Source organism: Adiantum capillus-veneris, chromosome 18 (assembly GCF_014529385.1).
Source record: "Adiantum capillus-veneris isolate H3 chromosome 18, ASM1452938v2, whole genome shotgun sequence".
NCBI classification, from domain to species: Eukaryota; Viridiplantae; Streptophyta; class Polypodiopsida; order Polypodiales; family Pteridaceae; genus Adiantum; species Adiantum capillus-veneris.
This window is the reverse complement of record NC_140948.1, coordinates 37,179,686-37,251,774: the sequence shown is the minus strand read 5'-3', so window position 1 is coordinate 37,251,774 and position 72,089 is coordinate 37,179,686. Positions and strand designations below refer to the sequence as shown.

Here is a 72,089-nt window from a genome sequence, read left to right as displayed (position 1 = left end):
CGTCTAATGGCCTCCTCCATATGTTAAGCATCACCTCAATGGTGGTACTCTTTGGTTATGAAATTCCAATTTTTGTCCCATTCTTCTCAAAATCTCCTCTAGAAGCTGCTCAGTATTGATAGGTGTATACTACTTTGGTGTCGTTTTTGCCATAATATTTGATCCACTAGCTACAGAACGAGAATCTATTGAAATAGCATCCACATCCTGTGATACTTCTCCATAGATTTGGCAGTTGTCTACTAAGTAGATAACTTCTTTTGTGACCTCATCAAATGTCACATACTTTTTCAAGTGCAAATCCTTCTTGAGGTGCTTGTTCTTAAGCCCTTCAATGAACATCACTTCTTGCCAATCTTCTTGAGGTTTCTCATGTGGTGGACACCTCTCAATGTATTTCTTGAATCATAAGACTTCCTCTTGGACTTTTTCACCATATTTTTGCTTGAAACAATGTATCTGAGACACTCTTGATTCCTCTCATGGAGAGCTCTTCAATGAAATCTTGTAGTAGCACTTCTATGTTTCCATAGTCTTCTTTTCTCAGAGGTTGGAACCACTTAAGGTTGTGCCTTCCAAGGTTAACCCAAAACATTCAAGCTGGATGTGGAAATTTGTAACGTACTCAGCTCTCAATACCTTCTTGAATGATGCTAAATGTGCATGGGGATCACTTGATTCATTGTACATGCCATGCATTTTGTAACTTGAGACGAATGCATGGGCCTCGGCTCAATGACACATCTCATCACTCCTCAAGGTCCTGCAAAAGCTTCCTCATATGGAGGTGCTAACATTCTAGGTGTAGCTCTTGATACTTCTCTCATAGTCACATTTTGCCTTACCCACTCAGTATGGTGTGGCATGGATGACCCTGTAACGATCGACTAGAAACATCTGATAGACTTTTGTTCTAACACAAGTGACTCCTTCTCATCCAAGGATCTGGAACTTTTGCTACTCCCGATCTTGTCCTATGGGTACTCTCTACATGGGGTGGAATCGTTGTGACTCTGTCCATAAAACTTACCTCCTTCTCACTTGGCTTTTTACAGGCCATTTGATTCAAGTATAGAAGCTATTCCTAATTCAAAGAGTCCCTCAACAACAACAAAAACAATGTGCAAGTCTATATCATGCAACAACGGGCAATGATGAAGCATGTAGATTTGCAACAATATCAATTGGACGTGAGAAGGGTGGATACAGCATTGAGTGAGAGAGAGAGAGAGAGAGAGAGACAGAGAGAGAGAGAGAGAGAGAGAGAGAGAGACATAAGACAAGAGAAGAAAATGCTAAAGAAAACATAAAGTAGAAGAGAAACACAAATATACCAATGTGAAGTCTCTTTTGACTTTCCACCTTTATATGTCTTTTGACTTTTCACCTTCATCTATCTTTCATTTCCTAACTCACCCTTCACTTACACACTTACTATGTTTTGAGAGACTTTTTTTTTTCTTGAGATTGGGGAGACCTAATAGAGTGATTATTATCAAACCTTCTCTTCCTTCGGTTAACATGCACACATGTTGCCCCCCTATGCGCTTGGTCCCTCTTGGGATGCCTCATAGGCAACTTGCTTGGGGGAAGACTTGGGATTAGGAGAGAGAGTTTACGAATGATGAGTTTTGGCCTATGGAGTCGGACACATCAATATCCACAATTTGCATCTAAGGAAAAGAAACATGGTAATGACACTTGCTTTGATGCAAGAAGCCATGAGAAGTCTCTTAAATTGACCCCATTCAACAAGCACTCATTATCAGAGGAGCTAATGCATGGTGTAAATATGCTCAGCCTAAGAAAGGGTGTGGATGACTTCACGAAGCAGGTCAAATTCAGTCCCAACATTGCTTTGATGATCTTGACAAAATGTTGTGCAAAGTCAGTAGTGCTATAATTTATGGGGAGACAGATGATTTCCCAAGGCTTATGGGATTAAGTGGTTGCCACGTGTGGGACTTCAGAGCAGTTCGCAAGGGCTTCTATGTTGCAAGATGGTTCAAGATAAGGTCATATGGGGAGGGGTTTGGGCAGCTATTCTGTGTATGCTATGCCATTGACACAGGAGTTTTACCCAGAGGAAGAGATAATGAATTTCTATCCAATAACGGTGTCATTTAAAAATTTCCCCCTTTGCTGCATGATCACATTCAATATATTGCATCAAAGCTAAGTCACGGGTACTCTTCCTACCAAAAAAAGCAACAAATGATATCTGCATTAGATATCATGGTTTGAATTCTCTAGAACATGGATAGGCCCATTCCAAAAAAAATGTATCTTAATATGGGATTCTTTGGCTTGTATCAACAAGAGTTGTCATTTGCTTCATTTCCCACTGCATGCTGCAAGTGTCGCATGATTGGTCACTATGCTAAGATTTTCCTTATGATCGGGATTGCCAGTAGCCCAATGCTCAAAACCTTGTGGAAGTGTATTGATCACAATATCTCATTGACATTGGTCGAGGGAAAATGCTCTCCATCGAAGCTAGCGGGTGCTAATGATATGGCTGATGATACAATCATTGAAGATACTAATCCACGCATGATAGAATAGAACACAAAAACGAGATCGTGTTGGTAAGTAAAAACTTTCTCTCCTAGAATTCTAGAGGGGGAAGTATGAGGCCAGGATGTGGATGCAAATGATTGAGAAAGATATCCAACCTACTTTGAAAAAGCAAGAGGAACGGCGAAAGCTTGAAGGATCCTCTCAAGTGGAAGCTCAATTGCACGCTGTCATCCATGAGGTCAGTGAAGAACAACATCTAGATCTCCTTAGAAATCTTGTAAGTGTCTCTAATTTGTCTAAAAGCTTTAGTCTGGTCAATAAGACTAAGAATAAAAAGAAATAGTGACTATCCTCTTGGTTTGCTAAGTCCTTCTATAAGGATTGAAGGCTCCCTATAAAATCTGGATAAGTGCAGTCCCTAGAACCCATTTGGGCAATGTCTAGATCTCCTTAGCCATCTTGTAAGTGTCTCTAATTTGTCTAAAAGCTTCAGTCTGGTCAATAAAGAATAAGAATAAAAAGAAGTAGTGACTATCCTCTTGGTTTGCTAAGTCCTTACTATAAGGATTGAAGGCTCCCTATAAGATTTGGATAAGTGCAGTCCCTAAAACCCATTTTTGCATGGGCAATGTTGTATCTTTCTTGTTTTTCTTGATACAATGCAAATATCCCACATAATGCGGGGATTGCAAAAAGAATATAATGATGATGATAAGAAATAACTTTTAACATCTTATGAATAGTTCAAGAAAACCTTGAAACGAGTCTTGAACTCAAGGCCTCTTTTGCAAGAGGGTAAAAGATATACCACAAGGAAAAAGAAAAATTATTTCAAGTTTGTGTTCTTATTGTTTGCTTACATAGTACGCGCGTGCACGCACACCCTTATCGTCTAAAAATTTCTATAACTAACACACACACACACACACACACACACACACACACACACACACACACACACACACACACACACACGTACACACGTGCATGCACACACCTATCATATAAACAATCCTAAGAGACCCCAAGACCTATCTGGAACTTCTTGATCTCAAGGATTACTACTCAAGAGGGAGAGCAAAAAGAGAGAGAAAGAAGAGAAGTTTATCATCCTAACAACAATCCATGGGACACAAGGAGATGCTCCCATCTAGCATGAAGCCATATAGAGATAGGGAGGAGACCACAAAGATCTATCCTAAACTTAAATTCTATTATTGGCCTGCATAAGGCCTTAGTAAATTATTGCATCTTGGAAGAAATTGTGAAGCATCGCCGTGCTCAAGCCGAGAGCCATGGCTGACATACATAAGAATAAAACGAATTATGAGATATCATAAGACTCATAGCAACAAAGCATTATAAACCTAGACAAAACTAGGGAGGCCAACCCTGATCATAAAGTGAATCAAACCATAGCAGAAAGACATATCACCTCATATAGCCGTAAGGGTGGGGCCCATGTGCCCGATCATAAAGTGAATCAAACCATAGCAATAAGATATATCACCTCATATAGCCGTAAGGGTGGGGCCCATGTGCCCATCACCAAAGTAGGTCACCCGAGGTGCCACCATACCGTTGCCACTGCCACCACTGGCAACCACATACCTAGAGGGAACCAAGTGATATTGTTGTATAGAAGCTTCAAGACATTAAAGATTCAGACAAAATCAAGATGCATAAGAGAAAGATATATGCATGATACAACCCCAAAATTGTCGCGAGGCTATTGTACGAGAGCCACACCCCATCCTCCCCAAACCGCCACCAATGCATAACCAAGATCTGCCACCTCTACCACACACCCCATTGAAGGGAAGGCAAATCAATTGGTCACCTAAATCTTTGCTTGATAGGGGCAGGTGGGTCAACCTCTCTTGGATAGCCAAAAATGAGGAGGAGGACGAGATCTACATTACAAGCAAGGTGGGGTTTATGGATCCTCCCTCCCCCACCCCTCAAGAATGTGGCCCTTTCCTTAGCATTTTGTGAGATCCATCTAGCAACAAACAAAAGACTTATCTTATGTACATCCTTGTGAGAGGGTGTTGACATATGTTCACCTCTCTCTTCATAGAGGGGCATTGATTATTACTCACACACAATCTTTCTCATCCATTTTCACCTTATTTGTTTCTCAATTTCTTACAATGCTTCTATGTGTTCTTTCAATCATTATTTTTTGTTCTTTTAGAAAATATTATAGCTTAAATAGTTCATTGTTACACTTATTTTCAAAAAATGTGATATTTTATCGTGACAACAAATGTTTTAAATGCTAATGCCACTTTCTCATTTTCTCTCTAACAAAAAAACCTCTTATTATTAAACTTGTCTCAATAGCTTTATGTAAGCCATAGTGAACTTTCACTTTGTTTATTTGGATAACCCAATCTCCTACACTTGGGTGATAGAAAGGTTATTCCTCTTATTATTCACATTCACAAACTAAACACACACACACACACACACACACACACATGAAAAGAGGATTTTCTAACGTGGTAGAAACAATCTCAAGAGACCTCAGATCTATCCAACAAGTGTTAAACTCTAGGCTATTATTGAGAGAGAGAGTTGAGGGGATTCCCTAAGTGCCCATGTAGAGAGAGAGAGAGAGAGAGAGAGAGAGAGAGAGAGAGAGAGATAATGCCACTATAGGGCTACCTACCAAGGAGGACCGTTTATCATGACTCAAAACTTCTCAAGAGGTCATTGTTCGTCAAAAGAGTGCTTAACCACAAGTATTACACCCTTTTATCTTCTTTTTGTACTACGTGAGAAATGGTCCCACCAAGGAAGAAAAAGCGAAGAATCCTCAACTGCAAGTCATCGTTGCACATGCTCCTAATTTGGTGAGTAAGAGAAATGTTAGTTTCTACATTGTTCATTCATAAGCTGACCTTAGTAATGTTGGAATCAGTGTTGCAAGGAAACACACACAGCTTGGAGAAGATGAAGGAAGCTCAAGGCACACAACAAAGAGTGTATTACTTAGTGTGCAATGGAAAGATAAATAGCCCTAGTGTGATGGGCGCATATACTGTACACGGGGGGGAAACCTCCTAGTGAGGGAAAAACTTCCCCGATGATCCTAAGTGTGTTCACACACATCACTACTACATATATATGGTAACAAATCGCCCTTGGGAGTGATGCGGTGAAGGAAAGTTGGCACATAGAGTATAGGGAAGTGCCATGCCCTAAGGACATGATCAGTCCAGAAAGGGGAGTAAGACCAAAGCTTTGCAAAAAGCTTTAAACCTTTCATGATACAATGCCTTTGTGAAAAGATCTACAAGGTTGTCCTGTGTTGGCACATAAGACAAGCGAATCTCTCTTGTTGAGAGCCTCTCCCTGACGTAGTGGTAATGCACATCAATATGCTTTGTGGTGCGAGCACAAAAAAATGGGTTCCTCGCAACTACCAATGTGCTTTGACTGTCAGTGTAGATAGTGTTGGCAGTGTTCTATCCAACACCTAAATCATCCATAAGGCGTCTGAGCCATACACACTCAACCGTAGCTATGAAGACTGCCATGTACTCAGTCTCACAACTAGAAGTGGCCACCGTACGTTGCTTCTCGTTCAACCATGGTATGCATGAGCTGCCAAGCATGAAACAAAAACCACTTGTTTGACGCTCGTGTTGTCACAACCAGCCCCATCTGAGTCTAAAAAGTATCCAATAGCATTTTGATAAAGAGTGGAATTACCAGGATCACCAGCATCATGAAGACTCAATTTCAAACCTATTTCCATTGGGTCGCAATAAGTTTGCAATCCTCAAGTCCAAACTTACATAACCATGTTTGTATGTAACTTGCCTGACACAAGCCAATACCACCATCACACTGCTTAAACTATATGCTCAAGTAATGATGCAACCTCCCCAAATTTTTCATCTTGAAAATTACATTCAAATCAGTCTTAAATTCAGCAATATGTGCCTCATTTGGACCAGTGATTAGCAAATCATCCACATAGAGATTGACAATGAGAAGTACATCACCCTCATGCCTTACATGCAATGTGCTTTCTATTGGAATGTTACGAAGGCCTCGTTTGACCAAATGAGTGTCAGCCTTCTCATACAAAACACAAGGAGATTGCTTCAACCCATACAAATCTTTCTTACCTTTGCACACTTTATCCTCTTGGATCTTGGTCTCATACAATGTTGTGTTTGTGGAAGATTCTGTTCAGCCCTTGGACCTGATTGAACCATCCTTTGGAAAATTCAAAAGATGCATCTTCCCCAACATACAGCCTTCACAAACATGGTTGATAGGTGCTTCAAGAAGTGGCAAAGAAGCAACCATATCAAAATTCTGCAAACGCAGCAAACTAGAAAAATTTAGATGCCCAAAACGTGCATTCAAAAAAAAATTCATCTGAAACGGACTTTGAATCCACACCAGTATTTGCAAATTTTTGCACATACTTGTCATACAATCTGAGCTTATACAGCCCACGGCATAAAATACTAGATGCAACAATTTCATCACCAAAATCAAGATCATGTATTGTACATTTGTCATCCACAAAATTGACTACAAGACCAAGTTTAGCAAGTGCAGATACATGCAAAAGATTCTTCTTGATCCCAGGTACATACAATGCAATGCGAAGAATCCCAATCTCCGAGCGAGCACTAAACCGAGCAAACAAATACAAAGACATTGAAAACATTTAGACACATATTTGTTGATGACCAATAGTTTCCAAAGAAAACCCAAAGGATTCATATAGCGAGAAAATCCGAGTGAGCACTAAATCGAGCAAAGACATTGAAAATATTTAGACACATATTTGTTGATGACCAATAGTTTCCAAGGAAATAAATTGGTAGTTTATCGTGCCTCTGACGAGGTAAACCCATATGATTTAGAACTATGTTGTCGTATAAGGTAAAGCCAATATATTCAAAACCATGAACTCTCTTACCACGGTTGTTGGTAGTGAATGCAAAGACAATGTAGACATTCAAACACATTGCTATTGATGACCTATAATTTTTAAGAAAATATAGTTGAGAGCATACTAAGTAACCGAACTCACGCAATTCCTTACAAGGTAAAGCCAAAAGATGCAAAAATTGTCAACTCCTAGGATAGAAGCTGATAGTAAATCCAAATGCCAACAAAAAACGACCACAATATACTAAATACATGGAAATTTTATGTGTTCGAAGCCTTATATGTTCGACGTATCCCAAAAATTCAAAATTGCAACCTAAAAACTCCTAAGATGGTGATTGATAGTTAACGTAAATGCCCACAAAAAACAACTGCAACAAACAAATCTAAGTGAGCACTAAATCGAGCAAAGACATTGAAAACATTTAGACACATTTGTTGATGACCAATAGTTTCCAAGGAAATAAATTAATAGTTTACCGTGCCTCTTACGAGGTAAACCCATATGATTTAGAACTGTGTTGTCGTACAAGGTAAAGCCAATATATTCAAAACCATGAACTCCCTTACCACGATTGTTGGTAAGGAATGCAAAAATAGTGTAGACATTTAAACACATTGCTATTGACGACCTATAATTTTTAACAAAATATAGTCGAGAGCATACTAAGGAACTGAACTCACGCAATTGCTTACAAGGCAAAGCCAAAAGATGCAAAAATTATCAACTCCCAAGATAGAAGCTGGTAGTAAATCCAAATGCCAACAAAAAACAACAACAATATATTAAATACATGGAAAGTTTATGTGTTCGAAGCCTTACGTTCGATATTTCCCAAAAATTTCAAAATTGCAACCTAAAAACTCCTAGGATGGTGATTGATAGTTAACGTAAATGCCCACAAAAAAAATACTGCAACAGTGTGCAGTATATAATTTGAACATCATGTTGTGTAAGTATCCTAAGGACGCACAGCTGCCCTAGTTCCCCCCAGAGCCTGAAAAATTTCTACCTTGGATAAAGCATCCTGGTGCATGAACTCATGGGCATGTGAGTCTAACCCAAGAATATGAAGAAATACATAGTACATGTGTTTGCACGGCACGTAGATCTGTTTTTTTTATTCTCTCTTTTGGAAGTCCTTGCATGTGCATCGTGGAAAATCAGAGATTGTCACTGAGTATGTTGTCCCCTTTGCCGTGGACCCCTCTGCACTGACATAGAAAATATGTGTTTCATTGCACACAATAATCACTTCTTTCACCAATTTTGCTTCAAGTGTGCTCCCCAAAGCAATTCTTGTATGAAAATCTTTTGTCAGCTTTGATCTCCACTTAACAATCTTCCCATCCCTATACCTAGGACGGAAGGCACTGGGAACACTATTTCTTGATCGCAAACCACTACCTAAATTGGTAGCTTTTGTTGTCGATTGAAGGACAAATCCATTTGCTTGCAAGTGCTCCACCTCAACTGGCAACAATTGTGTTCCCTGCGCTACAGGCCAAACACCTGGTGCTGGCCCTGGAGCCCCTACAATCATTTCATGTATCCACCATGTATGCATGTTATTGGAGTTGCAAAACCACACAAAACCTTCCACTAAACCACCTGGATTTGAACCAGAGGAAGGATACTTTCTGCGTCCCCAAAAGCATGGAGCAGCAGTTCCATGTGTGACATCGTCATTCCCTTCATTGATGTATCGTTCACATCTAACACTCTGATTATCAACCATCCCAAAGCAAGTCATCTTTCGACCAGGCTCAGTTCTTCTTATAGCCCAAAGTGTCTTTGGAATATTAACCTCGTGCCAATATTTGCCAACTCCACAGCTAGTCTCTGGATGCACATCTGGCCCTACAAACGGCTCTGTAACTATCACAAATTCTGGTCTATGACTGTCTTCATCAAGCAGCTCATCTGCATCAACAAATGTTGGTCGCTTCTTCTTAACACTCTTCTCTCGCAAGGGAGCTCTATTCATTTCAGGGCTTTGAAAACCCATCTCAGACATTGAAGAGTGTGTCAAGTCAATGAGGGATTTGGAAGCTGATGTTGTTGATGATCGGCCCAAAAATCGCTTTGCGAGATCATCGATCCCAGGACCAGTAGCAGACCTAACAGCTTTTAGATAAGCATTGTATTTGACGCTTTGTAGCACTGCCATTGCCATGTCTGCACCAACTGCCTCATACAAGCTAATTTTCTCTTTGTAACCAATAGATGCACGCATGCTTTCATGCTTAACCTCATACAAGTTTGTTGTGGGCACAAAAATTCCAGACTCATCCTGTGTTACAAATCTCCCTCCCCAATGTTGTACTCTTACATCCCACCAAGCCATCCAAGTCTCTAAACAAGCCATCTCTCCATCGACAACATGCCCTGTCTTCCAAAATTGGCGTAGATCTTCTTTACAAATGTCTGCTTGATTCTCAGATGGTGCACTCCGCCATTTTCGGCACAAGATTTTGTGATCCTCTTGTGAAGATGGATGGATACATTTCACTGCATGTCGAATCATGGACTGCTCCCAATGAAAGCCACATGATCGTTCTTTGGAAGGTATTTTTGTTTTTGCCCCACCAAAGTAAACAGTCCGAACAGCAATCCAATTTGCATTTGCTTCATCTGCCATAAACCCTCTGAATTCTGGCTTTTCATACCCTTGATCTTGCACCACTTTATTTAACATTTTCCAAAACTCTATTTGAGCAAATTTATTTTCAACAGTGAATTCACAGGTGGCAATTGTCATTAATTCACGCACAAATGGGTCGTAGACATGAGCAGACATTGTTGGCCACCCTTGAACACAGTGCACATGATCATAGTGAACCCACATTTTCTCTAAATTTCCTCCTGGACGCATCTTATTCACCAAGTCAACTCCACTCCCTGGACCTATGATCTACATTTTGAACACATGTGGCTGCTGTGAACCTCCAAGCTGTCCAGGAAAAAGTACACTATGAATGAAATGATACCTACACCTGCTCTTGAGGTCTAGGACAACGTCCAAACCTTTTGCACTGAAATGATTTGACCTCTTGGAAATCTCTAAGCTCCTCTCTATTCTTCGTTTGTTAGATAGAGGAGTAATGGTATCAAGAAATTCTGAAAACTCTCCATCTTCAATAGAGTCATTTTTGTTAGCAGTTTCCATCACTAGCTTATCTAATATCACGTCTTGGGTAGCAACACGTTCTAATTGCTTGGCAGTTGTGAAAGGATCTTGGTTTGCTTTAGTTTGCAGAAGAGAATCTATCATTTGCTCAGCAGACCTATTCTTTCCTTGAACACAAGGGTGCTTATGCTCTCCCATATGAATAGCACATCGAGTAACTCTTTGCTTATCTTTTGGCAAGCAGTAATAAATAACAGCAAGACATGTTGCAACACAAAAAGGCATTTGATTGCAATGGACACAAACCACTGTCCCCAGCTCAAGTGTCAATATTCCAATGGAAATAACTTTAGAGAGACGACCACGCCATTGTGATTCATTATGAACTCTTGCTCGCAAATAGAAAGGACATGCATCATTGACACAACGGAGATGACCTAAAAACCTACTGAATCGAATGGCACCAGGAAAGCAATCACTACTACAAGTGACATATTCTGTCCACAAATGACAATCATGACGCTGCTCCATGCCAACCATTGTATTGTCGTTGCTTGTTGGTGGCAATTCAAATGCAACATATCCATCGGATTGAGCAGAAATCTCCTTACATTGAACAATTTCATTAGTCTTCTTCAAAGCAGAATGAAGATTGTTTTTATTGGGCATTGATCGAATTATATCCATGACACTGGTTTGATTCCTTGTGACATCACTTGAACCAATATCCAGAACTATTGGAGAAGCCTCACTTCCCAGGGAGCCTTGATGTTCATGAGTGTTTGTTATTCGAACTTTTAAAAACTGGCACACTTCATGATCCAGTAAAAAGACCTCTTCACCAAAACCTGACCTTGAGGATTCCATTTTTACATGTTCACCATTCAATGTTAATGGGTGCAGAGTAAACGAACTGGTAAACAAGCCAAAACTTTCTCTTACTGACTGCAAAGGTAATTCATGGAATCTGTTTTCAAGAAGTAACAAAAGTTTTTGACCACGAACTGGACCATAGATAGTAATCTGACGACCCATTGTAGCTGCAATCCACTAGAATGACACAACAGCTTTCAAATATGACGATTCCCTTTTTAACAAATCTAAATATGTTTTTTAATGTTTACAAAAATAAATAAAAATGATTTAATATAAACTTTAATTTTTTTTTGCAACAAAAATGTTTCATGATTCTCGTTTCATGATTCTCATGCAAATGATTATTCTATATCCTGGTGCCATAAATGTAGAATCGCAAATGATTATTCCATATCCTGCTGCAAATGATTATTCCATATCCTGTCCGCAATTCAAGACACATTAGTGACGATTTTCTTTTCAAAATATTTTCAAAAAATATATACAATTAGATTTAATATAAACTTTTTAAAAATCAGCAGCGTGAACATTTAATGATTGAAAATGATTAAAAATTAAAATAATGAATGCACCAAAAACGTCGTTCAAGACAAATAACTACTCCACCAACTCAAAATCACTACTCCACTCTGGATTTCCTAGGAGAGCACATTAACATGCAGTTCTGGAAGCAGCTCTCAAATCTGCAGCAGAGGCACGCACTTTGGGAGCAGGTGTCATAGCAACTCAAAATTAGTCTAACAAGATCTCTGGATTTCTTAGGAGAGCTTGATGTGAGTGCACATTAACATGCAGTTCTGGAAGCAACTCTCAAATCTGCAACAGAGACACGCACTTTGGGAGCAGGTCTCACAGCAACTCTCAAAGAAACTCTAAACATGCATGTTAATGTGCAGTCTTTGGGAGCAAGTCTTTGGGCGCAAAGTGGTGCAGGTCTCAATCGGAGAAGCTAAGTTGTGCGCACGTTTACGTGGGGCACAGCTCTTTGGGCTCAAAAAACCAAAGGTCTTTTGGAGCAAGTCTTTGGGCTCAAAAAACCAAAGTCTTTTGAGGTCATTTCCTACCATGAACAGTGAGCTGAGCAGTGAGCGCAATATGCTGAGTTCATTTGTAGCTGAGCAGTGAGCGCACGTTAACGTGCGCTCTTTGGGAGCATTCTCAAATCAGCAGGTCTCGGAAAATTACGCAGGTATCAAATCGGCAGTTCTCAACAGCGATAACAACAATTTCTCAATTCGCAGGTCTCAATTCACGGCAGTTCTCGGCAGTTGCTCACCCAGCGCCAGTTCTTGGCAGTTCTGTGTAGTGGAGAGCAAGATTCGAGCAAGGCTTGCAATCCCAACTCTGTCATTGTGAGCAACAGGTATGACATTAAAGATAGAAACACGTTGTTACTAAGTTTCAAGGTTTGTAGATGAGTTGAGGAATGCTACCCACCATGACTCTGTCATTCAACATGACTTTGTCGCAGAATTTAAGTCCACATGAAGCCTAGGTGGAAATTTTTCCTTTCAAATTGTTGTGAGAGAGGTCCAGGGAGCCATGCCACATGTCTAGCTCGCATCGATCAAGACCCAAATGAGAAAATACAAGTGAGGCATCGAGGGATAGATGATTGTGAGAAAAAATCATCGAATCAGATGTACCACTGAAATCAGTGAACACGTTAAATGACTATCCCCTCCCTTACAGTGTGTGTGTGTGTGTATACCTTTGTTGTTTAAACAGAGCTCAACCTTCATTCCATAGATGTAGACAGACAAGAAATGATACAACTCTAATTCATTTGTCATTTGTTCGTTCATGGTTGTGGGGGTGACATCGTCTTTAAGGTGCTAATTGAGATGCTCTTTCAGACATTTGCCTTGATTGAGCAACAAGATTTGAGGCACACTTTTCAGAGACCTGTAGAGAGTAAGCCTCTTGAGAATATTCTTGAATTTTATTTCATTTTTCTTTTATCAAGTTGAGTGTATATGTTATATGGATTGTTCTTTTTGTGCATTTGTGATGCTCAATACTTATTGCGTTTCAATATCGAGTAAATAGTGGTGTCTATCGAGTAAATAGTATAGTTGTCCCAAAGAGGTGAAATTGGAAGTGAGAGGGCCGTGGAGAAGGCAGTGGCTCATGTCTAAGACCTCTAAGTGGGGAGAAAGTAGCAAAGAATTGGAGAGATGGAAAGCCAGGGGGTTGATGAGACCCCGAATTTATTCTGTGATCTCCTTGTATTTATGACGAATGCTAGACACAATTCCAGCATTCTTAGAACGTTCAATAGTCCTTTATCTATTTCAGGTCAATTTTATACACAAACACATGTATATGTATATACATATGGATGTATATGTATATATATAATTGACTCTATTACCATATCATACTATTCTGATGTCCATCCCCAATGTGTGAAGATTTCTCTCTCATGGTTTCAAGGTTTTGGAAAACGGTTCATTTCGGTCTCTTGAGGCTTTCAAAATATGGTTATGAGTCTGAGTTGCACATGCAGGTGAGAAAGCACCTGCGAAGTCTGAGCGTTACAGCATCTGTCATCCGAGTATCGACCCAAAGCTTGCATCTCCATGCCAACATCACCAAAAAATCGGAGAGGAGCAATGGCGGGACGTAAAGGATGCTCTTTTGTTAGGTACATTTTCTCACCATTTTTTTGATGTCATTATTATACACGTAGAGGTGCCCGTCGATGTGCATGCCTAAAAGCAAATTGTATCAAAAATAATGTATGTATTTTTACAAAAGAAAATTGCTTCTAGAACTACCCATTGACGAGAATGTTTGTAGCTTGCTAAATTTTATTTAGTGTCTAAAGACCTGCATCTTAATGTGAATGCCTAGAGACGATGTTTACATATGAAAAAAAGCTTTCAAATCATCCAAGCTTTCAAGTCAATTAGTGTCCAAAAACCTGCATGTTAACATGCATGTTTAGAGAAAAGTGATTAATGTTTCAAAAGAGATTATTTTTGTTTTTTACATTCAATATTAAGAAACCCTCATGTGAGGTGTCCATTGGATTATTATATTTTTTGAAATTTTGTTCCACATTCAAAGGAGGTGCTGTCCAAATATTTTCAAAGATTGATTGTGTATTTTATTGAAGAGCAACTTAAAGACCTGCATGTCAACATGCATGTTTAAAACCAATGTTTCATTAGAGTAGCAAAATATATTGTTGTATTTCTAGAATTTATTTTTATGCACAAAAAAGGTTCTAGTCATACATGTTACATGTTAGCGTGCATCTTTACAAGCAATGTTTTGTTGGAGATAGTATTTATTTTTTGTCTTCAATCTTTATTTTTTGTCTCCTCCAATGGACTATGTAAAGATTAAATTCTGTTTGAAACATTGCTTATAGACATGCATGTTAACATTCATGTTTAGAGGAAAGTTTTCATTGCTTATAGACATGCATGTTAAAGTTCATGTTTAGAGGCAATGTACAAATTTTTTCAGATGTTGATTGTGTATTTTATGTGTAGTCCATCTCGTGGAAGATTAAAGAAAAGTCTACGTAATGAAAAGTCTACACAACCACTTGAAAGTAGTGAACAGGTGTCATCAGTGTCAGTAACAGAAATGTCAGAGTGTCATGGCATTGAAGAGGAAGAGATTCACTCTGTGGATGTTGACCAAGGGTCTATGCACGAAATTGATGACACATTGGCTCTTGAAGAAAACGAACTTCAAATTATCCCTTGGGAAATGCGAGATGAGGTAACTGCAACTGCAGAGATTGATGAGGAGCAAAATATTTTTATACATAGAGGTGTTGATGTACTTTAGACCACACGTATGTTCAGTTGCTTCGACTGTCCTCCTATACCATTGTGTAGGTTGATTCCATATGCTAGAGTCAGAGGTTTAAGAGATGATTTAGGTGGATAAAAAACGACTTTTGCAAGGGAAGGATATATGCAAGAAAAGGGAGCTTTCATTGTTTCACTTTGGACATTTAAGAGAGAGCAAACCATTGCTACAGGTAAGTTGAAGCTTCTTAAATTTGTTAAGTGAATTTCTATTTTAAAAATTCTTTTTGAATTCACTAATTTTGGTTTCTTGTTTTGAAGATGACATCAAGGAAAAGTGGGATCCTCTTTGGACAGAAATCAATGAGGAGTATGAGTTGGAGCTCAAAAGCCAACCAAGGTTTGCAGATCTGTCAAACCGCATGTTTTATGTTTGGGAGGGCAACCATCGCACGCTTGCATGGACTGAAGCTATCAAAGAGAAGTTTTCCACCTCAAAGGAGAGACATTGTAGGGTCCTTTGTACTATCATAGATCCCACCAAGGTTCTTGAGATTGCATTGCTGAGTAGCTTGCAACGAATGAATGTGTGAGTATCCACTAAAGCATATATCTTGTTGTTGAATACTTTATTATGGAAACAAATCAATATGGGTTTTTGCAGTATGAACATGCATGCTTTGGTGGCCACTCACATACGGAATGAGATTGTGAACACCAATCACATATGTGCAGCTGAACATGAAAGCTACCTAAAAACTCTCCCCGACAAAGACCAGAAACTAATTGCATCTGTGCGAAGAAAGTATGCTAAAGGTGCAGAACCTTGGTATCCACTCACACGACGCTACCTTGGCGTGCTAGTTTATGATGTGAGTTTTGTTTTTTTTTGCTTGCAAATTATTTTTAAGTCATTTGAATAACTCTTAGACAAATTGATTTCTTTTTTAGATTCAAATAACTAAAGAGAAAGAGTCTAGATTGACTCAACTCAAGCAAGGAATGCCTGTAGAGGATGTGAAGAAGGAGGAGAAGACCATTCATCGTGAGATAATACATAAATATCAAGAACGCATTGGAAAGGTACACTTCACCAAATAATCAAGCAATAGTCATTGTGTTGATTGTTGTTATGGATGTGAAGTAAAATTTCATGCTCTTTGTATTGTGTTGTAGCTCTTGAATATTTTGGATCCCAATCTTGGGACAGACTGGTTGGCAAAGATTATGTCACTCAAATGGGGACATGACAGCTGGGAAACTTTAGAGAAGCTAAACTTGATTGCACTCCATGATGCCCCTATGCAGAATAAAATCCAATGGGTTTCATTACTCAAGTCTGATAGGATCACAAGGACTGCTTTTGGTTTGAAGAAGGGAGATAATTTGTTTCGATAGTGAGTATGATATACTAGTTATTTAATGTTTGGCTTGCTTTGTCTAAGAGATAATATTTGTTTAAATAACACAACTTTGCTTTTTTTAAATTTGTAGTTGGCTGCGTAGAGAGGGCTACCTTGCTCGTGTCTATGAGAGAGCAACACAACTTGTTTTGGACAATTCAAATGTGCCAGGAGGGGCACCATTGCCACATGAATGCACATTGGGGTTCTACTTTGATGAAATTAAGTTTGAAGCTAGGCCTTTTCTCTATCCTTTGGAGGTTTCTTTGGAGGCCAAAAGCAAAGATGTAGAGAAACAAGCACTCAAGAAAGTTGATACTTTTCGAATGGCAGCTCAACGATTGGCTTACAGGTTTGTAACAATTTTGATCTTGCTTTGTATGTCACTATCGAGTCATGTGTTCAATGTTTTTGTTTCTTGTTAGGTTTTTGTCACTTTTGGTTTCAAAGGGGATCTTGCCAACTCTCCCATTTGTGGTGAGACAGTGGGCACAGACTGCGTCAAAGGAAACATATATGTATCCCCCTAGCATGCCCACTTTGACAACATGGGAGAGAGATACATGTCCATGGTGGTTAGATATGGTGCAGGGTCACATCCTTGAGAGAGAGAAAGAGCTTCGAGAAACCATGCTTAGGGATGCAGCAGTAGAGGCGAAACAACCACCACCTGCTACTTCAGAGGCAAGACAACCAGGTATGCTTATGTCATTCTTTAACTTTTATGTTTTCATGCTGTTGATTCTTGTATGTTCAAAAACTGTTGTATATGTCTTTTAAGGTGTCCACTTGTCTAGTGAGAGGATGGAGACTGTGGTTGATACCACTATTGTGAAGGATGTTCTAGAGCATGGTAAGTGTCAAAAATTTTATTTTCGACTTTTATTAATACTTTGTGAAAAAGTTCACATATCATAAATATGTTGTCGCAGACTCCTCGGGCTTCATTGTTGTTAGGAGGAGCATACAATTTGTCTATGTTTTGGAGTCTCCTTTGCGTTACCCAATGCTTCCTCTTGATACACGATGTATTGCTATTGTTGGTGATTACATTTCTATCGCTGCAAACTATAGAGAGGGTACTCGCAATGCATCATGGAATCTTGTGCATCAACATATGTCTCAAGTTCGCTCAAGCGGTGTGCCATACACTCGTGGGGGAAAGTCTGTTTCGTGGGCTGCAGATTTTGTCTTCTTGGATCTTCCTTTTGGTGGATTTCATATTGGTTCTTCTTCTCCATCTCGTTGGGATATTTGCACTGAGGAGCATGTACGATCTGCTATCCATTTGACTTTTTCTACACTTGCAGATTCTGGATGGCTGCTCATTATGGCTTCTACTGCAGGTATTTGTGTTGTGTTTGATTACTTGCATTAATATTATTTCATAATATCGGTAGTTTTTTCTTACAAGAACCTATGAATAGGAGAGGTTATTGGATGGGTGGAGAGGTTCTGTCGTGCTTCACAGATGGTGGTACATCGTCGCATTATAGTGCTCCATCATAGTTCATATGGATATGTTGAGAGTGTATCTGGTCGAATTCAGGTATTGTTTTCACTTCAGTATTGTATAGTTTTGTTGAGGCTCTTTCTTCAATGTTTCTTCAATGTTGTGGTTTTGTAATTTGATTTGCACTGCCAGTGCTCTATGCTACTTATGGTACACAGGATTGGGATGCAACCAGCATGCTTTGTGGCTAAGAGCACCACTATGTTCTCTCGCTTGGGTCTCCAGCCTTCAGATTCGTTCATGACACACCATTTTCCGGAGCCTTCCTTAGCTAGATCATGATTAGGGATGCCTTGGGGGGGTGAGATGCAGTGGAGCCAGGCTTTTGTTGCAGCTTTTGTTGAGCTGCTTTGTCGACGTGGAGGTATTTGTTTGGAGCTTGGGTGTGGTACAGCTCCCGTTTTGGCTGCATGCTTGTCATCTGAACGAGCATGTGATGAGCTTGACACCGATGAGTCTCTTATTAGAGACTATGTGGTTCCATTGCTTTGCCCTAAAAAGCGAAGCCGAGAGGAGGCATCTACCTCTCTAGATGTTGAGGATGAGGGTGACATGCCATCGCGTGTCGACCCTTATGATGACTAGTGAGACTTCGCTCCTACTACATTGACATTACTTTTGTGTTTTTGATCTTTATGTTGTGTTTCACTTTTTGGCATTTATGTATCTTGCGTAAGAATTACGTCTAATGTTATTAGATCCATAGATTAAATTTTGATAACATGCATAATAACTACATATACTTTTGTTTGTTTGTGGAAGTGAATTGTCGATTTATACAGAGGCAGCGGCTCAAAGAATGGCAAAGGAATTGAGATACAACTTTCGTATCTGTGAAACGTGTCATAAACGCAATGTTTTCATTGATGACGAATGCTACTCTTCATAGAGTCTAAGAATTATTAGCGAGTGCTTATGATGTAGAGTTTAAGTATTGACAAATGGACATATCATTCCTTCTATGATTTTGAAAGTGAATATTTTGAAATCCTCATGTGAGGTGTCCATTGGACCATGGTTAGTTTGAAATTTTCTTCATTTTACAAAGGAAGCTTTGTCCAATTTTTTTTATGAAAGGCTCTTGTATTAATGATTTGACAACATAATTTGTATTATGGATAATACATAACATTGTGAATTGATGAGACGAATGCTACTCCTTCAAGAATCTAGAGAATTGTTGGCAAGTGTTTGTGATGTAGGGTTTAGTTATTAACAAATAAGATAGTGTTTGTGAAAATGTAGCTTATTGAGTTCATTTTCTTGTATTATGATTCACTTTCCTATTTTGTTTGCTCTGTGTTTTGGGTCTTTATGTTATGTTTCACTTTTTGGCATTTATGTATCTTGCGAAAGAATTACGTTTAATGTTATTAATGAGATCCATAGATTGAATTTTGAGTGCATGCTTATTGACTACATTCACTTTTTCTTGTTTGTGGAAGTGCATTGCCGATCTATGTAGATACAGCGGCTCAAAGGATGGCGAAGCAATTGCGATACGACTTTCATATCTGTGAAATGCGTCATAAACGCAATGTTTTCATTAATGACGGATGTGGCTCTTCATAGAGTCTAGAATTATTATCGAGTGCTTATGATCTAGAGTTTAAGTATTGACAAATGGACATGTCATTCCTTGTATGATTTTGAAAGTGAATATTTTGAAATCCTCATGTGAGGTGTCCAATGGACAATGGTTAGTTTGAAATTTTTTTCATTTTACAAAGAAAACTTTGTCCATTTTTTATGGAATTCTCTTGTATTAATGATTTGACAACGTAATTTGTGTTATGGATAAACTTTAAGTCATTGATGAGACGAAATCAACTCCTTAAAGAATTTAGAGAATTATTGGCAAGTAATTGTGATGTAGGGTTTATTTATTAACAAATGGGATAGTGTTTGTAATACTATAACTTGTTGAGTTCATTTTCATGTATTATGATTCACTTTCTTAATTTGTTTGCTCGGATCTGTGTTCGCTCGGAAAATGTCGCTCGGGGTATGTTAAGACTCATGCAATGCAAGTACATACAATGCATCAACAAGTGTGAAGGAACTACCATTCGCAGTAGTTAGCACGATATTTCCAACTCCCTTAACTGGATAAGAGGCATTGTTGGCACAATCTTCATGAGGGACATCCTCAAGAGACGTTAACAAGTCACGATGTAAGGTAATGGGCTTTGTAGCACCACTGTCAAAATACCACACATGTGAATCTGTAGCAACACTGACATGCATGCATCATGGATAGAAGGATCATAAGTGCACTCTGCATTAAAAGCCCATTCTACATCAACATCAACATCAACATCACAATCTCCTTTCATAGAAGACTCAACAATAGCCACACTTGGTTGATTCCGCCTCTTTCGTCTTAGCCTCTTTTGCCTTTAGTTTTGGACACTGCTTGATCAAGTGATCATTAGATTTACAATACTGGCAACGCATCTTCTTTTTGCCCTTATCACCAAAATTCCCAAATGAATTGCTACCAGCAGAAGCATTAGGAACATGTGATTTACCACTTGCAGAAGAACCATGAGAAGTGGCTACATTGTTGTTACCACCTTTTCTTTGAGCAATACTAAAGGTCTGTTTGACTACACGCTGTCTAGTCTTTTTTTTTTTTTTGGAAAGTGACTCTTGCAACAACAATGTGCATAATGCATCAAACTTGACAGCTTCTGGGTTTCCTTGGGTCATAAGTCTCCAAGTACTAGCAAAAGTCTAGTAAGAAATTAGCAAAAGCATCAAGAACAGTCTGCACAATGTAACTATTAGAAATGACTTCACCTATAGAAATAAGTTTATCATTTATATCCTTGACGCCAGCAAGGAAACTGTCCATTTCATCATCCTCATGCATAATCTTCGACTCTAGCTCTTTACGCAGCGAGGCAATTTTAGCTTCATTGTGACTTGCATAAAGAGAAGCTAGAATATTCCAAGTATGTTCTGCAGATTTTGTTGAATGAATGTGAGGAGTAATAGTGCGCTTCACAGACAATGCAATCAATGCATGAGCTTGTGCATCTTTTACATCCCAATGAGCTTGCAGCTCATCTGTAGGAAAAACAGCTCTGGCAGCAGCAATCGTGCCACTAAAACCTGCAACATCATCAACATCACCTACATCCTCAAAACCATGACCTACACCAATGCCTTGCACAATATATCCATACACCCTTTGACACAAGAACATGTTGCATCATATAAGCACACATAGCGTAATTGTCCCTATCCACAACAACAAACATCTTGAACACACCTATGTTGTTGTCAGCCATGGAAAATGTTGCACCTGATGTGAAAACTTCTCGAAAAGAGGAGAAAAAAAGTGGGAACAACACGTGCTATATAACACAAACCGTAGAAGACTACAAGGGACCTGTTATGTAAAAAAGAGCACATATAGAATGCATGGGGGAAAAAACCTCCTAGTGAGGGAAAAATGCCCCGACGGTCCTAAGTATATTCACACACATCACTACCACATGTATATGGTAACAAGTAAGAAAATCCTAGGATGTCCTAAACTGACCAAGAATGTGATTATCATCGCAAGAGACGAGCATGTCTTTTTTTAAAAAATTAAGTTGAAAGAATTGTTTGGCAAAAGAATTGTTTGATCTAGGGTAAGCTTGTTTGATTACTATGGAAAGTTATCCCTAGAAAAGAAAGTTACTGATATGGCATACTCTTGTCAGATGGAGCTTGTAATTATTGACCCCACCAACTTGGCACATCGGCAACCAACCCACACACCCTACCCTTCACTCACTCTCACCTTCTCTCTTGCCGCTCGGCGCTTATGCAGCAACCACACACACACTTGCGCATTTTAGCGCCAAATAACACACACACCAACACATACACCTTGATCCTTTGCTCTCTGTCTTTCTCTCTCTCTACCCTCCTCTGTGCATGCTGACAGCTGACATGTCAACTCCTTCTTTTCCTCCCTTGTTTTCGGTGCCACGTTGCCAGCTCCAGCAAGTTTTGTGTTTTTTGGTTTGTTTTTTTGTTGTTCAACTCTTTTCAAGTTTAATTTTTAGTTTATATTATTTCATTATAAATAGATTCAGTTTACTTTTATTTTTACTTCATTTAATTTTAAATTTGATTCATTTAAATTTCATTTATCATTTATTTAAACCCACAAAAAAACAAAAAAATCCAAAAAAAATTAAAATAAAATTAAAACCAAAAACAAAAATGAGAAAAAATCGTAAAAATTTCACAACTCGTCAGAGCGGTTGAAAATCCTCAAACCTATCAAAACTATCTTTGAGTCCCAATCCAAAACTAGTTCTTAGGTAAACCCGACCTTGAATGGAGTTCCAAAGAGCTGAGATTGCATATTTAGGGCTAGATTTTGAGCTTATCTTGTAGAAAACCAGTATAATTTTTCAAGCTTTAGTGTAAGGATGAGCTGAATCTTTAAAGTTTAACCTAGATTCCGAGAAAAACTTTGAAATTGAGTCTTAATCTCTTCAACTAGCAAGAATGTCCTTATTCTAGCCCCATTTTGAAAAATTGTGTCGCACTTTAGTCGAGGTAGTTCAGACAAGCTAAGTGAGAGCATGCGGGTTACATTTTTGTGTGTACCACCATTGTGTGGTAAAAACAAGACTCATTTGCACTAAAATTGGGTTTAGGAAGAAAAGTTGGGAGTGATTAATAAGCAAGATTTTGAAGGGTTGTTGGCACAATTCAGATTTTTGATCGATAAGAATTAGACACTGCTTATACTCCAAAATTGGCTATTGAAGTTCCATTTACCACATTTTTATTGAAGTCATCTATCTGACTCGCATGACTTAGAGTCAGCCAACTCTTATGGATCCAAAGAGAATTCAACTATAGATATTGCCTTTGCATGAGTAGTCTTTTTCACCCGAGCAAGAAAATTTTCAATAGAGAACTCCAAAACCCAAGGAAGGTAACATTTAATAGATCGAGTACAACATGAACTCGAGTTGATCTGAGAGTTCAATTGCACTAGAGCCACTCTTACTAATATCAACAACACAAAACAAAGTGCAATAGATCAACCATTAGAGCAGATATTACAGCTCTATGGCTATAGTGGAGACAAAGTTTTGTATATTGATTTTGGAGGCCATAGATATTTGATGAGCAAAAAATGCCACACCATAGGATCCAAAGTCCTACTGATTAGAGTAAATCCAGATCCAAAACACTCCCAGATAATTACAAATTTTAGCAGAGCTAGGTATTGCAAACTCAAAGACAAGGTGCAAATAAATGTTGAAGAAATTGACCCAAGTTGCTATCCAAATACTTGTACAAATCAACAAACCATAAAATTGGTACATATGCAATTAGGTTCTTTGTGCATGGACTACAATGGTCAAGTCTACAATCGGGAGCCATGATTAAAGAACCCAACAAATCAATCAATTGAAGCAAGCCTTATTGGGGAACCAAGTCAAAGGTAGTATAGAGGTCAAGATGGAGCAGTCTACAGCCCGAAGTTAAGCATCTGTAAAGATGACAAAGACAAATTGGCAAGCAGAGGGATAGAAACTTCCCTAAAGCTTGATATGAACAAGAAAATTTAAGTGCCACCTATCATAGTATACTATTCATTTTGTGGAAGAAAGGAGAACATTTTCCAGAATATTGTCCAGGAATCCAGACAACAAGGACACATCAACTGTAAAGCAAAGCACAAAGAAAATTGGAAATGTAGATTTTGATGTAAGTGCATCTAACCCATCACTTTTGGTGCATTCAAATTTTTCCCCATTACCATTAGAAACACTAAAAGCACTGCATGTTTGGAAACTACATGAAGATGCACAAGCACTTGAGGGGTTACAATTGGAACCCATAGACTGTAAATTTATGTGTGAATTTATTCAAAGCACTCTGCAATCACCAAAGGTCACGAAAAGTGTTAGGTTTGCATATGATCCTGCATCCATTTCTCATAGTGTGCAATCACCTATGATTCTGAGGGATACATCAAAATGAATGATGTTAGCGTTTCATGGCACACATAATTCCTATGTAAATTATGTAGACCAAGATGGAAAAATGTACCAAAAGAATTGACCAATATTTGAGAGGCCTACATAATAGCTCATAGAAATATGCCCTATGGTAGATTAGGAGGGGTCGTTTATCTTTGAGGAAAATATCCTTTGTTGCAATCTTCACTAAAGCTAAATGACATTACCTAGTTGTATCCGAAAAATTGTCAAGAGCCAAACAATCATCCACAAGAAGTCAAGCTTCAATGTTATGATTCCACGAGCACATATTATGACCAAGATGGACGTAGATATAGAGGAGAGTCTAAATTCTATGATGCTTTGGGCCTTGAATTTATAGAAGCTTAGGTCATAGGAGACCCATAAGATAGACAATATTGGGGAAAGATAATGGGATTTACAGTCTAGCCCGTGGAACCATATATCATGTTTCATCGAGAGACATAAGAACCTATCCATAAGGTTTGAATATGTCAAACATTGACAAAGAAACATGTAGTATACCTTCACAACCTCAAAAAATGAGCTCAAGTCAGAGCCAGACAACATTACATCTTTCCCTTGGAGAAAACGTTAGTGACCACCGTAGAAAGGGGAATTGCAACCCCATAAAGTTCAACTCTTGTACCAAGAATTTCAAATTCATTTAGAATCCCTCGATCTTCTAGCCAGACCTTTTCAAAGCAGACACCATTGCTAGACTATATGATTGTTGGAAGCTACCAATTGACACAGGTTTCATCAAAATTTGCTAACAAATGCGTATATGAAGATTGTCAAGGAATAAGGTTCCATTGACTTCTACAAGTCAAAGTTAAAGGATGACCAACCCAATAGTGTTTAAGAAATTGCATGTAACCAAGGTTACATATGCATATCTAGATGCAGAGGGTAATGAATACCATCAAGTTCATGGCCTTGTATAAACCCCTATGAATGGCAAGCTTGAAGTCAAATGTTTTCCCAAGTTGGTCCAAAACCTTAAGTTTCCTGAACAAGTTTTAGATAGCTCAAAATTGGAAGGAGCTAGAGCTTAAAAAGCTACACAAAGGACAACACCCAAATCTCTATCAAAGAGACATATTCTGCCAAAAAGTACAGAGGATCTTCTAAGATCAAAAGTACTCAAAATAAGGTGCAACAATTGCAAGCAAAAGGTGGAGTATCACAACCAAGTGAATCAAAATCTACTATAAAAGGTGATCAAAGCAAGGAAGTTGCAAAAAAAGTTCAACCACACAAAGCAACCACAATAAGAGTTTTGAGATGACATTGTTTTGGGAATGCCATTAGCCTAGAAGTTCTAGATATATAGTGTCCAAAAGAAACGCAATCTTAAAAAAAAACCAAGAATTATGTTGGCCCAAGAAAACCTTTCACATATGATCAATAAGTAAGAGATGCTAGTGTACTTGCAACCCCCAAAGTTGAAACCCTTTTAGTGGTAGTGGTTGTGACTCAGCCTCATTTGTTGTGTTGGACTCTATTGTACAACCCAAATAAAAAGATCTTGATAAATAAGTTGCCAAAACTTCTAAGAGTGGGTTAGATGGATATGTTGAAATTACACGACGCTAAGACATCAAGCATAAGATCCTTTCATATAGTAAAGTTTGTGCCATCAAACTTCTTGATATATTACTCTTCTTTCTTAGAAGTTCCAGCCATGACTTACAAGAGCAAATTCACGAGATTGAGACTAGGAATTTGTTGACAAAAATCCTAACAAGAAACTCAACAAAATCACTATAAGGCCAATGCAAAAGAGTGCTATAGGCAAACTAGAGGACTCGCGAGAAAAATCCGATAGAGTCTCCTCCATAAGGAAACCAAAATCGGATAGAGTCTCCTCCATTAGGAAATCAAAATCTCAAGCCAAATCAAGACAAAATCAACACATTAAGTATCAAGAGTGCTCTCTAGACATAAAATGTTGGGGTCAGCCCAACTTGGGTGGCCAAATGCATGTGAACGAGACGTAAAGATTTAAAAGGCCTAAAACCTAATGAAGAAGTCTCTTTTTTTTGTGGCACTTGTGCATTCTTATCCACTCTCTCTCTCTCCATCTTCTTTGCACTCTCTTCCTCTCCATAACTATGAGCATTCGAGACTCTATTGGCTTCCTTGTGGATTTTATAAGTGGTATCGGAGCTTTGGTTTCAATCTTGAAAAGTTTTGCATCATGAGGTCAAGAAGAGGTCGTGTGAGAAGCAACTTGAGCTAGAGTTTTTTTGCAGCAGTCGAGGGTACGATTGAAGAGGTCGACGAGGAAGTAGTACCAACATTGAGGGATTTTCCCTGTTGGTCACAGATTTGACTAGAGCTTATCAAAATTAAACTAATGATGGACTTGGCCGCTACAGATGAGCTTCACAGCAGCATTTTGCAAGGTGCTCGATGGCACAACCAATAGAGCTTGCATGCCTTGAGGAGAGTCAAGAGCAAGAGAAAGATTGAGGCCAGGTTAGGTTCACACATCAGCACTGCCATCAAAGTGTCACATTGAGCAGTCAAAGCGACAACACACGGACACGAGTGACGGAAGCACTAACATTTCACATCAATTTTTTAAAAACGTTAATGACCTTATCTCACTCCCAGAGGTTGTTAATGATTGAAGGGGGAGTCTGTTGGGGTCATCCCAACTTGGGCGGCCAAAACCATGTGAGCAAAATGTAAAGCTTTAAAAGGCCTAAAACCTAATGAAGAAGTCTTTTTTTTGTGGCACTTGTGCATTCTTATCCACTCTCTCTCTCCATCTTCTCTGCACTCTCTTCCTCTCCATAGCTATGACATTCGAGACTCCATTGGCTTCCTTGCAAATTTTACATAAAGTGGTGCATATCACTCAAAGAAACTATCGAGCAATTTCCAACTTGGAATCAAAGCACCTATACCCATTTATACATATCCTATGGCAAGGCCACGAATGGGAATATCCAGCAACCTAATCCACCTCACACTAAGTAACCTGGACCCCACTCAGCTTCACCCAGCAACCCCCACAAAAGGTTATATAGACACGGCTATCCACAATCATAGAAAGGGCCCGAGTCTCAAAAATGATTGATACTACCAGAACAAACCAAGAATCAGCTCCACAATGACGTATAACGGAAGTATCTATGACACAACATACATCAAAAACTTAAAACTAGCACTCCAAAACCGCAGGACACGCGCTCAAATAGGCCCCAAGAAGTATGAGAGAAAAAGCACAAAACTAGCTCCCTGCAGAAAGTATCATGCTCTCAATAGAGCATAGCACTCTCAAGTGCTAATCATGTGCATCCAAACTCCCACTGAAACTGTAATGGCTGTCACTACCAAAATGTCACGTGAAAACCTGTAAAAGAAGCTCCACGTGTAGTACCAATGCGGACAATTGACAACTTTTCCTTGATAAAAAATGAGTATCCATCGACCAAATCTACCCGCTTCTTCTTTACCCAAACAAAAAACCTCAAATCTCAAGCTCAGCATTAGGTGAAATCTCATCTTCAGCTCAGAATTTATGCACTCAACTTTGAGCACCAATCCTGCTCCCAAAAGTGCATCAAACTCACACACTGGCAAAAACAGAAAGCCTGAAATTTGTTGCATACAGTCACTCTAAGTTGAATTTAAAAAAATAAGTGAGGAATTTGTAAAAATTTCTTTTGCAAAGTTGTAAATCACATCGAAATGAAGGAAAATTCAAGCAGAATTTTCAAATCTACTTTCTAAAAGGAGAAAAACAGATTTTCCCCAAAGGCAATGATGTTGCGCACATAGTTTTTAGGGCAACACCTTCACCTACACACAATCTTTCACACTCTCTTTTGAGCTTCCACAAGAGCATACATCACTCTCAGCAGCTGCTCTCACAAGCTCCCATTGTGTTCTCACAAAGATTCCAAGCTTTCTTGATCTCTCCACTGTTGATAATAGCTAGCAAGCTATCCCCACACAGCTCTTGACGCCGTCGTGTTCCTTGCACTCTCCATGCACTATGATACCACTTAAAGAGTGTGTGAATGCAGTGCGTGTGCGGGAGGGGGAGAGAGAGAGAGAGAGAGAGAGAGAGAGAGAGAGAGAGAGAGAGAGAGAGAGAGAGAGAGAGAGAGAACACGAGAATGATGTGGATGGAGCTCTCACTGAGGATTTGGAATTTTCCTCACTACTCCTTATTGTTCTATATGATCAAAAGAATAGGTAAGGTTAGTATGGTCAGTGTGATGGGTGTTCGACCAGTTGCCCTAAACCCTAATAAAGTATTGAAGCAATTATGCTTGCCCAAAAATTGAGATACAAGAAAATTGCTATCAAAGTACATGAAGCCAAGAATACAATTTTAGATCTAGTATAATCTCAAATAGATCTCCCTTGAGGGAATGTAGTAGAGTTTTGTAATATAATGGAATCTACAAAATCTCTTTATGTATTTTTCAGGGTGCTTATGCAAATTTGTCTTTCAATGCTATGTATAGCTTTTGAGTTTTGACTTTGATGTGCCAAATGCTTAATTTTAGTTTATTAAAAGATTCAAATGTTTTTTGTTTTACAATTTTGTCCATTGCACTATCAAGGGCAATCTACATGGCCATAAGGCCATATGTTACTCTATGAGCTCAGAGGATTTGCATGTTATAGTGTCAACACCCTACGACCCTAGCATCATAGGTTGACCTATGTTCTTCCACAAGATACTTACTAATGGTGGCCAAGAATAAGCGTCCTTAGATCTAAAGCTTTTCAACAAGGCACTTAAGATTCCTTTAAATAGCTTCAATAAAAATCATGGGCCTTTTAGGACAAGTTACATTCTTTTTGAAATTCTTAAAGTTCCTTTATGTTATTTAGAAATGGCACCTTATGGCCTTTGGGTCATAGGGATTGGTTTGATCTTTTATGAAGCCAAACCATTAGCATTGTATAATCCTACATATGGCCACATTAGTTTCTTCACAAAAAACTCTATGACCCTAAGGCCAAAGTGTGGTATCTCATCGTTTACAAGACTTTTATCAATTGTGCTCATAAGAAGCGATGCAATTCTCACCTATGGCATTAGCACCCTATGACCACAAGCCCTTAAGTTGACATATGTTATTTCAAAAAGCACGTACCATGTGTGGCTTGGAATTAGCACCCTTTAGCCTTAATATCATGGGATAATGAAAAGCACAAGCCTCTTAATTGAAAACTACAAAGAAAATCCTAACTCTCTTATGGCCCCCTTAGGCCATAGTTAGGATCCATCTATTGATAGCTAATGGAATACCTTAGCCTTTGAAGAAAAAATAAAAATATTTGAGAATCTTACATAGTATTTATGTCATTTGGAATCAGAACCCAATGATCCTAAATCCATAGAAATCCAATATATCCACACGATATGGTATCATAACCTATGAGCTAAAGGCCATAAGACAAAAAGGTGCTCTAACCAGAACTCACTATAGAAGGTATCCTATGACCTTAAAGACACTAAGTCTTGTATGTAGATTGTGCTCTATTTTTTGTTAAACACACTTTAATTAGTTGTAAGTTGGAGTGAAATTATTCAATTGATTTTTTGTTATCATTCCAGGGCGTGTTCAAAAAAAAGTTTTTCTATTATGATGTCATAAACTAGAAGAGTTTCTTCTCTTATAACATCAAGTATCTCATTCAAAGTAGAACAATGATTTGATCAGCTACCAACATCTTTCAAACATAAGAAAAAATCTCATTCAAGAAATAGCTTCAAAAAATCATCAAATTTTGGATTTATGAAGTGCATCCTATTGTGAGGAGACATCTCTCACTTAAGTAACATTTCTAGTCTAATTGTTTGGTGCTCATATCATTTTTTATTAGTACTTGTCTTTCTTGAGGTGATGAAAACTTCCAAAATGTTGTTGACAATTGATAGTGCTACAAAAATGGTGTTTGTTGAACACCCTCTATCTTGAAGATACTATACTCCTTGCACTTAGTACTTTGTTGTGCATGAGATAAAGACCATAAATTTTATAAAATGACTTGTTATTAATCTTTGTGTACAACCCATACGAATTTGGTGTAGTCAATTCATAAGCTGCTTATTAATCACATCAATGGTGTTTCTAAACGCCTCCTTTTTTGAGACACCATCTCTAGAAGCTTTATTAAAGTTTTAAAGCGTGTCTTGAAGTTTTTGAGAGACCACATTTAGAAGCTCTATTGAATTTTTAAATCATGATGAAAATGTGGCATGTTAATATATATTATTTGGCACAAACATATATGTCTTGACACTAGATGTCACTATAGGTGCCATAGATGACAATTTATGGTCTTAGGGCCATTTGCTACTCAACAATATTTTTTAGGTCTTTTAATTATCAATTTGGGTGTTGTACAATCTATAGTGTAGTTGAAACTTGATAGTATTTCAAAATTGGGACCAGCTATTTTCTCGTACTACTTAAGATCAAGGTGACCAATTTTATAATTAGAGTTGTTGGTGCTCTTTGTGTCTAGATAGTATATTTTTGGTTGGCATAATAAATATATACATCATTTGGTGTGTTTTGTGTTTTGACAGCTTAGTTTTTTTAAATTCCATCTCTATGAGCTTTTCTATATTGAATTTTTTTTACAAAAATTAATATAGAAAAAACAAATTTGGGTGCTAGAGTCATGCCATCTTATCTAAATTAAGGGGAAATTGAGTTGTAAAATAGTAGAATAACACAATCAGTTGTAAAATAGTAGAATAACACAATCTTAATTACATGCCAGTTTAGCATTTGAAAATGAGATTTTCCTAATTTATGTAAAATGGTGTTCTATCGTATTTATTTCCTAGAAGCAAGTTGTTGTAAATAATTACTGTTGGTAGCTACTTGATGTCTAATAACTCTGTAATAGATGTTGAAAATACTATTAGTGAATTGAATTGTTTGCACATAGCTATATGCTAGTTATTGAAAATCAATTACTTGCTATATAGCTATTTAAAAGATGTCAAGTAGCTATCACTTAGATACCATATTTGAGTCCTAGAAGCAAGTTGTTATAAATAACTAGTCTTGGAAGTTATTTGATGACTAATAGTTGTTGAAAATGCTATTAATGAACTAAATTGTCTATACATAGCTATATGGTAGCTTTTGAAAAGGTATTACTAGCTATTAGTTATCTACTATTAGTTACCATAGTTATGTCCTAAAAGAAGATTGCTATAAATAACTAGTATTTTCAGCTATTTGACAACTATCACTAGCTAATAGCTATCTAACAATTGATAAGTAGTTATGACATAGTTGTCATATATTTAAATGCTAGAAGCTAGTAGCTATTAAAAGCTAGTAAATGTTGCTATTGTGTAGCCATCACTATCTAATAGTTGTTTGATAGCTAGCAAAAAGCTCATTAGACATTTGTATGATGAGAAGTTAGTAGCTATCAGTAGCTAATAGCTATGGAATATATGGTAATTCATATGCTAAGAAACTAATAGCTATTAGATAGTTATTAGGCTCCTATCTAACACTAATAACTATTTGTCACATCCCCCACCCCCCCAATTCTTGTCAAATAGTTGTATTACACCTATCAGAGAGATAATGGATGTGCCACCTATCCATTTTCTACGTAGTAAGTATCTTATGAATCTCTAATATCTTTGTCAAAGCTACCAAGTAGTTACTGGGTAGCTAGCTAGTAGCTACCTAATAAAGGGCCAGTACAACATAATTTTTGGTTGAAAAACTAGCACAATAAATGTCTAAAAACTTAACACTTAAAGTCAGTAATATTTAGAATATACCTAGTGGGGTACATGTTTCTATATAGGTTTCTGTAGCGAGTGTTGTCTTTACACCAAACATCACTTCACAACATGAGGAATCTCTTGGCCTCATTCCTTTTCCAAGAAAACATCAATACACATACACAATGTGGAAAGCAAAAGATGTGGTAAGGGTGTTTTCATGGTAGCATGCTTACACCCACAACCATTTCATCTTGTAAAACCAAGCCGCATGCTATACAAGGCTACACAATGGTAATTTCTTCCCAAGATACCGTGGGCATAGGAGGTGTTGGTGAGAACATGGGTCCTTTACCTTGTTGCAACTGTGAAAGAGCATTGCTAACAAACCTCATGCTCAAGGCACCCCAAAAGCATATTCATCTTTTGATGCTTCTCTTGGATGTAAAAATAAACATAAGATTGGTAAATAATGTTCAAAAGCATTGGAGGTCAAGTATGATAAGCTCATAAGAGTAGTGATGATAACTTGTAAAGCTAAAACAACATCCATGTTGATTGTGCCAGAGTCATTGACACTAAGAACACTTACTTGTGCATTTGCAGTGATGACAGCTTGCAACTCCATTTGCCTATCCACATACACATTTCCACCGGCCTCAAGTGTTTACAATTCTTGCGGTGCATCTCCTAACTGCTACAAAAAGTTTTAGCCATTGAATAAACCTTCTCATCCACTTGTGCTTGCTGCATGTCCTTGGAAATACTTTCTATTTCACTCTTGGCATCCTTAATTCTAGCTTGTACATCAAAAAGCATGGCTGCTACCAACAAGTTGACTATTCAACATATCCATATTTGGCTTGGATAAGCACCTACAAACTTTGACTTGCTGGTTGTTTCACCCTATTTATATGTGTCGACACTGTTGTCACTTTATTGGAAATCCCCTGCTTATGTGCTCCCACACATTTACTGAGTTCTCATCCACCATTGCCCAAGCAACCTGGTATTTGGACTTGTCAAGTGCCAACTATGTCCATTGACATTTTTCAAATGTAAAGGTTGTTTCAAACCATGCAACATGTTGAACGGATACGCCGCGACGGACGTCAGCACAACGAGAACTCACCTAACATGTAATGTCAGCTAAGGACGAAGCTCAACCCGCAGGCACGTGGAAGCAAGCATAAGGTGTCAACCTACACTCGACCGACTCCTAACTAATTCCTACAGAGGTCTCTACCAATTGTCTAAGTCACAGTCTTCAAGAGTGCAAAAGAGGAAACTTCCTACAACGCTCCCTAGAGCCGAACACCCATCAAACAATCTTGAAACACCATAGAACTTGAAGGAGACCCTACTAATACCAATAGGTCGCTCTCCCTAAGGTCTATGAACCAAAATCCTGACCCAAAACACCTGGTGCAGAAACACGTAGGATGTCTGGCCGAAATTTGCAGGTCTTCGTTTCCGAAATCTAAAGTGCCTAATGTGTAGTTCTTCTCAATGTGAATGCGTGGATATGCTGCAATGCAAAATCGGACAACGTATGCTCACCCAAACAACCGATGAAGCTCGTAGAAGGATCTCACAAAACCGGACCGTACACGCGCAATGTTGGTATCGGTGCGTAGCTCTAGTCGGGGGCAACATGGTGCACTTCTCCGCACTCGATTCCGACCTCCGGAGCACACGTAGCATCAAGATGAAGCTCACACTCTCTCTCTCTCGTACACAGTACGCTCACTCACAGACTTCAAAACTTGTTTAAAATGACAAAAGGGTTTTTCATTAAGGTCAAAAAGTGGTATATATACCTTACAATTTCTCAAACCCTAAAGTTCCAAAATCAACCATCTACTCAATCTAACTATCAAAACTGGGATACAATCTGGAAACTTCTGTAAGTCCCAATAATTACAAGGTGAAAAATCAGATTTTCCTCAATGAATGAATAATTACAAAAAATAATAGTCCTCCGAGTAGTTAGATGCCGTGGGGTGTGTCCAGCTTCTAACACTCCCCCCCTCCTTGCTCATGTCGTCCCCGACATGGCCTTGATCAGCTGCTTCATCTTATCGTTTCCCTCATCTTTAGCAGTGATTCGTACCTGACATGTAGGTTCAGCATTGTTGGGCCAAAGATATCTGTATTCATGGTGAAGAACCCCATATAGAATGCTTCTTCAAAAGCCTGGAGGTGATGGGATGGTAGAAACATGATTCTTTGATACAGCGCATGTATCACCTCCTTGGAAGGCTGACCTGACAGATCATAAGCACATATGTATGTATCCTGGAAGAAGAATATGCTGACGGTCACCTGGCCTGGCTTGAAGGTCTCGAACACTGCTAAGATGGTTTTGCAGATTTTTCTCATCATAATGCATGTAAGATCACGTGAGCTAGTGAACAACTTTATGGCGCCCGTTAGGGTTTTCACCATGTATTAGACACTTATTCTCTCACCTTCCTTCATGCCCGACAGCTTTGGGTAATTCAGCCAAGTGGGTTGGCTTCTTTGCAAAATTTCATGTGCCTTCCACGTCCTAACCCTTGGTAGGGGACAGAAGTTGAGATTGTCTCTGATATCTTTAGGTGCCTCTACCAGGTGGATTAGGTATTGTGGGTACTTTGTAAGCCAAGCCTTCCTCCACTTTGGCTTAGAATCCACTATAAGCTTAACTCCTTCTAGCTTCGAGGTGTCTGCATTGTAGAGAGGTACTGTTGGCTCTTCTCTGATCCGCTTGTTTATTGTAGCTGCCTCATATTTCAGCAATGGATATGGGAGAGAGGGTTGAAGCCACTCGCGCCTTAGATTGCTGGCGTCGATCTTCTGAATTTTCATAGATTTGAAGACCCTCTGTTGCCATTCCAAGGCTTCCTTCGTGCTTTCTCTTAGCTCTTCCTCTATTGCCTTACACAATTTTTCCTCCTCTTCTTGTGTTAGATCCTGTGGCTCTTGAGAGGATCCTGCTATGCTTTCGTCTTGCATGGGTGTGTCCACAAGATCTGCCACATTGTCGAGGTCGATGACCTCATTGGCGGCTGGCCCTGAGCTTTCTGCCTCTCCTCCTTGCTGGCCTTTCAACTCCTCAATTTTCCTGAGGAGTGTTTGCTTTTCCGCTTCAGCTTCTCCGCCCATATTCACGAGGAGGTCATTAAGTTCAGCGTTTGCTCTTTCCACCTCCTCGAGCTTTTTCTTTATGTTTTCCACTTCTTCTTGCAGGGCTTTTTTCCCTCCTCCATTCTTGTATGCATTACGATAGAACCTTCAGCCATCATTAACCTTTGCTTTTTCTCGAGAGTCAGCTCCTTCTGAAGTTCCTGCATTTGCTCTTCATATAGTTGACTCTCAGAAATGATTTGAGTCGAGCTCGTAGCTCTGACTCTAGCAGATGATGCTCGTAGCCTCTGGATGGTTTGATCTTTGACTTTTAATTGGTCCTTGAGCTCAAGGACTTCATCTAGGCTTAATTCTTGTTCTATCTCTGCTTTTTCCTTGGCGTTTCTCATGGCCTCTACTTCTTTCGATTCTTCGCCCAGCTGTAGTGTCAGATTATCTCTTTCTCTTTCGGCATCTCGCAATGACTTGCTGAGCTGCAGACACTCTTCTTCAGCTGCTTGTATTCTTTTTGATGCTGCCTCATTTGCTTCTTCCATTGCTTGGCAGTTTTGTAGAGTCGTTGCCAAGCTGGCCTGGAGGTCAGCTTCTCTCTCTTTTTGCCCTTGGCTTTGTGCCTACAGAGAATCCCTTTCCATTTTGGTCTTTTCTTCGGTGGCTTTGAGAGTTATCATCTCTTTCTCTGAAGCCATAGATTGTGCCCTCAATCCGGCTAGCTTTTTCATCACCACGTCCCATTCATTGGAGGGCGGGTGCAGGTCTACCATGTCAGTAGCAATTTCTTTTAGTTCCACTAGCAGGATGCCTTGCATCTGTTCTTTATGCCCTGTCCTCGCCAAGTCGAATGCGACTGTGGCGGCTTCTTCCTTTGTACAGCCTGCAGCTAGCAGGTCCAAAAATGCGTAGTAGGCCTCATCTAATCCTTTTTGCTCAGACTCAGGCTTGGCCTCTTCTTTTGGCTCAGGTTCCTACCTTTTCTCTTACTTCTCAACTTGCCTTTCATCTTGTTTGTCCTCAGCCTCCTTATCTTCTGGTGGAGGGCTGCTAGGAGGTGGTGATGGCTATCTGATAAAGTTGCCGGTTTGACCTTTAAGTCCCTGTCTGCTTTTGTTTTTCTTTCTCTTTCTTGGCTTTCTTGTTCATCTAGCAGTGCCTGCCTTATCTGCTCCACTTCCTCCTCGGTGAAAAGGACATGGGGAATGTTTTCCGCTGCAGCATCAAGAATCTCGAAATTCTTGATATAATCTTCAAAGCGGTCCCTTTGCACTCTTCTGGATGATCCGGACATAGACTTGAGAGATGGCTTCCAGAGTTTGTTTAGATCACCCTTGAGGGCTCTTTCTGTTCGGAAACTCTCCATCAGCCTCTCGAGTCTTGCCGCTTTCTGAGACCTGGTTTCTTTGGCCGGCACTTGAGCAAACTCCTTCTTTCCTTTCTTCTGCTTGGGTTGCTCCTCTTCAACTGGCTCCAGCCGTCTCTTCAATCTCATAGCCACCCTTGGTGCCCTTTGCGGCTCATCTTCCTTGTCTTCTTTTACTCTCAGCCATTCATTCTGAGATGAGGGGTCAGGCCACCTTCCTTTAGCGTGTAGTGCCCCATAAACCACTTTGGTGATCAGCTCTCCTGGCACTATGTAGGTTGGCTTTTTGTTGCCCATCTTTACTAAGCTGTCATGTAGGTATGCCGCATAGTTGATTATCTTTGGGGTGCCTTTTGTCATTGCCCAAGTAAACTTTGTGGCAATTGCACCTGGCGGCATCCTGTACTTCTGTGGCCTCTTAGTGCACATGTGGAAGTACTGGTTGTATAACTGGCTCATAACTGCCACCTTTGGGTTGGCAATGTCTTCAAAGGTGTAATTTTCCTTTTTCTCTTTGTACACTTTGACTTCATCCCTTCTTTTTGTGACATTGTCCCCCTCATTGGAGAGGTCTAGTGCATGGGCTACAACCCGCTCCGTGATTATGATCTCTACATCTGGTCTGCCTTGTAAATCTGTTACCTTGGCCACTCCATCCTCTTTGATGCTTGTTACAAATTCCCATACTCTTTTGATGTCCACCCCTGCCGGCATTGCTTCAAAGTAGTTGTGGAGGTCAATTTTCTCCAAGTAGCCGGCCATTTTTCTTCGTACAAACTCATTGAGCTCTCTCGGCAGCATTGGTAGCTCTATGACATTGCCTTCATTGTCCTTGAACACTCCCTGGTAGATCTTTAGGTCGTTTGACTCTAACAGATCTTCTTGTATCCAAGTGCTGGTGGGCTTTAATATTCCTTCTGGAATGACAAAGGGTTCCACTTCATCCAGATAATCTTTGATGGTCATTCTTTTCCTCTTTGCTGGTGACTTCGAGGCTGCCATTGATCCTGTTGCACTCAGTAGTCCGAAGTTAGCGTTTTTTACATATTAGCTACGAAACCGAGTTATACTTATCCAAATGACTTGAAAATTGAAAATAAAGCTTAAAGGGAACTTGTGAAGTTGTGCTTGTGCTCACAGTGCAAATTTGGCCAAAAATTTTCATCTAGACATCGTACGCGTAGGATGTCTTTTTCATCAGAATTGGTTCATACTTGACATGCAGGTAGTGTAAGGCTCATGCAACATGGCTATAGGCTTGGATTTGAATTTGGATAACAAAAAGTTGATTTTTGGGCTAATTCAGGCTTTAGGTCACAATTTGGGTAGAATGTCCATCATAGGTAGCAATTGATGTCCAAATGGGTTGAAAACTGGTATATGGGCTTATTGCACCATGGTATTGGCTCCCATGATGTCATTCTTTGCACAGAAGGCTAAATTTATGCTGGAGACATCCTACGCGTAGGATGTCTTTTTTCCTCAAAATGACATCAAACTTGTTCTGTGGGTTGTCCTTGGCCTATGGAACATGGCCATGTTCTTGGATTTGAATTTGGACAAGATTTGATGCTTGTAAGGCTCTGTGAGGTGTTTTTGGGCTCAAAAAGTGTATCTTGAAGGTGTTGGGGGTCAAAAGTGATTAGAATGGCTTCAAACTTGACATATGGGCTCTTGATGATGAGGTAATTGGATCTGGAATGATAAAACATCCCTTGCATGCCAAAAAGGTCAATTAGACATCCTGCACGTAGGATGTCTATTTCATCATTTTTTCTCCCTGACCACACAGATTGTTTGTTGATGTGTTGTTGAATGTGTTGTGCAAGTTTCATGGGATTTGGACAAGATTTGGTAGGTCTTTGGCCCATTATTGCCTCTACGCCGTAACTTTGCATTTTTCCATGCATATGAGGTTAAGCTTGGTCCAAATGTGATGAAACTTGGTGTATGGCTTGTAAATGTCATTCAGAACATGTGCGTGATAAAAAATATTGGAGTCTGTGCCAAAAAGTGCCGTTGAGACATCCTACGCGTAGGATGTCTCCTGGTGATTTTTTCAGTGCTAGTGCTCCCAATGCTTGCCCTTTGCTCCCCTAAGTCCCTTTGGAGCCTAATTTCAACAAAAAAGTCAAATGGATAGAGTATAACTCCCTGTGTGGTCTTCAGAGCCTCCGAGCCGTTTTCTGACTTTTGGAGTGCTTTTTGGCGATGAATTTTATCGATGTTGATCTCCATAGCTTCCCGATCCCTTGGGGATCCTTGCCGTATAGTTTTTGTCGACTTTGGCTTCACCGGAGCTCCATTTGGTAATTTGTCGCTCTAGAAGCACCCGTGGTTGCGTTTACATACCTTTGATGATTTGTGGTGGTCTACCACCATAGGACTTGGTTGTTGATGGTCTAGGAAAGCCGCTCGTGAAGTTTGGTGACAAACGGACTTGCGGTTTGGCCGCAAGTGCAATTTGACGCTTTGTGTGTTTGATGCCGTTTCTGAAGTTTAGTGCCGCCTCGGGTCACTTTTTGGTTATGCGGGTCATATAGACTTGTCGAGCATGTCGAGATGCTCCTACACATGAATTTTGGTAGCATTTGGTCACCGTTTCGCCGATTTCCCATTTGGTGGCCTCTTGCGGGTTTCTGGGAATTAGGGTTTTTCCCGATGGTTTCCTACTGCCTTTGGAAATCCAGGACTGGTCTCCTAGACTAGGGTAAGCTGCAAATGAATTCTTGTTGCTTTCGGGTTAGCCGTTAGGCCGCCGTCTCTACTTGTAGGTCTCTACCGCTCGCTTTGTGTGTGACCCCTACGCTAGTTTTCGCGACATACTGACAAACATGCGCGAAAAGCTCAAGGTGGTGAGCTTACCTCTCATGTCTGGAACTGGTCGGGTAGTCGTGCGCATCGTAGAAGCTGATGGAAGGTCGATCCGCTCTAGGTGGCAAAAGCTCTGTCAATAGTGAGAATGAGCTAAAAATGGGGTGAAAATTTTTTATAATGGAGGTCCCTGAACCACTTTTCATGAAATTTGACATGTGCTCCTATCTTCTTGCAAGATGCGGTTTAGGGTCAAAAATTTCTTGATTTGGACTCCATTTGCTTTGTTTACCAGAAAATTTGGCATTTCGGTCAAAACCTGGCCAAAACATGCTTTCCGCTCCAGTCTCATAATTGCACCCCCACTGTACCATAGGTTGTCCTATAGTCATTGATCATCACCATATTTTTTGTTTTTCATTACGACTATTTTTCACCTGCTTTTTGTATTTTTGAAGTTTTTATGCCGAAAATTAGCAAAATTAAAAGGAAAATAGCAAGTCAAACCCAGAAAATCCCCAAAAATCATAATAAATCACAAACATCACCGCAACACATTATATACACTCACATGCAATTTTTATGGCTGGATTTCTCCGTTTTACCAATATTTTGCCTGAAAAATGGCTATTTCTACTTATATACACACACACCTAGGGGCTTGATTTGGAGTTTGGCCCCATATACCTGTAGATTCATGCTGTATAAGGGCATATGTACTTGGGTTACTCCAGAAAATTTCGCAATCAAACAACAACCCTTAAAATAGTCGAAAATCATGCCCTTTTTTTGTTGTTTCTGTCATTGGTTCCGCATTTGAGAGTGCCTCTAGAATGCCTCCCCCCCTCCTAGCCGGAGTCCTCCCGGACGACAAGGTTTCGCCTCGGAGTATGTGCCGTGCATAGGTTAAAAAAGTTGTGCTAATGCATGGCCGATTAATGTGGCCCTACTTTATGCATACTCTGTCAATGCATGGGAAAAATTAATGTTGTGCAAGAGAAGGGAATAAGCAAGATGCTTATTGGCATTCGCCGTCGAGGTTTTCTGCTTTCTTTGCAAGTAATAGTTGTAACTCTACTGCTCTCTGTTTAATTGTCTTTTTTGTAAAAGGCAATTGCTTTGCCGACATTGTTGATGGAGTCGTAGCTGTTTCTAAGGATAGAATTGGTTGTGATATAATGGCTATGGGCCTTATGACCTTGGCTTTCCATTGGTATTTTGTTGCTGCCGATTTTTGTAGATGGTTTGGCTCTTTCTTGTTTGCCGTTGGTTTGTCTTTCATCGGCATTCACATATGTCGGTTTTCCTTTTTGAAATGCCATTGTCTGCTTTCCATTGTTGCTTGTACTGAAGGTAATTCCTTTTGCTTTTGCTTTGGTATCCAAATGTGAGTGACATTTGGGTTATGGCTAAGCATTTTCTTCGGGATCCATATCTGTTTTATGACCCTGGGTTGTGGTTGAACCATCTGCTTTTTTGGAATTTTGTAGTTGCATTGTTCTCTGTCTGCCATGGCATTTCTATCCTTCCGCATCCATACTTGTTTACCTTGTTTTGGTAGCCTAGATCTTTGCATTGCGGCCGGTGACTTCATATGTCTGTAATTAGCATGGTTGGCTTTTACTTGATTGTTTGTCGCGGGTATCATGTTCTTTAATGGCATTTGTGCTTTGGGCGTTGTTTCCAGTGATTGCATGGCTTGCTGTTGATCATGCTGGTATTGCTGAGCAAAAGCTATCACCTGTTGTTCATGTTCATGCTGAATTTTGACTGCCTTTGCTTTCCAATCTATCTGCACATTGTACTCTTTTTGCCAAGGTTGCCCCAGCATCATTGGGTGTTGTGTGCTTTCATCTGTCACCACATAGAATTTGTGTGGGTAAATATATTGATGTAGCTGTACATGCAATATAGTCCATCCCAATGTTTTCAATGGGTGTGATGTGCTATTTTCCAGCACTTGAGGAGTAGGATGAAGTTGATCTGTGACTTTGAGTTGTTGGTATAATCCGTAAGAGATTAAATTTGCTTGAGCACCCGAATCAAGCAATGATGTTGATTCAACTTGATTGCTACCCACTTTGACCGCAATTATTGGCTCCACTGTTTCCTCCTCCAACTTCGTTAGTCGAATGGCATTGATTCTCAATGGTGGTCCACTTTGTTGTTGTTGTCGTAAAAGTCGTCTTTTTGCAATGCGTTCTTGTGCTTCGGCTTGAGCTTCCTCCCGTACTCTTTGTTTTTCCTTCATTCTTTGTTTTCCTTGATGAATTTGTTGGAGCATCTCCTGTGTGAGTGGTAGATGATACCTCCTCAGTCGACATCCACTAATCCAGTTTGGCATTTCTTCACCTGCTAATGTAGCAAGCTTGATAGCTCCACTTTGTGATAGATCACTAATCACAAATGGTCCCATCCCTCGCCTTTTAAGTTTCTTGGCATGTTGCTTCAAGGTATAAACAAGTACGTAATCACCTGTTTTGAACTCTTTGGTACGCACATGTTTGTCAAAAAATTCCTTTTGTCTTCTCTTTTTAGCATAGATTGAAGCGACAGCTCGTAAGCGGAGTTCATCTAGCTTTTCAAGATCATCAATCCTTGAAGAGAGCTTATGCCCTGTCCATTCCAAGCTTTTTGCTACTCGTAGAGTTGGGATTAAAAACTCTATGGGTAGTATAGCATTTAGGCCAAATACCATGTTGTATGGTGTTGTTCCTATTGATGTTTGGTAAGCTACCCTGTATGCCCATAGTGTTGAGTGTAGCTGCTGATCCCAATCTATTCTTGATTCTGACACTATTTTAGTGAGAACTGTGCATAGTGTTTTATTTGGGGCCTCAGCTTGCCCATTGGCCTGTGGATGGTATGGTGCGGATTTCCTATGTATGACCATGAATTCCTCTAGCAGATATTCAATGACTTCATTGAGAAAATGTGTTCCACGGTCGCTGACAATTTCTATTGGTAACCCGTAACGTACAATAACATTCTCATACAAAAATTGTGTCGTGGTGCGTGCATCAGCTTTTTGTGTTGCTTTGGCTTCGACCCATTTTGTGAGATAGTCCGTAGCCACAATGATATATTAGGTATGGGTGCGATATGCAGGGGGTGATATAGGTCCCACAAAATCAATGCCCCATTTTGCAAATATTCTTGCTCCCATCATTGGCCGTAATGGCATCTCATCTCTTTTGATTGGCATCTTGGTGCGTTGACATGCATCACAACGCTTTACAAACTCTTCAGCATCCATGTGCAATGTAGACCACCAAATTCCTGCGGTTAAGACAATTTTTGTCGTCTTATCGCCCGAAAAATGGCCTCCGCTTATTCCTCTATGTACATGTTCTAGAATCAACAGGTATTCACTTTCACTTGCACAGATTCTAAGTTGATTGTCCTTTCCCCACTTATAGAGTTGATTCCCAATTAACTGAAAGTCACGTGCTCCCAGCTCTATAGCTTTTTCCCGTGCTCTTGTGATGTTCTCAGGGAACGTCCTGGTGGTTAAGAAGTCAATGATATATTGACTCCATGCAGGTGCTATGTTTATCTGAAACAAACTTGCGTGATCCACTGGTCGTTTGGTACTACATATAGTACAATTGGTAACATAAGAATGTGTATCCACATACATAGTTGGCCAATAAACCCCTAACTGTTTCAGTCTCTGGTGCGTCTTCACTGTCGAACAATGAAATGCACAACCCTGGACATGTGCCTCTTCAAGGTAGCACTCGAATTCTTCCGAATTTATACATAATCGTAGGATTAGGTCAGATCCAAGATGATATAGTCGTCCTGATATCAACTGGAAGTTTTTTGTTTGTCGAATTATTTGCTGTTTGGATCTGCATTCCGTATTATCAAACCTACTTCCACAGGAAAGAATGCTAACAATTTCTTGAGACCATTTGGGTACCATTTCAATGTTGAAAAGATAAGCATCTGGTATGTCATCATCTACTCCTTCAGGAGCTTCCCCGTTGTGTATTCTTGAAAGATGATCCGCTCGTAGATGGGTTTTACCCTTTTTGACCACCACTGTGAAGTCAAATTCTAGCAATATAATAAACCAGCGTACGATTCTCCCTGTATTGCAAGGTTTATTTACTAGGTACAAAAGAGCTTGATGATCTGTGCAGAACACAAATTTGTTTGCAAGCAAATAATGCCAAAATTTCTTTACAGCATAAATCATTCCTAACCCTTCCCTCTCGGTGGTTGTGTAGTTCTTTTCTACACTGTTTAACTGTCGGCTCGCCTAGCAAACTGGAAAATCCATTGTTCCATCTCCAAGTTGAGCTAGAATACTTCCAATGGCATATGCTGAAGCATCAATGTGCACATGGAATATCTTTTCCCAATCTGGTGCCTTTAGTACAGGTGCTGATATAAGGTTTTCCTTCAGCTTTTGGAATGAAGTTTCACACTCCTCGGTCCACTCGAAATTGACTATAGCAAACGATACAGAGGCTGTGCGATAACCGCATACATGTATATGAATCTTCGATAATATCCGTAGTGTCCCATGAAGGATTGCACTTGTTTCGCATTAGTAGGCCTGGGCAGGTCTACAATGACTTTGACTTTGTTTAGGTCTGTGGTTATGCCATTTCTTGAGACAATGTGTCCTAAGATTCGTCATTGCTTAACTATAAATACACACTTTTTCGGGTTAAGACATATTCGATATGTCCTGCACTTTTCAAAGACCTTTTGCAAATGGTCCATATGTTCCTCTCGCACAAGAGAGTGTACACATAGGTCATCCATGTAAATTTCTAAGAATATTCTTAGGTATTCCTTGAATGCGTGAGTCATTAACCTCTGGAAAGTGGCTGGTGCATTAGTTAAGCCAAATGGCATAACTCGATACGCATAAATCCGCCATTCTGTGGCAAACGTTGTTTTGTGTTGATCCTCCCTTGCTATTGCCAGTTGATTGTAACCCTAAACCCATCCAAAAAGGAATAAGCCCGTTTCCCGGCCACTCGCTCAAGTACATGTTCTGTAATTGGCAAGGGATAATTATCCCTTATGGTTGTTGCATTCACCTTCTTGAGGTTTACACACACTCGCACTTTTCCATTCTTTTTGGGAACTACCACAATGGGTGACACCCAATCTGTATGTTCGATTTCATAGATGAATTCAGCTTCCATTAGTTTATCAATCTCTTCTTTAATTCGTTTAGCAAATGTGTCATTATATGTATAAGGACGTTGTTTGCTAGGTTTTGCATCCGATTTTAAAGGAATTGTATGTTGGCATATCAATGGATCAACTCCTTTGAGGTCTTTATAGGACCAAGCGAACACATCTTTATACTTCTTGAGAAGTTGTGCTAGCTGTGCTTCTTGCTCAGGCTCTAAATTGTTAGCTATATAGACCGGCTGAGGCTTTTCACCTGGTTCTGTGAGGTCTATCTTTTTTGCCTTTTCAGGCCCATTGTAGGATTCTTGGTTGGTTCTTTCCCTGACTGGTGGTGTCATGATGATTTTTCTGTCCTAGATAGTAAATTTTCGATAGCGTGATGGTACATTCATGTTCCCCTTTTCTGACTCCCCTTTACCATCACTATCTTCTTCCGTAGTCCATATCTCTCTCAAAAACCGTTTCAGTTCTTGGTATTTCTATTTACGCTCCAGTTTGGTCCACTCTTGGTCCTTTGTTATTTCTTTTTCTGAATTTTGAGATTTTTGTGATTTTGTTTCGGTTTTAGCTTTCCGTACCTGTTTTATTTCCTCTCGCGTTCGTTCTATTCGATTTTTTGAGAATTTTCCTGATATTTGATCTTTTACACAATCCTCTGCTCTTACAAGCATCAAATAGTGAGTTTTACCTTTTATCATGTGCATCAGGTTCTCTCTCGCTTTGTTTCCTGCTCGTTTCCTCCTATAGTGTTCTTGGCGTCTAGGATGTTGATTAGCAAAATCATAAAACTTGATATTCTCGGTTTCCTTTCCACGCTCACTTGAGGTGTCTGAACACTCATTATCTGCATCATCATTTTTTTCCAAATGTTCAGAGGAGTTGTAAAACTCTTCTTGTTCCGGTGGTTCTACCGTCTCCTTTTCTGGTATAACGCTTACCATGTAATAGGGTAACACATCATAGCCATCCTTATCGCAAAATTTTATTGTTGGACTATCGGTAATGGTACAGACATCCAATGTTGCCAGTATGTGTTCCCATTCTAGAGGTTCCAAGGCATCTTCAGGGAAAGGTTCCGGAATATACTCCTTGTCCTCAATTGCTCTTTCTAAGACGCATTCCTCTCTTCTTAAGCTTCCACAACGTGAAGCTCCGCACATCCATAGCTCTTTTGGTGGCCCTAACCATGCTGGCAGTTCTGATCCTACTACTGTAGCCGAATCAAACTCTTCCACCGGTGTTTGGTTCACATCCTTGTAACTGTGGTCTTTCAGGTGTATTTTAGTTGTCGTTTCGCCATGTCTAAGGTATATGTGGTCATAACCCCAATCTTGGACCATCTTCAATTGTCGCATGAATGGTCGTCCCAAGATTATCTCATAATTGTTCTTTTTGTCAAAATCAACTATTGCAAATGTATGCTCATACTCGATTCCGCACGAAGTGACAATCACTTTTTCTAGGAGTCCCAACGGCTTCTCCATGAACCCATCTGCCAATTGCAGTTTCATTTTGGTAGCTCTCAAAGCTGGTTTTCCCCATTTTTTCCAGATTTCTTTGGTGGCGATAGCAACTCCCGCTCCACTGTCAAGAATAGCTTTGGAAACTACTCCTTGGAATTCTACTGGTAGCGTAGTGTTTCCGTCTTCTCCCTCGCAATATTCTCCAACCTTATTCAATGGTACTGGCCTAGTGTTTAGTTGAGGTCTGTCCAACTCTCTGATTCCTTCTTGTAGCTTCAAGGTGGGGTCTTTCACTCCAAATTTTTCTAGGCATTTTCCTAATGTGGTCCACATGTTTGGCCTTAACCTTAGGAGTTCTGCTAACGTGATTGTGCATGCCACCGGAGTGGATAACAACTCAATCAATCCTTGCGAATCCATCACCTTGTTAGAAGAAAGTCTTTGAGATGGGATTGCTCTCATTTCCGACTTAGCTTCGTACTCTCCTAGGTAAGAGGGTAAAGTTCTCAAAGAGTCTGGTTGGCTGTGCCCGAACTAATTGATCCTTGATCTCCCCCTTGTGAATGTATCTTAAAGTTCATTTGCGACGTTGCCTCAAATTCTTCAATAGGAGGTAAGATCACATTCTTTTCTTTTCTCGCGCTATTCAGGTGGTTACTCATCCTATTAGCCTCGTTGGCCTCACGGATTTTCTTCCACAGATCATCTAGACCTTTACAGTCCTTACCCATTTCTACCAATATTTTAGGCTGGAACCCGTCACTTGCCCCATCGGTGGTATTTGGCACTATGATAGGCTCTCCTCTAGACTCATAGTCATTAGTGAGTCTTTCCTTTGTTTCCTCATGTTTCTCTAATGTTGTTTGGATAGGGATTGGAGATGGTGCTTCATGACAATTTGCCGGTTTACCTAGCGGATCTTCCATCAATGATTGAGCCGTCTCGATCATCTTTTTACACATATCCAACCTCTGTTTTTCTATTTCTGCATATGGATAGTCATCCACCTTTGCTCCTGGGTTTGGTTCTTTTTAAGTCGAGCTTCATAAGCTTTTAGAAGCGCATCCAACTGCTCGTTTACCTTGTCTGCCAGTACAGATCCTCCTGATCCTGCACTTTTTGCTATTTCCTTGGGTGTTATGACTGTTGTGGTGTGTGAGCTTAAGCTAGCTAGATCCTCTAACCGCTCCAATCTATTCTTTGTATGTTTCAACTCCTCGGATAGGGCTATTTGCTCTTGTTCCTTCCTAGCCTTCCTACGCGCCTTTCTAGCTTTCCAAGTGCTTCTCTGATTTTTCGTTTCTGAACTTTGAGCATCGGTTTTTGGTTCTTCAACTATGGGTTCGTTCGTCCTTCTTTGGGCTTGGGCCCGTGTTACTGCGTGAATAGGTATGATTGTTTCATTTTCCGATCCTCCACTGGAAGGTATTGTTTCTAACATGTTCAAGGTGGTTTTTGCTCCTTTGTTCAGATTTTTAGGGCAATCGGGAATCAAATGAGTAATTCCACATTCTGGGCAATACGTATTGACTCTAATGATTTCATCATGAGGACAGTCTCTCAGCCAATGGTCTCCACCACACTTGTAACAGGGTCCCTTGGGTTGTTGAGGTGCTCCTTGAGCCCCTCTTTGTTGGTAAGCATGTCTCTGTCCGCCCATGCCTCCATTGGCTATGAACATCAGTGTTCGTTTATCTAGGCTATATCTTCCTTCTCCTACGGCCTGTATAGCAGTTGGTGGTCCTTGATTCCCTATCATGCTCCATGGTTCTGGCGTCGAGGGTTCTTCCGGTGGATAATAGACAGGGTTTGCCGCATATCCATTGGGATCTTCATAATACGCATGCATAGGCACCAAAGCCTTTTCCTCTGATTCAGTTACTGTTGGTGTGTATCTTATACCAACTGGTCGTAATCCTGGTAGGGGTGGTTGTTGCCCCAACACCGGTTGTGGTATTTCTACGCCTACAGGTCCTGGTAAGTTGCCTGCTTGATATCTAGGCATCGGTGGAACTTGAGTGGAAGCTACTGTAGCTTGGGGAGCGTAAGGTCTCTCTCTCACATATCCCTTGTTATAATAACATTCCTTAGTCCCATGGTTTGTCCATTTTTGTTCAATAGCACACCACTTGGGCTGTTTAGCCTGGGGGTTTGGTGTACAAGTTGATCTTTTTTAGCACTTCATCTACAAGCTGCTCCTGGTTTACCGCTACTTCTCCTTTCGGTGCTGTCTTGGAAGACTTGCTTCCACTTTGCTATGAAGACGAATCATCATCAAGGTCCTTGAACTCCTCTTCTTTGTAGACCGCACAATTGTCCACAAGGTACAGAGCCTCCTTGGTCAACTCATTCAACGTCGTGCTGCTTTTCATATGTAAGTCTTTCTAGAGATCTGCAGTCCTTAGTCCTTGGATGAATATCAGCATAAGTCTGGACTGAGTTGGCAGTTCTTCAACAGGACAGAACTTAACATATCTTTTTAATCTTAGGGTTGCCTTTCGTACAGATTCTCCATCTTTCTGTTTGAATTTATGGATTTGTGAGACGGTATTATGAGCTATTCTCCTTTGAGAGAATTCCTCAATAAACTCGTCAAACACTTCCTCCATCGACTCAAAGTCTCTACGCTCTACAGAGTCAAACCAAGTGGCAGCATCATCCTCTAGGGTTAGTCCAAACCCTGCAAATTGGGTGCGAAAATCTAACACCTCTTCGGCTCTAATTACACGCACAAAGGCTGCTACATGATCTCTTGGCTTCCTGTGTATTTCTTGTTTACCCATTTTTGCACTTGAGAAGGTCTAATTCTGCGATGGTCTACAAACCTCATCATTGGATCACCCCATCCCAGTCGATACACCTCCTCAGGCCTTCTGTAATAGGCTGGTTCCTCTCCCAATGGTGCTCCTAAGCCATAATTTCTAACGGTTCTCACTGGAGGTGGTTCTTCTCCAGGCTCTGTCGACCCTTGTGTCTTTGGCTTACTCTCTACTTGATACCTTGAATAGAGTGGTGGTTCTTGCAAATCCCTGAGCCCTCGTGTGGCTTGATAACCATCTCGGTTTTAGTCTGGTTCCATTGTTGCACTCTGTCGAAGCCATGCCTGCAATGATGGCTGGTTTACTGGTTGGTCTTGGTTGTTGAATGCTTGCGGTCGGGTGGAATGTGAGGTAGTGTCATACTCATCTGAAAAAGGATTCGTTGACTTGCTTGGGGTGTGGGCGGCTCTTGGCACTTCCTCAAGGGCATATGTTGATGCTCCTGGACCTGTTGCTCTCTCTACTTCCTTTGGGAGAATACGTTGGTATTCTCGCCCGTATCTACTATCAACAAAAACTATGCCCTTCCCCATAGTAGTTTCATAAGAGAATAAGTAAAGAACCTTGTCTTTGCTTAATTCGTTTACGTATGGTTCTTTGCTGCGAAAGTAAGAGACTATACCCTCGCTTTCATGTTTGTAGATTCCCACATTCTCGTTATAAGTTGGAACCCTGGTTGTTTTCTTATCATACATAAAAATAGCTCCGGGTCGATCAATGTTTGGTGGCGGTTCTTGAGTTTCTGAAACCATTTTCCCTTTAGCCACGTTATCTCCATATCTGTTGTAATCTTCAGGGTTACTAACTATTAAATAGTGGTTCTCCTTTTCGTCTCGGAATCTATCTCCATCACCATACACTCGGATTATCTCCAATCTTTGAGTTGGCCTCTCTTCGATACAAATGCACTTGCTGCCTCGATAGTCAGAATAGACTAGGGCTCCTCTCGAGTTTGTTCCCTCTAAGAAGATCACCGTGAGCATGGAATCATTCAAAGGATTTTGGGAGGTGTTTCCTCCTCGCATAGGTCCATCATAGGTGAAACCTCTTGGCTGTTGACTACCCATCATGAAGAAAGATTTGTCTGACGAAGTGTCAATATCACTACCTTCCTCAATAATCGGTGCTAGCGGATCTAGCTTTGCTTGAGTTACACTCTCTTCGGTGGACACTAAGCTCCTTTGGTCACCTGCCACTTTCTGGTCTCTAACAATGTATCTTCCTGATCTTAAATTCATCAAACTTATCAATGCAATTTATCACAAATTCAACCACTCACCTGGCAATGGGTCAGTTTCTGCACAACTTCTTGCTTTGTTGCTGAATATACCTGTACACAAGCGTTTTAATTTCGGCAATCAAATCAAATCATTTATCTGCTAGAGGTTATCTTAGTAATGATTGGTATAACTAGAGAGTTAATCTCAACCACTACTGTATTTTATACACTATTGATGTTCTGGATTAGGTTTGCTAATCTGAAACAGTACTTCCCTCAAATGTTGGTCAATTTATGCGAAAAAGTCTGAATTCAGTCTTTGCTTCGTCAAATGGGCAAACAAGGTCCAAATTCACTTCTGAAAGAAGTTCTGGAACCCTTAAGCCAAATGGAACCTCACTGTCTATGCCAGGTCAAATTTTCATTGCAGTACGTCCCAATAGACATCCTATGCGTAGGATGTCTCCTGCTGTGTTTTGCCTGGATTTTTGCACTGTTGTTTCCTCTTGTTGTGCTGAGCTTACAGCTGCTTTTACTTTTTGATTTGGACACCTATTAGCTAGTCAAAGAGTCAGAAATCTGTTCCGACGGCCTGTTGATGGTAGTGATCAGTCTAATCAACTCCAAATTGGACCAAAATTGACTAGGAGGCTTTTCTTAGGCTATATAACACCTTACTATGCTCAAAGTCAAAGTCTGGCTTCAATTTCTTGCATTAGACATCCTACGCGTAGGATGTCTTTTTCATCAGAATGGCTTCAAACTCAAAACCCAGACTCCCTTGAGTTGCTGATCACTTTGGTATACTTAGAATTCAGTTTGGAGTCCAAAATCACTCAGAAGACATCCTACGCGTAGGATGTCATTTTGGCCTGTTTGACCCCAGATTTGTCCCACAGCTTCCCTTTGATGTCAGTAACCCAGTGGTATGCTTAGATTTTGTTTTGGATGTCAAAAGTCCCAAATTTCATATGTTTTTGCTTTTTTAGTAAAAAGTGCTAAAGTCCGCTTTGAACCCAATTTTTCTTACCCAAATGAGATGAAACCCCTTTCAGTCACTCAATATATCATGCAAGACATGCTCATGCAGCCATCTTATGGTTTTGGTCCCAAAATAATGTTTTGGCACTATTTGGGTAGGATGTCTGGCAATTTCAGTCTATCTGGCCTTATCCTGTCAAGATATGGCCAAATTTCCACTTTCCAGTTGAAATTAGGGTAAACCCTACCTCCTGAACACACTAGTCAACTCAAAATCCCAAAATTCCTCCCAATGGGTCTGTAAACATCCTACGCGTAGGATGTCTCCTGGCTTAAAATTAAAGTTTTTTTTGGCAGGAATGCTCCTAATGCTCTGTAGATCTATCAGAAACACTCACAGTAACTTTTGGACTTCAATTAGGCTTTCAAACACACTTTTGCGTCTTTTACAAACTTGTAATGATTCTATCAAGCAAGTGTACATGCATGAAATGCTCTAGATCTTGAATCATGATGTCCTACTTACTCTACTCCTACCTATCATGTGAAATGATGTTTTTGGTTGCTTTTTGGCCTCTCTGGACTCTCAAGCTCTCCTCTCACTGCTTCTACCACTCCAACTCCTACTCTAGAACTCGACTACTACCTAAAACTACCTAAGTCAACCTCATCTACCTAAGTCGAAGGATCTAAGCCAGACACACGCTTCCTAGACTCCCTCTAAGACCTAGAGAGTCCTCCACCCTCTGATCCTATCTAAATGTAAAGCGAGACTCTTGGCAAGCCAAAAATCCCAATCCTCAAGGATTAGTCTCGGTCACCTACCTAAGGTTTTCGTCCCTGGCAACGGCGCCAATGTTGGACGGATACGCCGCGACGGACGTCAGCACAACGAGAACTCAGCTAACATGTAATGTCAGTTAAGGACGAAGCTCGACCCGCAGGCGCGTGGAAGCAAGCATAAGGTGTCAACCTACACTCGACCGACTTCTAACTAATTCCTATAGAGGTCTCTACCAATTGTCTAAGTCACAGTCTTCAAGAGTGCAAAAGAGGAAACTTTCTACAACGCTCCCTAGAGCCGAACACCCATCAAACAATCTCGAAACACCATAGAACTTGAAGGAGACCCTACTAATACCAATAGGTCGCTCTCCCTAAGGTCTATGAACCAAAATCCCGACCCAAAACACCTGGTGCAGAAACACGTAAGATGTCTGGCCGAAATCTACAGGTCTTCGTTTCCAAAATCTAAAGTGCCTAATGTGTAGTTCTACTCAATGTGAATGCGTGGATATGCTGCAATGCAAAATCGGACAACGTATGCTCACCCAAACAACCGATGAAGCTCGTAGAAGGAGCTCACAAAGCCGGACCGTACGCGCGTAATGTTGGTATCGGCGCGTAGCTCTAGTCGGGGGCAACACGCTGCACTTCTCCGCACTCGATTCCGACCTCCGGAGCACACGTAGCGTCAAGATGAAGCTCACTCTCTCTCTCTCTCTCGTACACAGTACGCTCACTCATAGACTTCAAAACTTGTTTAAAATGACAAAAGGGTTTTTCATTAAGGTCAAAAAGTGGTATATATACCTTACAATTTCTCAAACCCTAAAGTTCCAAAATCAACCATCTACTCAATCTAACTATCAAAACTGGGATACAATCTGGAAACTTCTGTAAGTCCCAATAATTACAAGGTGAAAAATCAGGTTTTCCTCAATGAATGAATAATTACAAAAAATAATAGTCCTCCGAGTAGTTAGATGCCGTGTCCAGCTTCTAACACAACACACTCACCATTTACAAGTAGCTCCTGGTAGACTATCTGATACAACACCATAGATTTTTTTGTAAAACTTTGGCCGAATGGTTTGAAGTTTTACCTTCTATCCTTTTCTTTGCAATGGGGTGAACACTGACAACTAGTTTTTTTAATGTAATATCCATTAGTTGTGGGTTGTCAACCCCAACCAAGCAAGGTTTTATAGTTCATGAAACTCTTGTCTTGTCATACACACTTTCTCAAGCTTGATTTTTTTTGTATGGAGGTGGGGTTCACCTGAATGACCATCAAGAGTGAAATGACTTACATGTTGAAGAACTCTTTAATGAAAAGATGCATAAATCAATGTACCATGCATGGAGGTGGGGTCCACTTGAAATAGCCATCAAGAGTGAAATGGCTAACATGTTGAAGAAAGCTTTAATGAAAAGACACATAAACCAATGTACATGCATGGAGACCATGCATGTTAAATCTAGTGCTTAAAGATTCATTGATCATGCATATGAAAAAAGCTACTTATAGATGAAAAGAACCGATGTTTGATTGTGGATAGTTCAAAAGAATTGTAGACAGAAAAGAAGTGATTTTTAAAACTTTGCAATGCTTTTGTTAACTTTGAAATTAAAGCAAATTAAAACTCTTCAATGATTTCTTTAACTTTAAAGAGCAAGATTCTTTAACTTGAAAATTAGAGCATGTCATCCTCAACAAATCAACCAAATCAACAGCTGGAATTTTCATTGATTCTCCCAAAGTAGAATTTCATAGTGCACACTTCAATTGTTCTAGTCCTATGTCTCTCTACAGTCCTTTTGCTGCCAACAAGGGAAAAGAGGACATCCCAATAGACATTGAAATAACAAATGTGCGTGCGTATGTGTGTGTGTGTGTGTGTGTGTGTGTGTGTGTGAGAGAGAGAGAGAGAGAGAGAGAGAGAGAGAGAGAGAGAGAGAGAGAGTCTGATGCTGAGAAATTGGAAATGGCAAAGGTGCCATATTCTTCAACAATAGGCAATCTTATGTATGCCATGTTAGCCACCAGACTAGACATTGCATTTGCAGTGGAGTGGTTAGCAGATTTATGGCAAATCCTAGCAGGAATCACTGGGTGGAAGTGAAACACATTTTGAGATACCTTAAGGGTACAACAAGCAAGTGCTTACGCTTTGGGAACAATGATGCATCCATAGTGGGCTACACGGATGCAAAATATGCGGATTGTGTGGATAGTTGAAGATCCATGTTTGGCTATGTTTTCTTATTTGTTAGAGCAACCATGTCATGGAGATCACGTTTCTAAGATTGCACTTCGTCTTCCACCACAACGGAAGAGTATGTTGTAGTTTCTCGTGCTAGCAAGAAAGCTTAACTCGTTTAGTGGAAGACCTTGGCATTTATCAAACTCCAGTGTTGCATTGTGATAGTCACAGTGCTATTGTTTTAGCGAAGAACCCGATGTTTCACTCCAAGTTGAAGCACATAGAGCTCATGTATCATGTGATATGGGACATACTGGCTAGCAAGCACATCGAAATAGTCAAGGTTCATCTGGATGACAACCTTGCAAATGCTCTCACTAAGAGCCTGCCCTCACAGTGTTTTGCACATTGCATTGAGATTGTGGGTGTAGGGTGAAGCCACTGGAATGCTTCATGGTTGTACATGTTATGCATACATAGGCCACTTGGGCCACATTGGCCTTTAAGGGGGAGATTGTTGGGGTTCAGGTCAATTGGCTAGACGCCCAATACGTTACTAGTCCATCACTAATCTTATTCAGTGTTATACAATAGAATAAGGAACTATGAGGTATCATTATCCTCACTTTGAGCTCTACCCATCTTTGTGCGCTCTTGCTTCTCCCCCTTTCCCATACGCACACCCTCATGCATGGCCTTGATCCCTAGAATTATGGATGCAGTACAATGTAACCTATGATGACCTTATGAAGATGCCTCATGGCCATGACCACTATAGAAAATCCACGTCAATAAAGTATAGGTCAAAGCTTATCCCAATGAAACACGTCTTAACCTTTGACTTATGTGTGAACTTGCGCCCCACAATATGACATAGTCCAAATCCCCATCAATCAGTCCTTCAATCATGGGCATATATGTCATTGACGTTGTAACCCCTAGAGGCTTCAAATCCCTTTATATAAGCTTTCACTTTCTTTTACATTTGTGTCAACTATCTCTAACCATTCTCCATTCACCATGAATGGAATATTAATCAATCTCATTTAACCCCAAGACATAGGTCATATGCTTGATATAGGTCATATGCTTGATAGCGTCAACATTGGCATTTGATCCCATTGGCATTGAAGGCCATGCTTTGATTTACACAAATGGTAGAAAGGATCTTGCAAACGTCAACATACTAAGTCCGATTGAAAACAACCAAATTCAGCTTGATACATTTTTGCTTAAAGGATTCAGAAAACTTTAAAAACGGAGGCAAACTAGCAACACTTGTGTGCCCCATCTATAGTTTATAGACACTCATTGCATCATCTCAGTGCAAGTGTACTTCAAATACATAAAGTGTTGATGCACTATTCTGTTTATCTCTTGTCATCTACTATTAGGAAACAAGCAAACACAACAAAGAGACTTTCTTGCATCAGAGTTAAACCACATTCACCACAAGCAATAGTTGTGCCTTATCTATCTATTTCGAAACCCAAAATAATCTTACTCTCCACCAACACATTTTTTGGACCAAGAGCAAAAAGGATTGAACCTCCGTTCAGAGTGTCAGGCCACCTCAATCTACAAATCATTAAAGGCTCTTGTGAGTTCTCTCATATGTCCAACTCAAGCACTAACACCAGTTAAAGCACAAGCCCGAGGCTTTCATTCCATGATGCACTATTTACAATTCAATTCTTCACCACGCGAAGTAGGCTAGGTTCGATCACTATACGTGCATGAGCGCAGGTGGTGAGCTCAAACCTTCGCTCCAATTCGCAACACCCTGAACCACCAGGGAATGTGGGCGACCTCTGCGGGAAGACGGAATCTCAAGGTAAACCCCCCCCCCCGCCCGCCCCAATTAAGAACACACACCAACAAACGCACACACCTACCTCCGAGTATTTCAGTAAGCATTAGTGATTTGTTGTCACAGAGTAACTCCAAATCCCCTGACAAAATTACTAAAGAAGCAATGCCAGCTAGTCAAGTCAAGCATGCAGACAAGGAGAATTACAAGGACTCAATTATGACCTCACTAAAAGCCTGTGCTAAGAAGAAGGATTTGTACCAAGGCAGTAGGATACATGCTCATATCCGCAACAGTGGGTTACTTGAGAAGGATGCATACTTAGGGAACACATTGGTCAGTATGTATGCCAAGTGCGGTGCTCTAGCCACAGCACAACAAGTGGTTGACGAGCTTCCTGTTCGGGATGTCGTCTCTTGGACTGCACTTATTGCAGGGTATGTCCAATATGGGCAGGGCAAAGAAGCAATTGGTTGTTTTCATCGGATGCTAAGTGAGGGCCTCTCTCCAAATGCGATCACTTATTCTTGCATCTTGAAGGCATGTGCCATTATGCAAGATATTGATATGGGCAAACAGATCTATGATGAGATTGTTAGTCAGGGGCTCTTGGCAAAAAACGTCGTGCTTGGCAATGCTTTGGTCGACATGTATGCTAAGTGTGGTGTATTCATGAAAGCACATCAAGTGCTTGACGAGCTTCTTGTACGGAATGTCATCTCTTGGACTGCACTTATTGCCGGGTATGTTCAACATGGGCGGGGCAAAGAAGCTCAAGGTTGTTTTCAGATTATGCAAAGCACAGGCCTCGCTCCAAATGCGATCACCTATTCTTGCATCTTGAAGGCATGTGGCATTATGCAAGATGTTGACATGGGGGAACAAATTCATGATGAGATTGTTAGTCAGGGGCTATTGGCACAAAACATCTTGCTTGGCAATGCTTTGGTTGACATGTATGCCAAGTGTGGTGCGTTAACAAAAGCACATAAAGTGCTTGACGAACTACCTATCCGGAATGTTATCTCTTGGAATGCATTGATTGCAGGATACACCCGGCAGGGGCAGGGGGGGGAAGCTCTTGGCTGTTTTCAGCGAATGCGGAGCGAGGGCCTCTCTCCAAGTGCGATCACATATGCTTACATGTTGAAGGCATGTGGCATTATGGAGGATGTGGACATGGGCAAACAAATTCATGATGAGATTGTCACTCAAGGGCTCTTGAAAAAAGACATCGTTCTTTGCAGAGCTTTGGTCGACATGTATGCCAAATGTGGTGTACTTTTGAAAGCACAAAAAGTTTTTGATGAGCTTCCTGTCCAAGATGCTGTTTGTTTGAATGCATTGATTGGAGGCTATGTCCAGCAGGGGAAGGGTGAGGCAGCTCTAGGCTGTTTTCATCGAATGAGAAGCAAGGGCTTCTCTCCAGATGCAATCACCTATGCTTGCATCTTGAAAGCATGTGGAATTTTGCAAGACGCTGATGTAGGCAAACAAATTCATGATGAGATTGTAAGTCAGGGGCTGTTGAAAAAAGATGTTGTGCTATGTAGAGCTTTAGTTGACATGTATTCCAAATGTGGTGTACTTTTAAAAGCACAAAAAGTTTTTGATGAGCTACCTGTCCGTGATGCAGTCTCTTGGAATGCATTGATTGCAGGATATGTTCAACAAGGGAAGGGTGAGGAAGCCCTTGCCTGTTTTCATCAGATGCGAAGCGAGGGATTCTCTCCGGACACAATCACCTATTCTTGCATCTTGATGGCGTGTGGCATTATGCAAGACGTGGACATTGGTAAACAAATTCATGAAGAGATTGTTAGTCAGGGGCTGTTGATAAAAGAGGTGCTTTGCAGAGCTTTGGTTGACATGTATGCGAAATGTGGGGTGCTTTTGAAAGCACAAAAAGTTTTTGATGAGCTTCCTGTGAAGGATGTGGTATCGTGGAATGCATTGATCGCAGGATATGTTCAGCAGGGGAAGGGCGAGGAAGCTCTGAGCTGTTTTCATCGGATGCAAAGCGGGGGCTTCTCTCCAAACGCAATTACCTATGCTTGCATTTTGAAGGTATGTGGCATTATGCAAGAAGTTGGCATGGGCAAACAAATTCATGATGAGATTGTTGGTCAGGGGCTTTTGAAGAGAGACAATGTTCTTTGCAGTGCTTTGGTTGACATGTATGCCAAATGTGGTGAACTTTTGAAAGCGCAAAAAGTGTTTGATGAGCTTCCTGTCCGGGATGCGGTCTCGTGGAACGCACTGATTGCAGGTTATGCCCAACAGGGGCAGGGCCAGGAAGCACTGGGCTGTTTTCAGCGAATGCAGAGTGAGGGTTTGTCTCCAGATGTAGTCTCTTGGACTGCACTTATAAGAGGATATGCCCAGCAAGGGCTGACCAAGGAAGCTTTAGACTGTTTTGAATGGATGCAACAAGAGGGCATCTCCCCAGATGCAATCACTTTTGTTAATGTGCTCAATGCATGTAGTCACTCCGATTTAGTAGATGAGGGCCAAATGTATTTTAGTAGCATGAGCGAAAAGTATGGCATTGCTCCGAACAAAGAACACTGCACTTGCATGATTGATCTTTTGGGGCGTGCAAAGCTTTTTGACGAGGCTATGAGAGTAATTATGATGATGCAATCGTCTGATCATCCTCCAGTTTGGTTTGCTCTTCTAGGTGCCTGTCAAAAATGGGGAAATGTGAAGCTTGGAAGGCTCACCTTTGAGCGTGCAGTAAAGCTAGATGCATGTAATGCAGCAGCTTATGTCTTGATGAGTAATATTTATGCAGCTGCTGGCATGCAAAAAGAGGCACAAAAGATTGAACACATGAGAATGAAAAATGCTGTTTGGAAGCAGCCAAGACATAGCTGCTGGGCTGATGCAAAAGGAAATCTTCATAAATTTGTTGTTTGAGAAACCAAGGATCCGCAAAGCGGATAAATCTATGCAAAGTTACAACATCTTTAAATTTCAGTTGTCCCAACAAGGATATCCCCCAAAGGTGAAGTGGGTTTTACAAAATGTTTCTGACCGTTCCAAAAAGGTTTCACTTTGTTAGCAATGAGCATAGCAAGAGGTTGGGTGCCATAATGAGTACACCTCAAGGGAAGCATATATGAATCATGAACAGCTTGTGCGTCTGTGTGGATTGTCATGTTGCTACCTCACTATTATCGGACATAGAGGAATGTAGAATGATGGTCAAAGACGCGGAAAGTCCTCTCGTGATGACAATCAGAAATGGATGTTCCGAGAAGTGAACAAGAATTACATCTCTGAATGGAATCCTTGTTCCAAAGGTCTTGATTGGTAGATTTTCTCGCTTCTTTTTGTGCCCTCTGCATGGGAGAATGGTAAGCTTTTTGAAAGTGGAAAACATTTTTGTGGAGACTATGAGTCTGGGCATTTGTTTACAAAAGGAAACTTGAATGTTTAGATGAGTGCATGTTCCTAATGTTACGATTTCTGGATTTGGGTGGTTCTACTCATGTTTTCTGATGGGGGGGAATGATAAGATTTTGGTTGAAAGGAAACTCTCATCATTGCATCAAATTTTCAAGTGAGTTATAAGGTTATGAATGAAAAGAAACTGTATGGTCATGTTGATGAAATTAACAATTATGAAAGCAGTATACTGTACTGTAAATTTGGTAGGTGAGGAGGCTTGATGACATATTAGAGCTTCTAGCTTGGAAACATTTTAAGTATGGTTCTTTTGTGGTTGAGAATCATGTATGTAGTACAAGGGTGGGTATTATCCACTTCTTAAGGGTAAATTGGAGTCATGTCTTTATTCAACAAAGGTAATTGCCTTCATGATTGGATTGGAACCTAGCCTTGATTTTAGAACATGAATAAAGTCCACTGGATTCATTAATGCTGCATTCTTGAAAGTATGTGAATTGCCATTGAAGGCAAAGTAGTAAGAGTATGGTTGATATTTTGCTGTGAATCGCAAAGCAAGTTAATCAAAGATAACAACTATGTTTAGTTGTGTTGGATCAAAACATAAGAGCAATGTATAGGTGGAATGGCAATGAACCTAATATAGGAAAGGCTTGCTTGAACTAAAGTGAGAGTCATGATCCGGAAGGAGAAAACTTAAGTGAATTCCCAATGTATCCATAGAAGCTTGATAGGTGTCGACTTGAGTTCTTGATTGAGGAAGAAAATTCATTGTAGCTGGTGATTGAAACAGATGAGGTGTAATGGAACTTCGGAGTAGTGGAAATTAATGAGAGTACTTTTGAGAAATTACTTTGTATAGCGGGTGAACATAATTGAAGATAGCAACATAAACATAGAAATTAACTAACTTGGCATGAACAATCCTTTTGCAAGAGAGAGAATTTAGAGAACATGACAACAGTTGAGGACCAGATTGATGTGGAGCCGGTCCCCCCTCCAATAGTCATTTGTATTATGATTTCTCCCATTAAGAGAGATTTGTTACAATACAATCTTTGTGTTCCTTGTGACCTAGGTGATGCAATGAAGATGGAAAGCTTCATGCATCACAAGCATACCATAAACTTTGTGGAAAAAGCTTTAACTATCCCAAGCCTCAGTCCCAAGACCTCAAACACCTTCGAAGGTGGAGAGAGCTAGCAACGAATGAGGGTAGGGAAGAGGAAGAAGAAACATTTCATAGGAGAAAGAATTAGATCCTCACTAATCATCACTCTTCTTGCTAGCATACATAATAGCATAGTAATGAAGATGGAGAAGATGGCAAGCTTAAGCATTGAAGCATGGCTCTTGGTTGGATTTGCACTCCATAGCCAAGAGTGTTGCTGTAAGCTCTCAACCTCTACTTGCTTGGAGAAGGAGAGGGAGCTCTTGCACTTTGCACAATGCACAATGTGAGTGTGTGTAGGAGAGTATACCCCTCAAGCAACCCCCTAGATTGCTTTGGTCGACCCCCTCTTGCACCTCATGCTTGAAGCTCATTGGACCCCTCCAGGCCTAGCCAATCACAAGCAGGAGGCATTACAAGCAACAAGGGTAGCCTTGGGACAAGTGTCCCCCTTTCCCCTTTGAGAGAGAGGACTTGATAAATGCAAAGACAATTAATTAAATTTCCTAAATTATCATTGGACCCCTTGGGTGGCCAACCAATAGGCTTCACGCATACCATGAGGGCAACATGAGGAGGAACTTGACAAGTGTCCCTTATGCTTTCTTTGTACCAAGTATGCTTTGTGTGAGTGTGTGGGTGTTCTCTCTCATCCCCCCCTCTTGTAGGGCTCGCTCCCCCTCCTTGTAGGGATTGAATCTTGACTTTTGACACCTCAAGCCCCTCAAGCTTAGGCCCAGTTCCCATCACAAGCTTGGCCCTTAAGCACTTCGAGCTTGGGTTGGGTTCTCACCTCAAGTACAACCCTAGCATCTCAAGCATGTCAAGCACCTCAAGCATCTCAAGCACCTCAATCATTAAGCACCTCAAGCACCTTAAGCTTGGGCCGGGTTCCCACCTCAAGCTCAATCCTAGCTTACCTAAGGTCAAAGGACTTTTAGACTAACTATTGGAGGTCTTCAATGAAGCTAACCCTAAGGTCTTATGCTCCATTGGTTAGCCTTGCTCTTTGATAGACCATCTCTCATTTGGGCCCCTTTACAATTGGCCCCGTGTTATTGAGATAGATCTATAAACACATGTCTATATCTTAACCCTTGTTCCCGTTTATTCTCCCACATTAAATGATTAGTTTAATATGAGAAAATCATTTGGGTTGGTTAAATATTAAAATTTATGACATTACCTCTTTCTTGAAATTATAGTCGTCTTCGACTATGAGGTAGAAGAGATAAATCCTTAGTCATTAGTCAATCTTACTTCGTGGATAGAGGATCCCTTTTTACCCTACGACATCTTTGCAAGATGGATGACTAATCCATTTGGTGCTTGGGAGACATAGCTGCCGCAGGCATGTCTGCTCTTTAGTCCATTTCATTTTCCCAAAGTAGAGTGACAAATTCTACTTGGTGTTTGAGAGACGTCATCATCACAAACATGAGTTTAAGCATATTATTTAAATTTGTGCACAAGTTTTTTTTTTTAAAAAAAAAAACTAGTCTTATAGGACAAAAACATGGGTCATTTAAAAGAAATTTGTACATTTTCTTACTCTAATGTAGCATTGTAAGCATTGACAAGGTTCATACTATCCTTAAGTTGTATTCCTTGCATCCAGTTAGCATCTTCAAAAGGATAATTTTGAACTTAATAAGATACTGTCGGATAATCTTACCATGTTGTAGTATCTTGTTTTCGTACCGAAGGATAGCTTTGGGTTGTAGCACCTCTTCTTGGTCTTCAACTTCGGGAGGGTCTTCGATAATCAGTTCACTTGGTGACTCTCCTTTGTAGGGCTTAAGTAGGCTCACATGAAAGGCATTATGTATGATCCAATGGTTGGGCAACTTTAGTTGGTAAGCCGTTTCATTGGTGGGCTTCAAGATTTGGAAAGGACCATAGTATCTTTTTGCTAGCTTAGCATAATACTTTTGATGGCCCGTAGGATTTTTTTTTGTTGTTTGTCCTAATCGAACCTTAGAAAACTTAAGTAAGACCCAATCATTTTCTTTGAACGTTAAGGCCCTTCTGTGCTTGTCAGCAATAGCTTTTTTCCTTTGTTGAGAGATGGATATAGCCTCCTTAATATTTTGAAAAGATTCTTGTAGGTCATGGCTATACTCATCGACAGCGAAGATCTTCCCATGTACTTTGAATAGCAAGGGACTTTTTGGTCTTCCCTCAATGATCTCAAAAGGTGATTTGTATGTATAGTATAATTGTAGGCATACTCTACAAGAGGTAAGTACTTTTCCCATTGTGAGCATTGATCTACTTCGGTAACATAAGTCGTGAGTAGATCGAGTACCGTAAGATTGGCTATCTCACTTTGGCCATCCGTTTGTGGGTGATAGGTCGAAGAGAAATTCAATCTTGTTCATAGATTTTCAAAAAGACCTTTCCAGAAGTTACAGGTCATTCTAGGATCTCTATTTAACACGATGGATGTTGGTAATCCATGGTGTTTGAAAATCTGCGATATGAAGAGAGTTGCCATTTGGTGTGCCTTAATAGTCTTTTTGACAGGAATAAAGTGTGCTTGCTTGCTAAACCTATCGACTATTGTCCATATTTCCGTATTCCCATGGATAGACTTGGGTAATCCAAAGATGAAATCCATGAATATACTCTCCCATGGTGAATTTGGGATAGGCAATGGTTGGAGTAATCCACGTTGCTTCCCTGTATCATACTTGGTCTTTTGGCATAATACACATTTTGAAACATACTCTTGTATGTCCACTTTCATGGTAGGCCAATAGAAATATGTATCTACTCCTCGAAAAGTAGGTTGAAAACCTCTATTCTCCGCATGGGGAGGAGCATGGGATTCATACATAAATTTCTCACAAAGGGAATGGGTAACACATAGCCTATTCCGTGGAGAAGATAACCATCCTGCAAGGTGAATGGTTCCTCTTTCTTCCCCAAAGCAAGGGCTGACATTATGTCTCTAAAGTCAGGATTAATAGCATATTCATCTATCATAGAGGATAGATCATTGTGAGTAGCTATAGAAACCGCATTAACTTTTGGTCGTCGTGAAAGTGCATTGGCCGCTTGATTGTGCTTACCAGCAATGTGAGCAATATGGAAATGAAATTGTGAAAGAAAATTTGCCCACCTCATCTGTTTGTCGAAAAGCTTGGTTTGCATCATGAAATACTTGAGACTTTGGTGGTCGGTTCGTAGAATACATGGAGTCCCCAAGAAGTAGTGCTTCCATGTGTCTAGGGCATATAGAACAACTAAAATCTCTTTCTCATAAATGCCCAAGACTCGTTCATCCGTATTGAGCCTTCGACTCTCATATGCTATGGCATGCCCTTCTTGAAGAAAAATTGCTCCAAGGCAATCACCACAAGAATCACATCGGACCTCAAATGGCTTTGAGAGATCCGGAAGCATGAGGACTGGTTGGGAGGTAAGTTTCTCCTTAAACTTACCAAAAGCATTTTGCTCCTTAGCAGTCCATACATACTTAACGTTCTTCTTAGTTAAGTCATGTAGCAGTCTTGCTATTTGAGAGAATTTCAACTATGAAGCATCTATAGTATTCGCACATACCTATAAAGCTTCTTAGCTCATGTAGAGTCCTTGGATTAGGCTATGTTTTTATTACCTCTAGCTTTGATGGATCCATACGGATACCATCTTGAGAGATAATATGACCTAGGTATTGAATCTCTTGAAGGAAAAATTCGCTTTTATTCTGGTTGAGAAAAAGCTTGTTCTCCCTCAATGCTTGAAAAATCACTTGGAGATGTTGTTTATGTTCCTCCAAAGACTTGGAGTAGATGATGATATCATTAAAGAACACTCCAATGAATTTGCAGTAAGGTCTAAAAAGTTTCTCCATTAGACGATTGAACGTGGCATCAAAAGGCATGACTAGATATTCATAAAGACCAAATGTTGTACGAAACGCGGCCTTTAAGATATCTTCATCCACTATCCTTATTTGATAATATCCACTTTTAAGGTCAATCCTACTGAAGTAGGTAGAACCTTGTAGCTTATCAAATAGATCTTCTACCCGAGGCACGGGAAATCTATTTTTGATAGTGATATGGTTTAGTGCTCGATAGTCCACACACATACGATATGTACCGTCTTTCTTTTGCACTAAAAGGACTGGAGAACAAAAGGGAGAGGAACTAGGCCTCACCATCCCTTTGTCTACCAATTCCTGTACTTGCCTCATGATCTCCTCTTGTTGAGCTTGAGAGACTTGATAAGGAGGCTTGTTAGGCGGTGAGCTTCCTGGAAGGATCTCAATGTGATGGTCATCATTCCCTCATTTTGGAGGTAAGTCCATAGGGATATCATCGATGAACACATCTTGGAATCCTTTTAGAAAATTAAACAAGTCTAACTCTTGTTGATTCCTACCATTTACATTTGATGAAACATCAAGACCTTTTAGAGACTCTTTGACAAAAATCATGTATGCAGAAACGAAGCTCTTCATTGATTTATAAAAAGAAGGAGGATTTACAAGTGGAATAGTGTGACCACGCTCTCTAGCATCTATATACATGTTCTTTTTCCTGTAGGTGAAGTAGATTCTCCTTTCAGTGAAATTCATATTGACAGCCATGCAATCAAACCATGGGGCCCCTAGGATAGCATCCTCATGTTGGAGAGGAGAGATGAAAAATTTTTCTTTGTCAACATAGATTTGGACATGAACCCTCAACTTCCCAATCAAGGGAGTAATGGAGGCTTGCTGTCCCTTGAAAGCTGTGTCAACCATTACCATATCTCCCATATCAAAAGCTTGAATACCCAACTTGGTGGCCAACTTCATTGATATGAAGTTGTGAGTAGATCCAGGGTCAAACAAGATGAAGGCAACATGGTCTCTTAGCTTTTCCCAAGCATAGGAAAGGGATGATCCTTTGCAATGAACATCCTCTTTTGGAGCTTCGATGGTGGAAGCCCTAAGAGTCTCATTGCAAGCATTCTTTTTGGGGCAAGAACGATAGCCATATCCTTGCTCCCCACACTTGAAACACTTATGGTCCTTGCGAAAAGCTTCAACTCTTCAGGAGAGAGTTTGTTTTTGCCTTTGTAAACTCTCTTCTCCTTGGACCGATTGTTGTTGGAAGTGCCTTGGGAAGAATTTTGAGCATTGGTTTTCCCCTTTGCATCATTTTTTTCTTTTTTTTCCATGGGCTTGATATTCCATCTAGACCCTTGACGGAAATTGATGCGTGAAGAAACCATGGTGTGATGGATTACTTCGATGATAGAACCAAGCCGTTGAGAGTTGGTGTACTCGGCCATCTCTTCAGGTAATCCCACATAGAATTGCTGCTTTTGTTCAGCAAAGTCTATCTTTTGAAAGACAATAGCCTTGAGATGTAAATCCAAAACTTGTCTACATACTTGTGGATGGACTCATGAGAGAGAAGCTTCAAGCTGCGCCATTTGGTAAACACTTTGTCCTTTGCATCGCTTGCAAGGAATTGCTTCATGATGGAAACTCATAGAGTTTTCCATGTCTTTGGGGCTTTTCCATTGCCACGAAGGCTAACCCACCATTGACGAGCTGATTTTTGGAAGTGCATAGCTACATGGCGTAGCTTGGAGGACTCCGTGAAGCCCTTGTCCCCAAAGGCCGCATCAAATTGCTTGATGAAGGCCAACACTCTGTCGATAGCACCAAAGGTGCCATCATAGGTGAGAAAAGAGATACTCTTTCCTCCCTCTTTGAACTTTTTTAGCTTTTGTGACCTTCGCCATGCAGGGTATGATTTGCGATGTCCTCCCCTCTTGTATTCTCTAGGAGAATAGCCATAGCTTTTGTCGAAAGAGGAGGAAGGTGAAGAAGAAGGAGAAGAGGGTGACCTCTTTCTAGCCCTTTTCTTCCTTTGTTTCCTCTCTTCCCTTTCGGAATGACAAGGAGAAGGACTATGTGTTGATCTTTTCCTCTTGGGAGGAGTGGGCGATCATCTAGACCGTCGTCTTTGTGGAGCCACATCTTCAGAGGAACTTAAAGTTTCATTGCTTTCTTGCTCTTTGGATTCCTCCTGTCGTATGGGAGAGAGTCTTCTCGTGGGGGTCATTTCAAGAGGCCTCCTAAGCCCTCTCTCCTCTTGGAGAGGAAGGGAAATTCCATAAGCACGAAGTTGTTGAGTAACTTTGGCTTGCAAAGCTGGGTTGCCCATAGCTTGTTGCAACCTAGTAACGAGATAATTCACAAACATGGGGGCATCATCATTAGCACCTTCATGTGCAAAATCAAAGCTATCAATTTTCATTCTACTCTCTTGATTATTGTCATCCATGTTAACAAAATTTATGTATGTACTTAGTGTATGCTTTGGCAATTCAAAACCTTAGATGCCACTCCTCTTAGCCTTTGAAAATTGGCTCTTAAGTATCTACACACCATGGCTCGAAGTGGTCAATTATAGAGAGTAGTGGAGTAGGTCTAGCATAGCAGAGTTTCCGAGGGCTAGCTCCTTTCGGACTTCTTATGGCTCAATAATGATAAAGCCGTAGGCAAGTCTAAAAAGAGTCCATTATTAAGTCCAAAGCTCCCGAGGTGTGCACCATATCCCACATAGTGGGCTCAACAAAACCGATAATAGATCCCAGTTCCACTTACCCTAATATAATAAACAACATCAACCATTCATAGGCTACTTTAAGGACCTCTCTTCTTAAGCAAGAAAAGAAAAACCAAATGCTCTGATACCAATGTAATGGAATTGGCCTATTAACTTGAGAGTACTTTTGAGAAATTACTTTGTGAGCATAGCGGGTAAACATAATTGAAGATAGCAACATAAACATGGCAATTAGCTAACTTGGCATGAACAATACTTTTTCAAGAGAGAGAATTTAGAGAACATGACAACAGTTGAGGACCGAATTTGTGTGGAGTCGGTCCCACCTCCAATAAGCATTTGTATTATGATTCCTCTCATTAAGAGAGACTTGTTACAATACAATCTTTGTGTTCCTTGTGACCTAGGTGATGCAATGAAGATGGAAAGATTCATGCATCACAAGCAGAACATAAAATTTGTGGAAAGCTTTAACTATCCCAAGCCTCAGTCCCAAGACCTCGAACACCTTCGAAGGTGAAGAGAGCTAGCAGGGAATGAGGGTAGGGAAGAGGAAGAAGAAACATTTCATAGGAGAAAGAATTAGTTCCTCACTTATCATCACTCTTCTTGCTAGCATACATGATAGCATAGTAATGAATATGGAAAAGATGGCAAGCTTAAGCACTGAAGCATGGCTCTTGGTTAGATTTACACTCCATAGCCAAGAGTGTTGGTGTAGGCTCTCAACCTCTACTTGCTTGGAGAAGGAGAGGGAGCTCTTGCACTTTGAACAATGCACAATGTGAGTCTGTGTGGGAGAGCATACCCATCAAGCAACCCCCTAGCTTGATTTGGTTGACCCCCCCCCTTGTAGCTCATGCTTGAAGCTCATTGGACCCCTTGCCTAGCCAATCACAAGCAGGAGGCATTACAAGCAACAAGGGTAGCCTTGGGACAAGTGTCCCCCTTTCCCCTTTGAGAGAGAGGACTTGATAACTGCAAAGATAATTAATTAAATCTCATAAATTATCATTGGACCCCTTGGGTGGCCAACCAATAGGCTTCAAGTACACCATGAGGGCAACATGAGGAGGAACTTGACAAGTGTCCCTTATGCTTTCTTTGTACCAAGTATGCCTTGTGTGAGTGTTTGGGTGTTCTCTCTCATCCCCCCTCTTGTAGGGCTTGCACCCCTCCTTGTAGGGATTGAATCTTGACATTATACACCTCGAGCCCCTCAAGCTTAGGCCCAATTCCCACCACAAGCTTGGCCCTTAAGCACTTCAAGCTTGGGTTGGGTTCTCACCTCAAGTACAACCCGAGCATCTCAAGCATGTCAAGCACCTCAACCATATCAATCATCAAGCACCTCAAGCATCTCAAGCACCTCAGTCATTAAGCACCTCAAGCACCTTAAACTTGGGTCGGCGGGTTCCCACCTCAAGCACCTCAAGCTTGGGCTAGGTTCCCACCTCAAGCCCTAGCTTACCTAAGGTCAAAGGACTTTTACTCTAACTATTGGAGGTCTTCAATGAAGCTAACCCTAAGGTCTTATGCTCCATTGGTTAGCCTTGCCCTTTGATAGACCATCTCTCATTTGGGCCGCTTTACCATTGGCCCCATGTTGAGATAGATCTATAAGCACATGTCTATATCTTAACCCTTGTTCACATTTATTCTCCCACATTAAATGATCAGTTTAATATGAGAAAATCATTTGGGTTGGCTAGATGTTAGATTTTATGACATGAGGGAGGTTTGATGTCATGCAAAAAGATGTGATAAGATCTAGCTTCACACCAATCACAACCCCTTGAGGTTAATTTAGAGAGTTAAGAGACTAGTGTTGTGTCTTAAATCATGGGCTCACTATTCTTTACAGGATGTCACAGTTTATCCTTAGACTCCTTACATAGAGAATTGCATTGCTATAAATTTTTTTGCAAGTGATCAATTGGGTGTCATATTGAAATTCAAAAGGCTTTCACAGATATGGGAGGACTAACATGGATTCTAGCACCGCTTATTACATAAGCTTTCACTTGAGCTTTACTAAGGCATTGTTCTCCTTAGTTATACAATGAATTAAAACTTTATCATAGTCAAACCATCGGATGCATTGGGAGGGTCACTCACAAATATGTAGATGTAGCATGTGAGTTAACAAAAGGGGGTAATCCATCTACATTTTACAATTATAGAAGGGTAGAAATCCAAGGAAACATGAACTAGAATACACTGATTGAACTAGACACGTGTATGTTATATTCATGAAGAAGAATCTATGAGTATGGGGGTTTTTTAATTATGCCTCAAATGCATGATATGGAGGGTTTAAATATAGTGAACCCTTCCATCGAGAGCAATGCCGTGATGGTTGGGTATAACTTTGCACTCAACATTGTTAGATGCTATTAACACAAGCCATTTAAAGTCAAATCCATAATGGCTAAGTTGTAATATTAACCTCACATACGAAAGCGGACTCCACATTCCTCTAGGTCATTCTAAAGTAGTCAATCTTTTCATCCAATTAGCATATAGTTGTAGATTGGGGTCTGCCAGATGTACATAGGTATTTTGGGAGTATAGGGTACTTGCGAAGGATTCCTTGCGTGTAGATTAGACTAGATTTTTCTCGTGTTAAATTCATGAGACTTACGGAGAAGTCGAGAGATCGTCATTGAGAGACTCAAAGAGTTGTGTTGAACTGTAATTGACACTCATGTACGATTATATGATATATCTTTATTAAGATTGATCAACGGGTAAAAATGTGTGCACATATAGACTGCATTGTGAACACCTATTATGTCTATGCATACATAAAAAATTGGCGTTTTGGTCAGATGTTTCAGTGAGGACTTAGCCTAGGATGAAACCTTTTGGGGTAAAACACACACGTTTCAGGTCTAAAATGTTTTGCGATTACGCTGAACTGTAATATATACAATGATAGGTGAGAGACTCTCTCAACCTATGCCCACTGGCTCTTTCAAAGTACATGTGTACCGCTGTATAAGCTCTAACAATGTGCGAAAGCACATATTTCTACTAAAATATGCATGCATATCTTGAATTATGCTAGTACCAATCATTGCTCAACTGAGATTTCAAACTGCAAACATTCCTATTGTACCTGTTATTTTGGGTCTAAAGACTAGAAGGTCGTACATAGACTCCAAAGACCAATCATCACTCGACTGAGAACCCCAACTGCAAACGCTCCTAATGTAGTTGTTATTTTGGGTCTAAAGACTACAAGGTCATACATAGACTCCGAAGGCCAATGAAAACTATGTGATATCTACAAGTCAGTCCCTAGTATCTGTATCGGCGCTTAGTGTAACCTTCACGAGGCTATCCATGGCAGACACCGCAATGCTAACTACATCCTTTGTATCATGAGGACTACTCGTTAGATGTCCTGACATCACCATATTAGTCTCTAGCATGAGCATATCAAATAACTTTATATCATTCATCTCGCTATAGCTATCTCACATGTATCCACAAAGTCAAACATGACACAACCTACATGACTGTGCATAAACCGCTCTAAAATGATCCACACAGTCATACATGTACATCATAATCCGCATTGAAACCTATAAATGTAGTAAGTCAATTAAGTTGTATGCATGTAAATTAGAGACCCAAAAATCTCAAAAATTGATCACAGATGTCATACATCCAATGCCAGATATGTAAGCACTTGTGACCACAAATGATGCATACACGTGCTATATGTCGTGGCCAAAATCTACGTCTTAGTCGATATGTCTCCTCCACTCGAACTCCAATGCTCTCTACTTGTGTTGTCGATGCCGTCTCTCTACCTCTCAACAAAGTGCTCAAGATACCGTCTCTCAAGAGACCCAAGAAGAGCTATGGATGTGCTCTCCTCAATTTCTTCACCACAATTGCTGTGGGGCGCCAAGGTCATGTGAGCCAATGAGAGTCCGAAGCCATCTTCCGCCATTGGACGGAACTGCCGAATCTCCAACTCGAAGAACCTGTGTGAATGTGTGTGCGTCGAGAGCACGCAATCTGAAGCCAAAACTTAATGCTGAAGTGAATCCGAGATGTGTGTACATACCAGAAAGAATCTCAGAAAAAATCTCTCTCTCTCTCTCTCTCTCTCTCTCTCTCTCTCTCTCTCTCTCTCTCTCTTTATCCTATTGGTGGAGAAATTCAACTTGAAAGGTGCTACCTATAGCTGTGAAGAGAGCACAAATCAACTAAGCTCTTGACTGCAAGATTTGGACAAACACTTGAAGGCCTTTGATGATTATATGGGAATCTATAGTAGAAATTTGGACAACAAAATGGCCAAGATTATAGGCTCCACAAAAAAGTAGTAATCTACAAAGCTAGCAACAACAATAGTCTGCAAGATTTTTTTGACAACCAAGAAGTGGAGACCAAAGTAATAGCTGAGTGGCTAGAAAATACGACGGACATGTGCAATGAACAAGATGAGAACTCATTGAATTCAAGGTAGATTTACAAAGAATTATTCATTAGTCACTTCGACTACATGTGCGATTGAATGTTCCCAACACACAGCTCAAGAGTGCAAAAGAAAGATTCCAAGTCCAAGATCACATGCTCATACAAGTAAGAGAGGACCCATCATTGATAGATTTCTCTAAGAGAGATGTATCTTATGTAGCAATGGAGCCATGAAAAAAAAATATTGAGCTGAAATTGGATTAGAGTCAACAAAGAGATCTTTCACTCTAGTACATGAAGAATCTTGGAAGGAAAAGGAGGCATGTAGTTCTTAGAGTTTGAAACTTTAGGGGTAGATGAAATCCGAGAAGACCTAGAGATTTTTCTGACGGCAGACTTGAGCACCTCAGAAGCTATTCCAAACCTCAATATAGAAGCAAAAAAAGAGCTTCAGAAAGCTTTTGTAAAGGAAACTAAGAACAATGAAAAGAAGCCATGGAATGGGAACAAAGGGTTTTTCACTTAGTGAATGTGGGTCAGTTTGTTGACACCCAAAAAAATCAATGATGGCTAGCATCAACAATCCCTTTCGTATCCATTAATGAATTTTAAGCTCCCGATGATCAAGAAGAGGATGATCAAAGAAATCCAAGAGCTAAAAGAAAAGGCTAGATACTCAAGCAAAGACATTGAGCTAAAATGGTGAATGATTTGGATAAAGAAGCATCCAAGGTGTTACATATTACTTGTAAATTCCCTATAAGAGATGCAAGAAGACCCACTTTATTGCCAAGTGCCCAAGGTCAGAATTTGTCATTCATTTCACTGGTTCAAAGAAAAGAGGCAAACCGGACTCAATTGGTACCCA

General features: G+C 40.3%; 1 protein-coding gene and 1 pseudogene across 1 annotated transcript; both read left to right on the top strand.

Moving 5' to 3' along the window:
- The first annotated feature begins 14,065 nt into the window (after window positions 1-14,065).
- Window positions 14,066-19,025, top strand: LOC147435502 (uncharacterized; annotated as a pseudogene).
- Window positions 19,026-55,474: 36,449 nt separating this feature from the next.
- On the top strand, window positions 55,475-59,021 carry LOC147435501 (pentatricopeptide repeat-containing protein At2g33680-like). The gene is made up of 2 exons (XM_086488564.1): window positions 55,475-55,648; window positions 55,751-59,021. The coding sequence occupies exons 1-2, from the start codon at window positions 55,613-55,615 to the stop codon at window positions 58,541-58,543; spliced, it is 2,829 nt and encodes a 942-aa protein (XP_086344690.1). The 5' UTR covers window positions 55,475-55,612; the 3' UTR covers window positions 58,544-59,021.
- The last annotated feature ends 13,068 nt before the right edge of the window (window positions 59,022-72,089 follow it).

Excerpts from the sequence above, each read along its gene's own strand:
- LOC147435501 (XM_086488564.1), top strand. The coding sequence starts at position 55,613 with ATGTGGGCGACCTCTGCGGGAAGACGGAATCTCAAG. Across the intron at positions 55,649-55,750 it reads CGGGAAGACGGAATCTCAAG|AGTAACTCCAAATCCCCTGA; the intron begins GTAAACCCCCCC and ends TTGTTGTCACAG.